The sequence below is a fragment of the Streptopelia decaocto genome (assembly GCF_964273445.1).
Source record: "Streptopelia decaocto genome assembly, chromosome: 3".
Lineage (NCBI taxonomy): Eukaryota > Metazoa > Chordata > Aves > Columbiformes > Columbidae > Streptopelia > Streptopelia decaocto.
Window position 1 is genome coordinate 50,440,187 of NC_138656.1, and position 63,188 is coordinate 50,503,374.

The 63,188-nt window shown below is 40.2% G+C and overlaps 2 protein-coding genes across 2 annotated transcripts; both read left to right on the forward strand.

The window, feature by feature from the left end:
* Positions 1–2,099: 2,099 nt before the first annotated feature.
* On the forward strand, positions 2,100–28,554 carry LOC309437269 (plasminogen-like; the record flags this gene model as incomplete). Its single annotated transcript, XM_082047468.1, has 19 exons — positions 2,100–2,148; positions 5,040–5,175; positions 5,815–5,921; positions 10,312–10,426; positions 11,456–11,619; positions 12,153–12,282; positions 12,406–12,524; positions 13,951–14,113; positions 15,018–15,148; positions 15,862–16,021; positions 17,488–17,678; positions 18,636–18,784; positions 19,499–19,592; positions 21,532–21,649; positions 22,702–22,776; positions 23,321–23,461; positions 25,358–25,464; positions 27,231–27,376; positions 28,396–28,554. The coding sequence occupies 19 exons, from the start codon at positions 2,100–2,102 to the stop codon at positions 28,552–28,554; spliced, it is 2,454 nt and encodes an 817-aa protein (XP_081903594.1).
* Positions 28,555–36,360: 7,806 nt separating this feature from the next.
* On the forward strand, positions 36,361–58,597 carry LOC309438033 (plasminogen-like; the record flags this gene model as incomplete). Its single annotated transcript, XM_082048941.1, has 19 exons — positions 36,361–36,409; positions 38,671–38,806; positions 40,554–40,660; positions 43,925–44,039; positions 44,908–45,047; positions 45,713–45,833; positions 45,958–46,076; positions 46,913–47,075; positions 47,672–47,802; positions 48,552–48,717; positions 49,450–49,616; positions 50,557–50,705; positions 51,917–52,010; positions 53,450–53,570; positions 55,160–55,234; positions 55,610–55,750; positions 56,396–56,502; positions 57,383–57,528; positions 58,436–58,597. The coding sequence occupies 19 exons, from the start codon at positions 36,361–36,363 to the stop codon at positions 58,595–58,597; spliced, it is 2,409 nt and encodes an 802-aa protein (XP_081905067.1).
* Between the last annotated feature and the right edge of the window lie 4,591 nt (positions 58,598–63,188).

Genomic DNA, 63,188 nt, shown 5'->3' on the forward strand with positions numbered 1-63,188 from the left:
CAGTGAGAAACAGGGTTTTAGCACTCCAAAAGTGACTTAAATAAAGGTTCGGATATCAGTTGAGGAAAATTATTTAAAGGGGCAGCAACTAACACAACAGGTGGTCCACAGTGTGCATGCACGTGGCTGCACAAAAACAATGCCGGAGCCACCCCTGGGTCCCGGAGAAGCACACACTTGCCTAAACACGGTGCAGGATTATTTTTAAAGAGATACACGCACTCGTAGTGAGTACGGGGAGTGTACACTCGCGATTCCGCAAGGGTAAATTTATAATACACTCGCAATCCTGCAAGGGTTAATTTACTTACACGTGCGAGTGTGCACGGGATCCTACATGTGCTTATGTGGAAGCACGGGAGGAAAATACACTCGCGATTGTGCGAGGGGCTCTCGGCGGCCACTCGCGATTGTGCGAGGAAATAATTCAAAGTACACATGCAAATGTGCACGGAAAATACATGTGCAAATGTGCACGAAAAGAAAAATACACTCGCGACTGTGCGAGGGGCTCTCGGCGGCCACTCGCGATTGTGCAAGGAAATAATTTAAAGTACATGTGCAAATGTGCATGAAAAGTATAAATATACTCGTAATCCTGCGAGAAGTTTTACTTACACACGTGGCGGCAAGGCAAGCGGAGTCTCCACCTGGAGAGTGGGCGGGAGGCCTATGGCTCCCGGTGGCAGTGGCTAAGCTCGCGCTCCGAGGGACCTGCGACAATGGGAGGAGTCGCCGACGAGAATCCCGTTTTTTTTTATCTGATCAGATATGACTGTGGGCACTCTAGAAGCTTCTCTGCACCCCCACACTGTTTGTGGGATGTCCCTGAAGCCTTCCATCATCCCCCACACTGGCTCCTTGGCACTCCCTTCTCATAATGGCCCTGGCCAGGGTGCTCTGGGGCCAAACAAAAGAAGCTGTTAGCCTCAAGTACCAGAGAAAGAGGGAGATGTGCCCACTCCTTCCAAACTGAAGGAGAGAGGGGGGTTGCATTCTACCACAAGGCCTCTGCAGTGTCTCAGAGCTGAGGCAGAAAGGCCACTTCACCACTTCACCACTGCCTCCCCACCAGCCCAGGGTGGATTTCCCACCTGTGCCCTGAAAGCACGTACCTTTTGACCACTGCTTTTACCCCAGGGGACTCATCTAGTTATCAGTGCTCACGGGCATGTGGCTGTTGCACATGGCCTTTCTAGAACCATCATTCTCCTAACACAAAGGTGAATATGTGGAACTCCCACCTTGCTCCGAATTTTTGTTCTTCTCTGGCCCTCCAAGCCTTCTGAAGGCTGTACTGACTTGCCAGGGAAACCAGTTGAAACTCCTGAGGACACTCTGGCTGGGAATGCCTCATTTGCCTTAGCTGAGCCATGATGGAGGTGATGTTGCTAAAATGCATGGGCATCTTGCGTGCACCGTGTGGTCTGGGCAGACCAGAGATATCAGGAGCTTTGCCTGGAGGGCAAAGACACATTATTCACTGAACCACAGTGAACACTGCCTCCCAAGTCATGAACAACAAAAATGAACACAGAAATGGGGAACAGCTGAGGGAAGGATGCTTCTTTCCCCTGGGAAGGACACTGAGGATTGTTGAAAGAAATTCTCATACAGAATTGGCATTATCAAGATCTGGTTTTGGGGACTGGCTTACACAAAAGCACAGATCAGAAGCAGTTCCAACCTAAGCGGTTGAAGTCTGTGACTGAAAATACCATTGGGACTTAAAGCTGAATATACAAAACTACATAGAATTAGATTATTTGTGGGTTCCCATACTGCCCACCAGCACGATCCTCATTTTTACCTTAACAAAGTGGGACCAAGCAATCTGAGAACAAAAACATGCTCTACAAAACAAGAGAGTGCCTTCACATTTCCCAGCATCCAGTACAAATGATTGCGTCTGATTTGGTAATCCATCTAATTCAAGGTTGTTTGAATGGCCACACCACAGCAAAGGGGGTCACAGCACAGGAGAATGATTAACTGAACCTACCTGCTTTGTTTGTTTGATGCTGCCTCACTCCAGTGCGAGTCAATAAAACTTTGTGCACTGACACACACAACTTCCAGCACCCGCCAGCTGGGCCAATATGGAGATTAGCAAAGCTGCCTTTCTCTTTCTTTTCTTGCTCAGCTCAGGTAAGAGTCCTTTGCCTTCTGCTTGCCTAGGTGAGATGGGGGCCAAACACTTGCAATTTCCATCTGAGGAAGGTAGGTCCCCAAATCCCTGTGTCACCACTTACCCAGAGTTGCTGTTGAACTAAGCGAGAGCTGTGGTTGCTCCAGTGTTGTGTTTGTTAGAGACATCAGAAGAGCAACAACAGCCTTGGTATCTGTGTGGGGAACTAATGGCTCCTGGCAAACCTGCCCCATGTCCAGAAATGGGGGCACCCTTGGAAAGCAGCCCCAAAGCCTGCTACAAAACCCATAGCAGTCAGTGAGATGGCTCTCTTTGGTTTTAGCAGGTTTTGGATCAAATGCTAAAGCTGTTTTTACTGCCAGGCATCGCTAAGCACAGTGATCCTGATTGTTATCATTTATGACACAAGTTTTAAAGTTTTTAAATTAAATATTTAAAATGAAATTAATTTTTTAAAAAGCTCCATTCTATTCCAGCAATTTCACTTCTTCTGTTGTCAAATACATATAAGAAAATGTTCTCCCTTGTTTTCCTGGGGGTAGTAAGTAGAAATTTAATCTTCAGTAACCTAGATCAGCTTTTCCAGGAATATGTCTAGATTACTTTTTATAAGTCCAAAAAAAATAGGTGTTCCACTAAAAGTAAGACACTATTTTCAAGCTCATCTACAAATTCTGTAAATAAATATTCCACAGGTAGTATTCATTTCAATCAGATTTCAGTCAGATACTCTAGTACTCTAGTACTTACACCATATTCTCTAGTACTTAATACTGCATATCATTGTATGGCCCTTAAGTGACTTTTAAAAAGTACTGTTAAAAATATATCAGTACATTTTTTATTATTTTCTAATAGATCAGACATTTAATGACAGAATAACAGAGATATATCATTGTATGATTCTATTGAGTTACAAAAGACAGATGATAAAGTTATTTTTATTTGCTCACTGTTATCAGCTCTAACTCGCTACTAAGTGATAGTCCACAAAAATGCCTTAAAATTATTTATGTCTTCTGGATGAGTACTGGTCAAGTCTGGAAAGATACATATGTAAAAGAAGAAACTGATTTCCTCATATGTTTGACTATTCTGCTCAATTATCACGTGTCATGTTTGGCTTTATAAAGACTTGGACTTTAGCCAGAATAATACATTCCCTGCTGCATTTTTAAATCTACTATATTATTTTTTAAGTTTACACTTTGCCTTGTTATTTTTTTCAGACAACTAACATCACATTTTCTTTTCTGTTATCTAAGCTTATGCTAATCTGTGCTGTCTTTTATCTTATGCATGTCATCCAAAATCTCATGTGTTCATTCTTAAACCAACTGAAAGAAAACTTGTTTTATGGTCACTGAAAAGGAATGGTATGCAAAGTAGAGCTCTTTGGATAACCATTCAGTTTTAAGATGAGTCAATTAAGTTTGGAAAGTAATATTTTCCTGTTGTAGTCCCCTGCAATTCTGGAACAGTGGACTCAGTTAGCTTAGGAAAAAGGTCAGGAGAGGAAACATTTGTTTGCTGAGTCCATCAGGAGAGCCTGTAATAATAGGATTAGATATGGGAAGCCCCAGTGTCAAGGATTTCTTAAGACATGCAGATTTTGTAGCATTGAGCCAACTCTGCAAGCAGGCACAGCAAATTGTCCTCAGGCAATTAATCATCTTACTTTTTATTATATTTTATTAATCATCTTACCTTTTATTATATTTTATATGAATATGTGTCGTGTGGAGGTAGGTGACGGATGACCCATATGTCATGGGAGTTAATTACACTGGAGTGATGTTGCAGTGGATTGAGCCTAAAATCGGTATTTTTATAAAAGAAAGATTCACAACATGACCTGTGAGAATGCTATAAAGATTATGAATTTACTGTGTCTGTCAATAATAATCTAGCTTGAAAAATGAAATAACTAGCCATATCACTTCTGTAACTTTGTAACCTGATGCTGGATATGGAAATAAACTTCTGTAGAAATTAGGAACAGAAACACAGAATCTTTATAGACATAAAAGGAAAAAAATCAATTAGATGGCGAACTCCATTATGAGCAAGACCACTTTGGAGCTAAGTGTTAAAAGTATTAGCAGGTACATCATATAAATCTTATGCACATACAGCTTTCAGATATAATACTACTAATTTATTTGCTAATTTATAATCATGGATTAATTTGTGCATCAGAGATGCAGCCTGGCAGATTCATTAGTAAGTCTACTCAACCCATTACAACATAAATAATGGTGACCGTTGTAAGAGATTACATAGTTATTTAATGATTGGGGTCTATTGGTCCAGGGCAAGACATCTTAAGTTGAACAACAGTTTAGTGACCAGTAAAACTGTAGAGTTTGTACCATCCACATGGGAGGTCATAATCTCACATCTTTCCCATTAATGTTTTTCCAAAACTTAAGTATTTATATATATCACTTCCCTTCATCTTTCTCTGACTGGTGTTTGTCTGGCACCATTTAGTCCCTCTCTCCTGTCTCTCACTCTTGTTTCACATTCCTTGTTCTCAGCTTCAAACCTGTACATAACTCCATTCAGAGCTACTTCTCTACATTTCTCTTCTGCTGTTTTTTTTGGTGTTTTTTTTTTGTTGGTTTGTTGTTGTTGTTTTTGTTGTTGTTTGTTTGTTTGTTTGTTTTGTGGTGTTTTGTTTTGTTTTTGTTTTGTTTTTCTTTGGCATGTTCCAGTCATACAGCTGTGATTGTGTCAGGAGACAGACATTTCCTCAGAGTTTATCATGTTTTACCCAGAATGAATGGTGCTTTCATCTGTCAGCACTAAATGAAAAATGGCACTCAAAGTCACAGATCTTCCTAACTGCAGTGTTCTGATTTTTAATGTCTGATTCCTTCCCTTGTAGGGAAAGGAGATATACTGGATGACTATTTAAGAACAGATGGTGTTTGGATACTTACTAGAAATAAACAGTTTTACAAGACAAATAATGAAAAAGAATGTGCAGAGAAATGTGAAGCAGAAAGAAATTTTAATTGCAGGTAATTTCTGTTGAATTTTAAAACTATGTCATTGTGGGTGTCTGCATATCGATGATATTTTCCTACCATTGCTCAGAACCAACATCCTCATGCTGCTGCAGCTTTGTCCATAACAGTGTTGCCCATGCCTGTGCCTTTAGCTTGTAGCTTATCTCCATGCATAAATTATCACATGGTCAAGTAAAGGGTGGAATTGCTATGTATTACTTATTCTATAGCAAATGCTCAAATTCCTGCTCTTATCCAATGTTACATGGAGAGCTGCTTATGCCTCTTTAGCTGGATGCTGCCTTGTTTCACAAAAGAATGGTGAGATGTTTCTAATTCATTGTAGGGAAAAGCAGGAACCTGAGCAGCTAGAATGTTGTTGATAACATTTTGCCAATTCATTAACTAGCTTCCCACATAGTAACTTAATCACATAGTCATACACCCTGGAAAAGTCAGCCACTTCAGGGCAGTAGAAAACTTCAGTCTCTTACTCAAATATTGAGTGCAGAATTTGAAACATATAGATGCATACCAAACAGTGCTAGTAAATTAGTAATTTATAGAAAAATAATTATGAGTTGAATAATTTGAATGGAATTTAAAATATTGCTTCCTATGCTAATATTGCTTCCTTCTCAATTTCAACAGGGCCTTCCTATTCACCAGGAAAAAGCTACAGTGTTTAACACTGGCTGAAAATGCCAAAACGTCAGTGATGTTCAACAGCACGGATGCAGTTCTTTATGAGAAGAAAAGTACGTATATAGCAAGGTAGTAGATATTTACACATTAACTCTGTTTTAACTGCATCTTTGCAATGTCTGTTGCAGTGCTGGTGCAAATCATTGCAGGTGATGACAGTTGCAGTGAGGTTGGCCTGCACGAATTATGAACTGAACTGAAACTGCTAGAGAATTTCACATATAGCATTAAGGCTCCATATATTTGAACTTCTATTTTGCCCATTTAGTCATATATTATTGGGACAAGGCAGAATAAACGTACTCCAAAGCAAAAATTATGCATTTTTCTGCCCTTTCAGTATTTGCAGTCCTCTGTTTCATGGAGCTAGCGGAGTCCCTGGTCATGTAAATTTTCAGGACTACAGGATTATCTACTTCTATGTACCCACTTCTCTAATTTTCTGTGTAATAATTCAATCAAGAATTGTTTGACTCAACTATTATATTGGCTTTTATATATTTTAATCAAACCCAAAGTTCATGTTTAGTTAGCTCCTTTTTTATGCTTAATTCATCTTATATTCCAGGCTTAGATAAGTGGTTTGGTTTTATGATTATTTTTGGCATTAATCAATTAATACTTTGCTAAGTTTTGAATAGATGCTATATAGCTGGAAAAAAAATATATTTTTTTAACTGGACTATCTTCATTAGTTTTGTGGGAACATAGATAATGAAGTCACAAACACTAAATTCAATGTCTTCTGGGAAAAAGGAAGCTCCTATTACTAAATGGTATGTAAGATGAGTAGTGAACATTTCTTGTAAGAACATTTCAGTTTGTTTGAAAAGACAATTATTTTCGATGTCTTTACAATCCTGAAGCGTTTGAAAGATATACAGAAAACTGAAACCGCATGAATAATCATGGTGCAGGTTCCCTTTGCCTTATCAAAGTTTAAAAGAGAAAGTGGTTCATGTCCAAATTCTCAGCTACTATAAATTAATACAATTCTGATGGATTCACTAACTTCTGCTGGAGATCTGGCCCAAACATAACAAAATGCTAGAATGTTAACATTTAAACACCTATATCTGAATTCTTCTGTACTAGACCGGATAATGGATTGCCAGGTTCATGTTATCAGGTGCAACTTGGTTTGTAACAGCTATTTTCAGTAAGTACTAGCTTAACCTCTAGCTGATTATCAGCCAGTAACATTTTGTTCTTACAGTGCAATATGTGTTAAGAGCAGAGTATTGCATCTGGGTAGGAACAACCCCACGTTCCAGTACAAATTAAGGAATGACCTATTAAAGAGCAGTGTAGAGGAAAGGGACTTGGGGGTCCTGGTGGACAGCAGGATGACCATGAGCCAGCACTGTGCCCTTGGCATCCTGGGGTGTGTTAGGAGTGGTTAGTAGGTCGAGAGAGGTTCTCCTTCCCCTCTACTCTGCCCTGGTGAGACCACATCTGGAATACTGTGTCCAGTTCTGGGCCCCTCAGCTCAAGAAGGACAGGGAACTGCTGGAGAGAGTCCAGCACAGGGCAACAAAGATGATTAAGGGAGTGGAGCATCTCCCTTATGAGGAAAGGCTGAGGGAGCTGGGGCTCTTTAGCTAGGAGAAGAGGAGACTAAGGGGTGACCTCATTAATGTTTACAAATATATAAAGGGTGAGTGTCACAAGGACGGAGCCAGGCTCTTCTCGGTGACAGCCAACGGTAGGGCAAGGGGTAATGTTTTCAAACTGGAACACAGGAGGTTCCACTTAAATTTGAGAAGAAAATTCTTCTCAGTGAGGGTGACAGAGCACTGGAACAGGCTGCCCAGGGAGGTTGTGGAGTCTCCTACTCTGGAGACATTTAAAACCCGCCTGGACACATTCCTGTGTAGCCTCACCTAGGTGTTCCTGCTCCGGCGGGGGGATTGGACTAGATGATCTTTTGAGGTCCCTTCCAATCCCAAACATACTGTGATTCTGTGTGTTCCCTGGTGTATTCTTTCTGTGCTAATGACAAGTGGATCTTCTCAACAGTTTTCCTGAACTTGCAGTTTATGTTTAGCTCAGCCTTAAAAGCTAGAAATTGAAGCATACTCCTTGATTCTTCAGTGTTATTATGATCAGATCCCTTCCTTTTTGAAGTCTCTGGATAATTCACATTGCAGCATTTACTGTCTGTAGTGGCCCCAATCCACCTCAAACCAGAGATATTTCTCATAAGGCTGCTAAGGTGTATTCTGAAAGTGAGACTCAGCTTCCTAGAAGCAATCTTGTTATCACAGCCAGCATCACCCAACCTGAACCTGCATATGCAAATAAAGACATTTAGTGTCCTTAGGCCTCAGAAAGGTTTTCTGTCGGCACCATGACTCCTCGGTACCAGAAAATAGCTGCTGTAAAACTCCCTTCTGCTGACATACTATAGAAACTGTTCTGCTTGGAGGAGGCAATCTCCAGAACATTTTACAACTGCCACTCCCTGAGGCTCATGATGACTGTAAAATCTCACCTGTGCCTGAGACCTTGGAGTTCATAACAGCTACTCTGGCACCAGTCTTTGCCAGAGCTTATTTTCCTTGGGATTGGATACAAAGATTTGTACAGAACAGCTGCTTCAAAGACAAAAGGTTCACCATTCTGTGAGTATAAGAGTTTGTCTGGCTGTGCTGGGCCACACAATGTTGTACACTAACATTTTAGCCCACGACAGACAATTTGGGATCTATGTGCAGACCATACTTTGGATTGGCCATAGTTACAAAGGCTCCATGAACAGCTGTCAACTACAGTTTTCCTTTCTCTGTGTTAATGGCAAAATCCTGCATGAGGAATCTTCTTCTGATTACAACTTCCTTATTAATATAGGAGTAATCCACAAGGCACAAATGCACAGCTTTTGTAGGCTACACTCACTACATTATGAGTCAGATTTCTTCCCACCCACACCTCCAAAAGTGCTTTTTCTTGTGATAATAATTGGCCTCTCAGAGCTTAAGAACCACGGCCCTTTTTAGTAGCTCAGTGGCCATCTGGGATGCTTACCTTCTTCTGTGGGCAATAATCAAAGATTTTGCACTTGGTCACTGAAAAAATCCTTAAGAAATTGGTTAGAGACTTCTCCCTCTTTACAGAGCAGTTTTCTTAGGCAAACTTTAATTTTGTCTTTACATGTAGCTTGGCTCTTGATCCTATCACTCTCTTGAAGAACACTGACTTTCAGGGGTTATAGGCCAGCACAGTAAAGTCATGTACAGGATGGAAAAGTAAGAGAGACTTTGGGTGTCAAGTGGAAAGGAGATGTGTTACTAAAATTTCTGTTTAAGAGGGATCAAATACAAAGGTCTAAATGCATGGTGGTCTCCATGTGCCATTTGAACAGGGAAGTTACTTGCTTGTCTTCATTCCTGACCCAGCTATACAGAGCCTCCACCCCCTCTCCCTAGGTGCCAGATGAGTCTGGCTAAGCATTTAGACATGCTAAAATAATTTAGTAGCTACCTGGCAACATCAGAAAGTCTATGGGCAAGGCTATTGGCCAGAGATGGTCATGCTGGAACCTGCTACTGGGGTAGCAGTAGTTGAAACAGCAGTGACAAGACTTTTGGGCACTCCAGGAGTACCCAGACAACCAGACAGCAGCTTCAAGAGCATGTGCTGGTAAGACGTGCATCATAGACATTTGTAGTCCCAGCCACACTGTGATGACAGTAACTATTGCAAGACACTCGAACAAGCCTCAGCTTTTCCTATGAGACTGGTTTCCTGTTCTGCTCTAACATCTCCATTTTATATTTGAGGGCTCAAAGGGTTTATTCTTGTGCAAAGAAATTGCTGAAAGGAGAAATGAGGATCACTCACCCCAATAACTGGAGATTTTTCAGTGTCTGTTGCCAATAGAAGCATCATAAACATGCTTTCCTTCTCTCTGCCTTGGAATCCTGCTAGAAAGTACTTGGGAGTCTGAGGCTAAGAGGAATCAAAGATGTGGGGACCATTTATGTGACAAATATATTGTAATAACTAAGAATTCTCTGGCTTGAAGGGATAGTTTCGTGTTACTCATACTGCGAAAGTGCTTCTGAACAATAAATTTCAAAGAATCTTGAGCTGCTGGTGAAAGGCCTTCCTTCTTATCCCAGTAGTAGAGCATATAAACATACATTTTATGCATGTCAACAACAATTGTGACTTGTTCTGTTTTCTTAATTTTATTTGATCAGCTTTATATAAATGCTTCAGGAATTTTCATCTGTAGTTACCTGCTAGTTGCTAACTAATTTGTTTTAAAATATCTTATAGAAATGCATCTCTCTCTTTGCATGCACAAGAGGTTCAAAATGTGGGTAAAGCATGGTTCATCATAAACTGATGAACTCCAGACTTACATCTGCAGATTCTCAGTTTCAAGAGGTGCAGTGTTGTAACACCATTGACTTAACAAAGCCAATTCCATTTCAGTTTACCTTCTACAATGTAAAAAAGGGATTGGGAAGGACTACAGAGGAACAGAAGCCAAAACTTGGAGGGGTATTCCATGCCAGAAGTGGGCAGAAAAAACACCTCACAAACCAAAGTATGGCCTTATTTATATTTGTTTTCATGTGGTTCTGAATTTTTTCCAATCTTCCCCAACTTCATGTGTATAAACAACTTTATAGTGCATGTTGTCAAAGCCAGTTGTCAGATGACTTTTAAAGACAACTTTATCTTCCTCTGTCTTGTTACTTTTGACTCTACTGGCAGAGAACTGCAATGATTGGGGTAAGGAGAGGGTGCATTGTCAGCTAGAGAAGTTGTGTTTAAATGCTGGTGAAGGTGAAATGCTCTGTCTATCAACCCATGATGAAAATTTTGGCATAATTTCTCTTCTGAATGAGGTGCGAAAAAAAAAAAAAAAGTGCTATCTGTCCAGCTTTATGACTTCTTTCCTGCTATCCAGAGGCAGTCAAGAATAAACCTTCAGCAAAACATCTAAGTGCCCAAGGGACCTGCCTGGGTGGATTTTTCTCTGGGCTGGCTGTCACTGGGCTCACTAGAGCACGTGTGGAAGCAGATAGCCGATTTTCTCTGATCCATGTTGGAGTTTTATCTGTTTAAAAAGTTATTTTTATTGTTATTCTAGTGAAACTTGGATATGCTTCTTTAGATTTTTGTTTAAAAGCCATTTAGTCTTCCCTGGGAGGATTGCTTTAGGAAGAAGCCCAGGTTCACTTGCTTCAAAATCTCTGCAAATTAGGATCCAGTTGTGTTTGGTGAATAGTCTCTAGAGATTCTCCACTTTTAAAGTAGCTGCATTAACAAAAATACATGACAGGGCCACAGTGAGCTGACTAGATCAGCTAGATGCAAGTATTAAACACAATGATTGTCCTTTAAAACTGTCACAGTCCTTACAGGCTGTAAACTCACCCATCATTGGCAACTGGGATCTAGAGAGAAGCTATTAATAACTGTAGTTATTGAATATTTTTCAGATTTCATTTATGGGTTACAATGAGGAATCTGTCTCATTTTTACTGTGAATGGAGCCCATAGTTAACTTAGCAAGTCTTCTGCTTCACTAAATTAATGGAATTAAAATAGAGTTTTAATACTATTACAGTTATACACCAGAAAAACACCCCAATGCAGGGTTGGATGAAAACTACTGCAGAAATCCTGATGGAGATGAAAATGGACCCTGGTGTTACACAACAGATCCTGCTACCAGATTTGATTACTGTAACATCCCAGAGTGTGAGGGCCAAGTCATGCACACTGGAGAAGGTATATTTGTGTTTCAGAGAAGTTTGAGTGTTTCACAGTGTTTGAGTAGCTAATGTTATTCCTGCTATTTGTTCTTGCTTTTTTATTGCAGATTGGTTTCAAATGTAAATTTAGATCAAGCTGGAACTTAAGAAGTCCACAACACAAAGGTTGTTTTCCTAATTGGCTCCAAATATCAAAGTAATTTTGTAAATATCGAGGAACTGAATTTTTTAAAAATTTGCTAATAGCATCCTGCTCTTACCCCTAGACATTGATTTAACAAGAGTAAAGACTGACCCAAGTCCTATGTTACTTACAGAACTCCCATTGGTATCAGTACATATAGATATATGACAAAGTCCTCCCTCTAAATGACATGTGTCCCTAAAGCTTTATTCATTTGGTTAGGCTGTAGTGCCTGATCTTCTGGAATCCTTTCATCATTTGCTGGAGCAAACCCCTCTTTTCCTTTCAGTGTAGTCTTCCATTAATAGATCAGGATCAGAATTCACAGGCTGGTGTGAACCTTGCTTTGTTTTCATTATGCCTAGGCCCTACAACAGAGTGCATGCAGTGTAATGGTGAAGACTACCATGGAGAAATTTCCAGAACAAAGTCTGGGCTTGAGTGTCAGCGCTGGGATGCCCAAGAGCCTCATATGCATGGATTTACCCCAAAACAGTGAGTCATGCCCGGTGCTGAATTAATTCCCACAGTGCCTGGGAGACCCTGCCTGCAGACAGCCCAATTGCTGCAGCCAGCCATAGCTGACTCACAAGCTTCTCTTTCATTTTCAATGTACAGCTTTCCAGAGAAAGATCTGAAGATGAATTATTGCCGTAATCCTGATGGCGAACTTCGGCCCTGGTGTTTCACTACTAGCCCTACTAAACGCTGGGAATATTGCAGCATTCCTCATTGCAGTGAGTCTGATTTCCTGAGATATCCCAGAGGGCGGCTCTTCTCATTAAAGTGATGGAGGAAGGGGAAAGACAAGAAATCACAGTTCTGAATAACCTGAGGAAATCCTTGTGAACCATGCAAAGTGCACATTAATAAGCAGAATCACTCACCAAATTTCTGTTACGTAAACTCATGTAAGGTCAGTGAGGATGCAAGTGTAACAAAGTGCAATAATAGCAGAGATGTAATGAAAACTGTAATTTGGCTTCAACCACCTTTTTAATTTACCTGAGAGGCAGGGCATTCAGGTTAAATCAGCTGACCTGATAACTCATGGAAAACACCTAAACCACCACGTGATATTTTACCTGTGTCTGGCCAGCACAGCCAGCACTGCAAGGGAAGAATCCTGAGAAAAAAAAGTTCATGCCTCATGAGAAAAACCTGTCTTATCAGTGAGCTAGCTTAAACCATTGAGCTGAGCACACTAAATCTGGACATTTCCGAACCACTGAATCATAAGATTAGCATTACCGTTTGTAGAACTGGACTGCACTTTGAGAAATATGTTTGTGTTTTTATCTCTTGAGCTTGCTTTCTCGTGCATCTGCACTTGCCAGTGCTCTAAGTAGCAGCATGTGTTTGCTAGATGTAGTTCATATCAGCATGCTCAATTACAGGTGGAAGAATTATTATTAATAGGCTTCTGTATGCTAAAGTAAATTATGAAAGTTATCATAGCATCTCCATGTTGTGCTTAAAACATAAAGAAAGTTTAAGGAACAGACCAACCTTTTAGAGGTGTCTCCTCAGGAAATTCCAAAAAAGTACATATAATTATTTATAAGTATAAATAAGATGTATGCATTGTAGATTCAATTTCTCTCTGCCTTCTGCAGGTTCTGTGTCTCTGATCATCACTCTTACTAACTTTGCTGTTCCCCACATGCCAGATGAATTCACTTTTTTCCCTCCTCCTTCTGCCTCACTTTCCCGATTCACTGGCTCCATAGGCTCAGCTCTGAAGGTTGTTTTGCTTTCTTTCACAATTTCTTCTCGGCCCTTATCGTCTCTGCCCTTCCACCCTACCCATGTACATTATATGAATGTGGTCCCTTCACCCCACTTGCTTTTGCTTGTACAGGACTACTTACTGACTTTCCAGCTCTGCTCCCAGGGGACTGCAGGCACAAAATCTGACTCAACCCAGCAAACTTATTTGCTGACTGCTGCAAGTGGGCAGACACAGGACATCTGTCTGGCCCCCAGACTGCTTGTAAAAATGTATACTTTGGTTTTGCCCTGGCTTTCAACCAATGTCACCTCTGCTGAAGGAAAAAAATGCATGTTCGACATTACAAAAAATAGAGGGTCTTTTAAAATATATTTGAAAGCACTGTCTAGTTGTGCTTTTTCTTTTATTTTCCTTTTAAAATCCTTTTACAGCTACACACCCACCAGTCTCTGGCCTGGGCTCCCAGTGTCTTTCAGGGAAAGGAGAAGACTATCGAGGCAGGATAGCCATCACTGAATCAGGAAATACTTGCCAACACTGGAACACACAATTTCCTCACAGACATGGCTGGATTCCTGACAGATATCCCTGCAGGTATGCTGAGCCTCATCATTCTAACAAATATCAAAGAACATAGTTATTCCTTATAGATCCAGATGCAGGGGCAAGAGTAGCACAGGTTTTCTGAAGCTACCTTGATAAGTTGTTTTCTTGCCTTTTGTCAGCTCTCAGTACTTCCGCTCAGATCTTGCTCTTAATTTTTTTCAGGATTTCTTTTCATATCAGCTACCTTAGCCTCAGGTACTTATCTCGTCTGTTTCCTGTGCATCCAACTGCAGAGTTATAAATATTTACTACTCTTACATTAAAAATACCCTGGCTGTGTTTTGGCATGCTTACAATACATTACTCTTCTGAAGACCAATGTCCCAAGGTCCAAGATGCTCCAATACATCCTTGTGCTCCAGGGTCAGAGGAGCTGCCTTTGCAGAGTATTATCAATGGGCAAGGGTAGCTGGGACTGACCAGGCTTTTAGCTCTGTATTTTGATCCTGTGGATTTTGAAATGAATCCTGCAAGTTTTCCAGGGCATGTGAAACCCTGTCCATTATCACAGGGCAGGGATCAGCATGCACTGGTGCTCGTACACACACGCCTCCAGGATCAGGCTGAGATATCCAGTCTCACCTGGTTCTTACCGTAATGGTCAGGTACACCTATGGCTTGTGATTTGAAGTCAGCTTTTATGGCCGTATATTGGCCTCAAAAGCAAGAGCAGAAAGTTTAATAATTTGAAAAGTTCTTAATATATTATCAGCATTTAGACTGTAAATTTGAAGGCTGTTGATTAGGCCCAAAATAGTGGTGCATGAGATGATCTCTAAAAAGAATGAATGTAACCACTGAGTTGAGTTCTGCATGCGGTAGTGTTTAGTAATCTTGTATGCAACTCTTCTCAATTTCTATGAGTAGTTTAAAGCTGGTGTTTCTGTTTCAGGGGCTTAGAGGAAAACTATTGCAGAAACCCTGATGGAGAGAAGAGGCCTTGGTGCTACACCATCAACAGCAGTGTTCGGTGGGAGTATTGTGCCATTCCCCACTGCGATGGGATAGGACAAGGAATTGCTGGTATGAGTAGTGCAGTGTACTTGAGAGAAGGACTTTAAAGCAGTGAGAGTCTTATTGTTTCTCATTGCAAATGCATCAAATATTTTTTTTTCCAGTCACTTTTTCACTGTTTTAATACAGTTTTTCTGCTTGGCATGTTATAAAACCTGCCAAATGTTTGACGTTCAATGGTTAAGGAAGTGCAGTGAAGGATGGAAATCACCAGCTGACCCAACAGAAGAATTGCAGGTTTAATTTTTTTCCCAAATGTAAGGTATTTTTAGCAAATTAATTAAAAAATGAAAAATAAGCTTAAAGGGATTTAAAAAAGCACTAAATAAAAGGAAGACCCATTTTTTTAAAGTGGCCATAATAGGGAGGACGGGATCTTCCAAAGTAATAAAAATCTCATCTGAAGCATTCATCCGTTTAAGCACAAAAATAACAAGATCTGATCTTTAATTCAAACATGTTCACATATATCAAAATGAAATGGAGGGGTGAATCTTACACTGAGCAACATCTGATGTATGAGTGTAACCTGTGAAAGTTTTCTAAATATCTTTGGAAAGGTCCTTCTGCTTTTCATGCTGGCTGTGATGCTCTTGCTGGACACTGTCTGTATAAATAAGTCATTCATTTTTGTCATCTTAGGTGTTCAATACTTTCTTGCTCCTACTCAGTAAGAACACAAAATGGTGATGCAAAAGATGGGTTTCTGTTGTTTGCTACAGATGTGCCTGTGCAGGTTCCCCTGTCAGAGGAGTGCTACCGAGGCAAAGGCCAGAGTTATCGTGGCACAACTTCCATCACTGTATCAGGAAAGAAATGCCAAGCCTGGAGCTCCATGTTCCCACACAGGCATGAAAAAACCCCAGACAGATTCCCAAATGAGTATGTTTATCTCAACTTTTCTTGCTTTATCAGACAATGACTCTGATTGCTGATTCTATTATTTTTGCACATCTATGCTTTAAAAGCCTGTCAGGGAATATACCTATAAGTGAGAAAATTTCAAGGATGTGGAAATATCTTCTGTTAGTCTGATTTTTAAAATGCGTGTTTTCTTGTTATTTAAATTCTGAGTGCAATACAGCTGTGTCCCTTTACTCTTAAATCTGAGCTTCTGTAACCATCACTGGGAGATTTGTATCCGGAGTCTGAGCATCTGCTGAAATATGCATTTTGTTTATGAGTTTGAGACCTTTGTGGTGGCCTTTCTACTTATTTCATCTGAGGATAACACAGCATTTATGCTGCAAAACACAAAGGCAGATATATTACGATTAGAACTACCATTTAAATGTTCTTTTAATTGGAATTGGGCACTCAGAATTGCATATGCTGAATTTTCTCCCTTGATTTTTCTTCTTAAGACTTCCAAAACTAGAGCAGTGATGACTTAGAGAGCTAACCATAATTACTAAAGTGCCAGTCATTAACAAGGGTAGGAAAGCAACAAGGCAACAATTGCTAGGAAATCCATCATTGCCGATACTTTTCTATTTTTTTTGGCTTTTTTATGATGTCACCCTAAAGATATTTAAAAAAAAAAAATTAGTAATATTTTGACATAAAAAATACTGAAACTGGAACATCCTCAGAGGGGATTCTCATTTTCACAAACATTTAAAAAATAGAAATCAAACTGTGAAAATGTAGGATTAATGTGTTGTAGCATATTCAGAAAAATAAAAAAGCATTTCAATTTTATAATGCTGTGACTGAGATGTGATAAGGAATGGGGAAATACTGCAACTCTTCAAATTATTGAAGAGAGCTACTTCCCCCTCCCTCAGCAAGCACAGTCATGGGAGTGCTCCCACTGAATTCAGTAGAAGAAGGGTTTTTTTGGATAGGGAGAATCATTTGCATAAGTATTTATTTGCTGTTGTTCTGAATATGAGAAAGTACCCTTTGACATTTAAAAATAAAAGTTTTGGAAGAGCATAGATACCTAGCAATAGTATAGATCTTCCTGCATATTTATTACTAATTCACACATTCACACAATTGTTTATGCTTATATATATGTACTTAGAAATTAAATTATTGGCATATCAGGCACTTATTTAGCTAGTCAGTACATCGACATATTACAGCCAGAATTTAAGCCAGAGGTTGAATTATGTTTCCTCATGCATAAATATATTCCTGACACTGATGTACATGTGAACTGTAATTCTCCACTCTAATCACAAACATAAATGTGTTTGCTCGTAATAGGATATCTGGCAACAAGTAAAAAAATCAATGAATGTATTTGCTTCTACATATTACAGATCCACGTCTTTTTGGGAAGATATTCCTATGATTACTTTCAGCCTTATGCAGCATGACTATCGCAGCTATTTTTGCAGGGATTTGAGGGACAACTATTGTAGAAACCCAGATGGTGATAGCAGCCCATGGTGTTTCACCACTGACCCCAGCATGAGATGGGACTACTGCAATCTCAAGAGGTGTGATGACTATACACAAGAGCCTGCACCAAATGACCCACCTGCAACAACGGCACAAAATGTTGGCCTGACTATACCCACCACATCTGGTAACAGCTGGCTATAAGTGTCACCTCCTGTAGAATCTGTGCGTAAAGGAAATAATAATCTATCAAAATTATTATTGAGTAAGGTTGCAATATGAGTCATATCTCCTCCAGCTTTCAGACCTGTACTGTTGAATTTTGCATCAAGTACTCTTTAGTCAGTTCATATCCCATAACCTATACCATTTTACAGTGTATTCTTTAGGATATCTTTTTAATTTCAGGGAATAAGAGGAAAACAGACAAAATTGCAGGTGTTTCTGTAGCTGTGTGCTATTGAAATACAATCAGAGTGAATTTTGTTGTTATACACATTTTGCTTGTGCTGTGCTTTGTGTTTTCAGAGGGTTGACCTTAACTTGTTGTGTTGTTCATTTTGTTCATGTTTTACAAAATGTATGCATCAAGAGATACAAGGTTTTGCTTTATCCTGCTTTGTTTCTTTCTTAATTAATAGTCCATGTTGATCAAAGTGGTGTGACTTTTCTGAATGTGTAGTAGAGGTCTCCACAGATTAGTTACTTTGCAAAAGAAGGTGACAGGTTTGAATAAAAGATATGTTCCTTAATGGACCTGTGTACCCTTGCTCAGCTTCAGCAGAAGTAAGTACCTAAAGCAATGTTCTGGGAAGAAAAAGTTGTTCTTTCAGTCTAATGGGTTGTTAGTTCTGAAATATTCTTCTCTCGTGGAAGGTGCTTCCTGATACAATTTAGCAAGAATCTTGGAGTCTTTTCAGATATTTGTAATATGTTATAGAAAACATTACCCTGAAGTTTCTTGAAATTTCTTCCAAGTCAGTTACTCTGTACATCCAGGAAGACATCCATCTTGACAAACACAGCAGTAGGCACTAGAGAGTATGCAAGTCCTAAAGGTACTTAATCTGGCTTGTTTCTGCTTACCACCACCACATACAGATTCAGCAGCTAACAATAATTGCCTTTTCCTCTTTTTTCACAGACTGCATTAACGGTAATGGTAAAGACTATCGTGGCACAGTAGCAAAAACTGGAACGGGCAGGACTTGTCAAGAGTGGAATTCTCAGAAACCTCATAGCCACAAATATTTCACTCCTGTCACCCATCCAAGATCAGGCTTGGATAAAAATGTAAACAGCTGTTAATGCCATTGGTGTTACTGAACATTATCTCTGTTCTCCATGACCCCTCAGTAAACACTTCATATTCAGTCTTAATAGACCAGGATAAGCATACCTGGAAATCATCATGTTGATAGCTCAGACCTATAATAGCATTGAAGAAAGAAGGATGCATTTTACATAACCTTGGGTATTGGTACTTCAGGCCTAGAAGTAAGCCATGGGGTTGATGCTGACAGCAAGCAGCACAAAATAAATCATATAGGGCTTCCCTGATTTATGCAAACCCCAAAGCGATGCCTTTTGCTGTTTGTCACAAGCTAAGCAGGCTTCTGGGAAATTCTTGAAGCTGACCTAACTTGCTCTCATTGACTTTAGGGGAAGAAGGACTAAGTCAACAATAAATGTTTCAGTGCAAAGCATTTAGTCATCCTGTGTCAAACTTTACTTCTCATGAGGCCTTAAAAAGCACTAGAGAAAGGATGACTCTTGGTGGATGAAGAAAATTATAGCAATTTTAACATATTTTCTTAAATTTCACCTAATGGTTTTAAGATACAGGAAAGAAATTATTTTGTGATCAGAGTAAATAGAAAGCATTTAACATGCAGTGGAAAAGTAGTTGGGGAAATGGGGAAAGTTTAACACTTTAAAAAACACACATTTCTTCATTCTGTGGCTAACATTTGGAGTCTTCTTTCTCTGTTTTTGTAATTATTACAGTATTGCAGGAATCCTGATGGAGATGTAAATGGTGTTTGGTGCTTCACAACAGACCCAGAAAAAAAATGGGAGTACTGTGAAATCCCGCACTGCTGTAATTATCCTTAAAGACTTTTCTGTCCTCCCTTTCTACAACTTGTTATCATAGTTACAAAATGTTTTCAAGCCAACCATACCAAAAAATGCAGTAGCCAGTACCTTTACATTTGAACTTAGGTCTGCATGGAATTTTAACACAATCAGGCACCTGTAACAGCTGAAGTTTAGATAACCTGGTGCTAAGAATCATTAGTAACATTTCATAGATAAGAGTCTCTCTATCTCCTTTGTGGTCAGTAAAGCTAAGCACTCAGAGCTGCTAGCTGAATTTGAAATATCCAGTGAAGCTGTGAAGAGAGGTATCCCTTCCCCGGACTCCTCAAATGCAGGAGAGGATTTCCTTGATATTCATGCTAGTCTTTGTACGCACTTTGTGGCAGGACTAATGCCCCAAGATCCCGCTCTTACACTTTTCCTATTAGTTAGGAGAACCAGAGATGACATCCTTTGAAACCCTTTTCATCCTCTACTGACTAATTTTTTATTCTGATCTGGATGTTAAAACAATCTGTCCCTAGATATTTTGCCTTTGTTTTGGGGTAGGGAGTGAATTTGGTCCTGGATATTTTACACAGATTTTCCTTAGGTGTGCTGGTTGCTGAAAAATTCAGCAGGGAAAGAGATTTTACTTTTTGTGGTTCCCTGGAAATGGGCATCAATAACAGCTGTAACATAGTGGTAGAGCTGCTTGGCACACCTGGCAGTCATCTCATTTGCTTTGCTTTGCCCTTCCCTCCCTTGCCTGCATCTTGATAGATTATTTATTTATTTATTTATTTATTAATATATCTGTCAGGAATATGAAAAGTCTATTCCTTCTTAATCTCATGCATCATTTTTACTATAGTAACATCTAGAGGTCAGGTCCCTGCTCGGTTGGGCAATGTAGCAATACGAAATAGTGAAGAGTGGTCACTCCCTCAGGAGTATGTGATATTCTTCATGCTGGACATTGATTGTGTTCCTCTAAGCACCAATGCATTACGATTGTGCACGTTAATTCTGTCAACCAGACCTAAGAGCTGAATGGGTAAAAAGAGGGCAAGGTATACAAACAACACGTACCACAGCTGTAAAACCCTGCTCCCTGGAACTGCTGTGCTGCAGCTTCACTTTGAGATCTGATCTCTTTTCAAAACATCCTTTGCATACCAGCTTAAAGGTGTAGGGGAACCTTACAGTCTCTTGCCTTTATTACTTCATTAACTGTCTCATACTGGAACTAACAAATTTAACATCTGTAGTACCATAGGCAGCTCTGGAAAGTGTTACTTGGGTCCTTACTGAGCACCCAAGCTCAATCCATTTTAAAAAGTTCTGAGAGGTTTGGATTAACAAGAAAGTAGTAGAGTGAGCAGTGTGAGGGTAAAATTGGAATATCTTGTGACAGAGGGACAGTGACTCAATTTTACTTACAATTTAGGGATTATTTGAACTCAACCAAGGTGTAGACTGTAATGTTTAAAATAATTTAGAAATTGTTGTAATTCTCTGGGCAATAAATTCTTCTAGTTTCTTCAGCTCTCTTTTCCCTTCAGCTTCTTCCACTTTCTTTAGCTCTCTTTTCCATTCAGATTCCCTACAGATTTTCTTGTGGGGGTGAGGCTCATTGCAATTTTACTTATGATATTTGACTACATCCAAATGCTTGATGTAATTAACAATTTTTTCCAGATAAATTAATATTTTGTCTTGTCAAATGTGGTACATTAGCTGCAGGGTTAAATGCTCATGGTAATTATAATATAATGGAATATAAAGGTTCTAGTTGGTTTTTTTACCCTTAGTTTCTATTAATCAATATAAAGAGTGAAAACCTAAGAAAGACTGAAAAAAAAAAAGGCTTATGCCTTTCTCTTTTCATCTGATTGCACTGTGGATGGCATTAAAGTACTGCTTTAAAAATCTCCATTGTAGCTTTTTTTGTTCTGTAGCTTCTTCCAAGAATGACTGTGGAAAAGTCCCCACGGAGACTGAGCGAGCCTGTGAGCAATATATCATGTGTGATGCACCTCCAGGATCTTGGCCTTGGCATGTCAGTCTCAGGACGAGGTACTGGTATTATAGTTACTGCATCACCATCTGTGAGAACCAGGGTATCACTGGGAACAGGTGTTAGAAAGACACTGACAGGAAACAATGTGTATGCTTCTGGAGACTGGACTTGGTTTCTATATAAAATGCCTTAGCATGTAAAATGATTTTTTAAAAAAATCATAATGTTGACAGATAAGTACTTATTGGGCCATTAATCTCAAGCTCTCTGCTTTCTCCTGAATCTCTAGAGGGCAAACATGAAATGCAGATATTAAGTACACCTTTATTTACTGAAATGGGGAAAGAGTAATTTCCACTGAGGATAAGGACAACTAATTGCATTCCACAGTGAGAGATTTAAGCTGAGGAATAGAGCCACCAACCTGCAATGTATATGACTGGATTTTGATTATCCCTTTTCACCCAGAACCCAGTCTGGTTCAAATGTAAATTGATGCTGTGACCACCCGAGTTGTGTTCAAAGCCATAGAAAGACCATCATCTCTCAGTATAAAAAAATGATTATGCATAGCATTTCCGTAGTCACAATGAGAGTGGCTGAACAGCAGATTAAGTGCTTGCAGAAAGACTATTGAAAATTTCTAGAGTTGTTGACAGTCACCATGATAAATATTATCCCAGGAAAATTTAAAAGTCCACAGTAATGTTTATTTAAAGAACTAGTCTAAAGCAACGCCACAAATCAGAAGGATGTGTCCTTTTATTAATTGCTCATCAGGACAAACTCACTACATCATAAGTGAAATCATTAAGAGATGTATTTATTTTTATTAAAATCCTGAAAGCAAGAGTGCCCTGTTGCAAAAATTGCATCCGGGTGTTAAATTTCTTTTCATGTCTCTTGTGTTCTAGAGCAAATAAAGCTTGTCCTTTGAAAATCTGCATTTGGTTTCTCTTGCCATTGGCAAAAGGCAGACTGCGACTGGTAAAAAAGTTTTTAATAAGGGACATATTGCAAGTTTGCTAATATTTCCCATTGTGCACAGCATAGATGGTAGAGAATTGACTATGCAGTTTTAAATGAATGATTGCCTTCTCTCTTTTAGTACTGACGTGCACCATTGTGCTGGCACTCTGATACATCCACAGTGGATCCTTACTGCAGCTCAGTGCTTGCAAGAGTGAGTATCCAGTAAAATGAGTGACAGGCATTTCCTAAATCTGCACAAGAAAATCAATGAAGGAGCAAGATGTACCCAAAAAGGCATTTTCTTTACTCCTTATTTCCTGTCTTTCTTGCCAGCAAGCTGTTTTTTATCTTCTGCTCCTGTCTCCTTCAAACAGCAGCGGAGCACAACAGAGGTTACTTCTGTCTCTTCCCTCTCCCCTACTTCAAAGTATGCCAAAGAAGGTGCTAAGGATGTGCTGGTGCTTGCAAAACTGTGGCCAGCAGCTGGCCCTTAGGGCTTTAGAAGTTGTGAACACTGCAAGAAGGTGCTGTATTATTTACAGCCCAGAAGATTTTTCACAGTCATAAAAAATCAAACTGTTAAAAAAGTCACATTTTCCCTCTCCCCAAGAATAAATGCGGGCATCTGTGGTCAGAAACAGAAGCTTGACCATCTTGTTAATTGCAGTTCTCCAGAGAAATCACTGAATTGTTTAAGAGTGACATTCCTGATTACAGGTATGGATGTTTAACCTTGCCACTGTCATTTCTTCCAGGTCAGCACAGCCTTCTTCCTACAGGGTGTTTCTTGGGATACAGAATCTTAATGCAGCAGAGCCATCCCTACAAATCCAAAGTGTTCAGAAAGTATTAAAAGAACCAAGTGGAGCAGACATTGCTTTGTTGAAGTTGAACAGGTATGATTTCAGTCAGTTTTCCACCCCTAACACCTTTATTCTGAAGTCACAAATTGGCTTAGCTTGGAGTTAGTTCTCAGGTGTGATGGAGGGTGGTATGAGAGTGTGAGTCCCTGCGAGTGTTAGCATAGGTGTCTGTTCAAAGGTGCCTTTTGAACATTTCTCCTACTGAATGACCCCATTGGCAGAACATGTGTGAGCTACTTACACAGTTTAGGAAAGACAAGGACCAGTTAGGATGGATGGGATCACTATGGAGAATTCCTGCTTCCCACCTGCTAGGAGCAGCTCCATTGAAGCAGGGAAGGTGGAGGCAAACTAAAGAGGAGTCATGTCTGGAGAATCTTCTGTTTGTAGGATGTTCCTGCTGTGAGCCCCAGCTGAAGTTTTGGCCAGGAGGCATCACAGCTTCTGCATGGAATGAGTAGAAGGGTTCAGTTTCCCTGGCAGTGCTCCAGGTCAGGCCACATGCAAGTTTCAGGAGCTGCAGACCTGGCCAACAGCTCAGTAAAACCAGATCCTGCTTGTGATATAGTGAAAAATCTAGTGCATAACTGTAATTACCTGAAGCCATCTTCTGTGTCTTGCTTAGATGTGTGAGCAGTCTGCACTGAAATGTGTGGAGTTATTACAATGTTATTTTTTACCTTTTGGAATGTTCCTGAAACTTCTGTGCTTACTCATTGTTTTTCCTCTTGTTATTACACTCACCACACATGGATTAAAGATCATGAAAAGCGCATGTTTCACCTAAGAAGACATTTCTTTTTCAAAATTCACCATACAGCTTTAATGAACTTAGGACAACATAACTTAAATTTCGACTCAGGTACTCTGGTGTTGATTCGTCAAAATCCCATTGACCTGAGGCAAGTAAAGGAACTCACGCTCCACCAGTTTTATTTTTGCTAGGGCTTGTAACTGTGTCATTCAATTCCTCTTTCACTGGGTGCTCTATACACATTTGCACTGTCAATGCATGCTATAGCACTGCAGTCAGTTTTGCATCAGCAGCACTCACCATCTGAACACATTCTGCATGTGAGATGCCATAAATAGCAGATATGGACATTATAGCCTTCAGTTTCTAGCTTAGATCAACTTTGCTTGTTTTCAACTTCATTAAATTCCTTCTTCACATTTGTCTTCATCTTTCTTTGTGGACCTTATTTTTTCCAAATCTTCCCTGTCTGTTCATAAAACAGATGATCCAGGAAAATACAATGTGAGAAGACTGGTTGCTACTCCTATACCTACATTTTATGGAAACAGACAAGACTTGTCAGAGACCAGATGCAGCTCTGTGAAGATCTAGACAAAAATCACATTAGTGTGGTATTTACTTTACTGAGGTTCTAGATATACTAATGTGAGAAATACTGCATGATATCACCCACAGTTATATCACCCATAATCAGGGGAGAAAGGACTTTTCCACAGCTTCAGCTGTGTTTGCTCATTACTTATTTTTCCATCCTTCACTTCGCCTGTGAAGTCCTTGAAAATGTCCATGACCTCTGAGGCAGGGGGGATCTGAGATAAGTCAGGATCACACCACCTGTAAGGGTTTCTATGGCTGGGCTTGGGCTTGTGCATGTGTCCGTACACAGTTCAGGGGTAACCAGAGATCAGCGCTCTAGCACTGTGCTCCAAACACAGTCACACTGTGGCTCTGCCCACAAACACATCCCAAAGACTTTCAGTTGCTGTAAACAACACCTTTTTCACTAAGCAACCAGGCACCATCTTGCAACAGTCTATACAGTTTCAAGGCACCATCACGTTCTCTACCCTTCTCCACACCATTTCCATGGAGAGCCTCCTGACTATGAAGACTTAACAAGCTGATGATAATCTACCTAAGGATCTTCTAATTATTCTTTTTTTGTTTTCCAGTCCTGTAACAATTACTGACCATGTAAGACCAGTTTGTTTGCCTGAGACCAGTCTGATGGTAGGAAGAAATGCAATATGTTTTCTAACTGCCTGGGGAAAAACAAGAGGTAAAGAACATTCAGTGTGATTGAAAACTTAGGAAGGTTTTCAAATACTATCCCAAAATGTGTGCTGTCATGGAACCTGAAAAAGACATTTTACTAAAGATTTACCTAAGTCAGAGGTCACTAGGCAACATTATTATTTTTATTTCCTTCTCTCAGATCTCAATTTTCCCCTTCATTGCTCACATAAATTGAATTCATTAAACAAGAGAAAAGGGAGAGGAAAAGTAGACTTGAGACTTTGCCACCTTTTATCTCTGTCTATTTTTGTCTTTCTTCAGCTAGGCTATACACTGTATTACAGAAAATAAGGACAATATTCAAATAATATCCTTTCCTGTAATTTTGACCTTCAGATATACATTTTTTAGCATCCAAATGAAGCATTTGCCTTCCTGTAGTGACATTACTGCCTATATTGACTTCTGCAGGGACCTACATTCACTCCAGACAGAAAGGATACATGAGCAAACACTAGCCTTAACACCTTGTATCTGAGATAAGATGACAGCCTGGAAACCGTGGTGCCTTTGAGTCAGAGCTTGCTCAAATCCAGCCACCTTTGGGTCACAAGCAAAATGAATTCAGGATGAATGTTTTTAATGTCAGTAAACCCCAAATGTCAAAAACCTCCACCTGTGCTGAGGGTCGAGAATACCCAGCCCTCTTTGATCCGCTTTTACTGCAATAGGAGACAATTCCTCATACCTGTGGCTTCCAGCAGTGATGCCGGCATCTGCCCTCAGTCAGTCCCACCTCCCACATACACATTTGGCCTTGCTGAACTACATGCAAGGGATGCCCTTCCCACCTCCTTTGCCAGGCAACACCTTATTAATACTCCACCTGTGAAATTAAGCCAGTGATTCCTCTTCATGTGTGGATCCACAGAGTTAAAAAAAAACAAATGAGCAGAATGTGTCCCTGTCTCTGAGTTTTACCGTAAAAACCATTCGCATAGGTCGCAGTATCTTTTTCTCCCTCTTGTGTCATTTAGCTACAAAATTGATGCTATGAAAATAATGCTTAAGAATAATCACTTTACTATTAGTGTAACTCATCAATATTATCAAGAAACACTTTTCTCCAGCATAGACAGTATTTACTGGCTTTCCTCTCACTTATTTCTTACCCTGCATTGTTTTTTCTTCTGTTCAGCTTGCCACATGGTGGCAGCTGCCTCCTATGTTCTGGTAATCACAGCCACAAAAAAAAATGGTACAGGCAAGATCATTAAGATGGAAAAATCAACAAACCCTTGTGGCATTTAGGCTGTGGGAAAGAGGGATGTGACATGTCATGCAACTAGTTCATGAAATTGGCAGGGGAAGGGGAGCAGAGCCAGAGCCCCACATCTAAATAAACTGTGTTTGGGAAAATTCTGCCTTGGCTTCAGGATAATTCTGCTTGTCTGAAAAATGCTATCTTCAGGCTTGAAGTGGTTTGAATTAATGTAAAGTGAATCCAGGCTAACATTTCCCCCTGAAACAAGCCATTGCTACTGCACCATAATGAAAGCCTGTAAAACAACACAATGGCTCAGAATCTATTTGTTTTTCAACACTTTGCAAAGAAGAATAACCTCTGCTTGTTGAGTGTTGGTGTGATCCAAGTACAAAGTTGAAAGATTTAATAAGGTACTTCAAGGAGCTCAGAGACTATAGAAGACCTGGGGATGGATCCCAATGCTTTCATTACTGAGGCTTCACTGGAGCACAATGACCTGGCTACCATTCATAACTGTTATATTTTCTTGGTTGTTCATAAAGGTACTGATACAGACAACAGATTAAAAGACGTTGAATTCCCCATACTTGAAAATAGAATCTGTAATCGCCCTGAATTTCTGAATGGAAGTGTCAAAAATCATGAATTTTGTGGTGGATTTACTTTTGGAAGCATAGGTAACTGCGAGGTAAGAATAATGTAGCTTTGAGCATAAGCAGGTCAAAAGACAATTTATACTTTCAAGGCTTGAAAATAATTTCAGCAATTCAAGGCTTCTACGTGAAGTGTAAGGACTGAGGTATGCATAGCATTTTTTTCTTCACTCACACAGTCAATGAGAATAGCAGGGAAACTGTGTATGGGATTTTTGCCATCCTTTCAGAACTACATGCTGATATATCCTACTTATAGTAGCCTGGTGTTGAGAATACCCCATCCCACCTAAAATGAAGCCTGTGACATGCTGCCTGGCCTTCCTTTTGTTCCTAGAGACAGAGGGGAATCTAGTGACTGTTTCAGGTGCAGCCTGGAGATGTACCACATCTTTATTAAATGAAATGAAATTAAAGTAAATTAACCTTGAAGTGCTTCCAGTTTTCTAATTTTCACAAGCATGTGTTTTTCTTCATGGAAAGTATTGTGTTGGAAGCTTTTCAATGAAAAGCTGGTAGGTATTTAGTGACAGAGTCAGAAAGCAAATGCTGATCTCTCTGAGCAGGCATTCAATGCTGCTGGTGCAAATAAGGCCTTTGAGAGTGTGGACAGTGCATTCATTGATAGGCATACAAATCACTGGACATATGTATTCATCTCCTGCTATGCCTGGATTTTAATAAACAGCATTATAACAATTATATTCATTTTGTCCAGGATCAAGCAGGTCAGAGGATGTGGAAAATTGAGAAACTTCCTTTTTGGGGTAACTGGCTTCACAGTGATCTGGGGGTGTTCCCATATCCGTGGCTGAAGGTTGGGTCTCTCTTCCTCAGACCAGGGGAATGGCCTGAATGCTTGGAAACAACATTTTTCCCCCTTTTTTTTACTCCAGCAGGTCTAACAAAACACTCTCCCGCTCTCTACAGCCCTTGCTTTAGTCCTATTTTGAGTCCTTCAGAGTTACCTCAATATTATTCCTACTAGTATCCTGCTGTTTGCATGTCTAGTGTCTCCTTCACTAGTGACTTTATTCTCCCTTCTCTTCCCTAGGCTGAAGTTGGAGGACCTCTGGTCTGCCAAGATAACGACAGGTTTGTCCAATACGGAGTCACGTCCTGGGGACTGGACTGTACCCAGCCATCAAAACCTGTTTTTGTCCGAATTCCTAGTTTTGTTTCTTGGATCAAGAATGCAATGGTTGCCCATTGAATCTGGATGCAGGCTAGCTTTTCTTGGAAAAGAAACAAGTGTCAGAAACAACTTTCAAAATATGTTTTAAAAATTGTAATAATTCATAAGAATCTTAAATAAATATCATTACCACCAGAGCATAAGTAGTTTTTGCAAAGCAATAGCCAAGTTGACCAATTATTACTGTTTGTCTGTGTATGTGTGTGTTGTGCCTGGGTAGGTCAACCATGTTGCATGTGGCAGCAGCTGTGAGGTTCCTGCTTCACACCTCTCTTAAAAATATACCCCTTCTACTCTGTGCTCTGACCCGGAGGAGCTGGAAGTGATGGTGACTCTCTTCCACTTTTGCCTGTGTGATCAGCTGAACATGGAACAGGCTGTTACAAGGGAGCATGTTTCAGGCTACAACCACTTCTACAGCCTGTTATTACCATTCACCTCACTTAATCAACCTGTGAGACAGTGTTGGAGAAAAACCTGAAGTGTAAACCCAGAACAGCTCCTTTTACTCTGTCGCCAATATCATGCACTCTCCAGTTGCACAAGTTTTTTACTCAAGTATAGTAATTGGTGCTTCTCTTCCTAGTTCTCCTGTGGTAATACAGGCCCAAAGGCCTTTCTTGAGTTGCATGCTCAGTTTACTTGGAAACTTTCAGAACCAGGTGAGCGCAAGTTTCCTATGAGCACATGAAAGGCTTGCTGCCATCTGGCACTTGTTTTCTATTCCCCATGTACTGTTGTTTTTGTAAGTTCTGCCAGTACTGCTGCTCCTTGAAAAAACATTGGCACAAAATCTTTGTAATAAGTGGCCAAACCCAGAAATTGTTCCTGTTTCTCTTGGTGCCTGTAAGCCACTCCTCAGTGCCTGTAGGCGCTGCCTGATGGAAACTTCAGCTATTTGATAACATCTTCTACTAGCAGATGCTGCACTATGCCTCCTGGGGACCTGCCGACCTTGCCAATACTGTTGCCTGCAGAGGTTTTGCACAGTCACTCACAGATCGCAGCAGCACAGGCACAAGCAGCTGCATGCTCCTCATGGAACCCAACAGCCTCCCACATTTGTCACTGAAATGCTGCTGCTGTTTCACGTAAACCAAAGGCTATTGTTCTTGATTTCAAGGTTTTAAAAAGGCCGTTCTCTCTGGATACTCTTGTCAGAGTACCTTTCAATATTATTTGGTGAAATTCGAGGTGATCATCCATGTAGCTCTCCCTGGACGCTCTAATAAATATGACAGTTTTCATGTTGCTATGGAAATCAGGTTTCTTTCCCAGAAATCCATGTGATAATTAGCAGTCCACTCTCTTGCTAGAAGCTGTTTTCAGGGGCTGAAGACTCTCTTCAGTCTTCACTTTACAATATTCTCTGAATGTTCTTTGACTTCATTCTGCAATTATTTATGTCTTTTTTAGGTGTCATTTTGTGACTTGGGTTTTCAGGTTTTTTTTTTTAGCTTTTGTGAGAGTACAGTCTGGAAATCCTGTACAATTTTCTCCAGCTGAGAAAATGACTGCAGTTTTAGCCGTTCTCTTGCAGCGTGGGAATTCTTGATTTACTATCAGTCAACAGTCTTGGTTTTGGCACATAGTTATATGCTACTTCTGGCAAGGCTTCTTACATTTCCCAGTCTTTTGGTGTGTCTAAATAATAAATCTATTTTTATATTTATGGTGAAATTCATTACTGCTAGGACTGTGTCAATACTTTGCCATAGAAGTTAGGAACTTGGACCCTGATTCTGATAATAATGCCAGCACTTTGTTAATGTATGCCACCATGCACCCTTAGCACACAAGTACCATCCTCTTCATTTTAGACATGCTTCTTGGATTTGCTTCAGTGCACTGTATGTTCTTACTGTGTGGCACTTGCAAATGTACCACTGGATTTTTTGTTTTCCTGTACCTTAGGCCTGTAAACAACTGCAGCACTTTTTGAGTGCTAGAAGTGCATTTTCTTCAAGAAGCTATCTTATACAAGATATTACAAGATTAATGGGCAGTTTGTAACTAGAGAAGGTGCTGCAGACTTTGAAAACAAGTTTGGAAAAAAGTTATAAAAAGAACTCCAGTTACTCACAGCATCATCTGTTTATCCACTTCACCTTCCACCTCATTGTTTGTGATGAATCTTATGCACTTGCTTTGGCAAAAATAGGACATGATATACTACAGTCTTTTGGAAACGTAACATATGTAAGTGGCATATCTTTCAGAAATTAAAATATATTAGGAAAAACAATAAAGCTGATCAGCAAATTTTCCATGATTTCTAGTGCAAAATTTCCTGATCTTAAGAGTTTGCATGAGTGTCAGGGAAAAACAAAAAACAAACAACACAACTTTTCTAATGCTGCCTCCAGCAAATGCATGCTGTGGAATCTAATCACAAGGTCTTTTATGTTATGTTATATATAAAGGATTTTTATACAACATCTATTAAACTGGAACCATCATAAACACTTTAATAAACTGCTTGTAAAGGAAGATGTTATTGTATGTTATCCTCACACACATAAACATTCACACATGCACACTCACAGACACACAGTCTGCCAAAATATCTGAAGGTAATATTCTCACCTCACTGACATACTGTTGAAAATCATTGTCTCAAGTGCTTGGACTGATCCCATTCCACACAGTCTTGTATGGAATATAACAACATCGTTTGCTGCCCTGCTCTTCTAGCATTTTATTTCATTAAGATTTAACAGGTTAGAATGTACTTCATTTATGCAAGTTAATGACTCAAGAACAAGCATGGAAATAAGCCTACATGTAAGTGACAAATAGAAATTGCACTGGTAATTGCAATATATACATTGTGTGGAAAATGGAAGATGCTTGTCCTTCTTTTCTTGAACTGTCATGGAAGCAAGGAGTCATAAACATTCAGTCTATTTCAGTGATGTTTCTAGGCAGCCAATTTCATTGCTAGCTATAACCATCAGTAAACAGTGCACTGATGCAGAGATCATTGTATAGAACTGTGTAAGTGTGTAGAAAAATACCAGAACAGCACTTTACACATAGCAGGCATTTACTGAGGTCTTTGGAAGCATTTGGCCAATTGTTGGGTAAAATGCAAAATGTCTCCACACATTCTCTCCTCTGCATTTCTAACCAGAAGTGGAGTAATGGTTATGCTTCTTTTCTTCATTTTCTCTTCCACATTCTGCTGCCAAATACCCTTCATCCAAGGACTCCCCAGTAACTCCAGACGTTGTTAACAGAGTGGTCAAAGGGTTAAGCTGCACCATTACATGTGAGGGGAAAAATTGATAAGAGTTCAACAACCCTCCCTCTGCCTGGGCTCCAGAACAGCAGTCACAGCTGAGTCCTGCGATTTGGGGCAGCGGAGACAGGAACTGCTTGCCTGCTAAACCTCAGAAAGTGTCGACATGACCTACCAGGTACCAGTCTTTGAGGAGCCTGAGTACAAACTGATACTCTCTTATAAACTCTTTCAAGCATAAAACAGAATTAAAAAGAAAAATAGACATATGGGTTGAATTTCAGGCCCTATGGTGCGCAGCCTCTCCATTTCTGTTGTTCAGCCCCACATGTAAAGAGTGACTAGCACTTGCAGGCAGGATGGTGATTGCAATACACCAGGAGAATAACAAAATTGAGGAAGGACAAGGTTGTGTGCAGGACGTGTGTTTCCAGTAACAGAAACATGAAGTAGGCTATGGCAGATCACCACAGTGGTTTTGCTGAACTATTTCCCAAAGCAGTGCTAGTGCTGGGCATTACATGCTGGGACACTTGGGCAGGACTCAGAGCTGCCCGCTGGGTCACCCTGCTGTACACCATCCTTCATCTTAGCTTTGGTTTCTCTAAAGATCTCTGCCTAGGACCTGGAGAATGCTTTTGACCTCCTGCTTAGCAGTGACATGATGAAATTGTCCCTCATGTATGACGAGTTCTAGCACACTGTGTGCTAAACACCACTGTTGCTGAACTGGGCACTATTTCTAAGTATTTGCAACTGAATTCACTCTTCAGCTGCTTATTTTTAAGGCAGGGAACAGTACAGCATTTTCTCTCAATCATCTTCAGTAAAGGCTGCTGTCAGATTCTCTATGGCATTAATGCTCTTCACAGCTCTGTTAAGGGAAATTGCAGGGTCCCTGCTTTTCCAGATATTTTTTCAGCATCGCAGAAACCTCAGTAGTTAATTCTTTATATCTTTCTACTATAAATGACACTCAGTTTGTTCATTTGCTAACCACTCTGCTTCTCATATGTCTGTCTGATTTTATTCTGCTGATTTCTGATATTTGGCAGCAGCCAGAATAAATTAATGTCTCAAAGACTAAAACTTTCACTACTGGAAAAATGTCCTCTCTGTCTCTCCTTACTATCACCCTCACTTTCCTTTCCTCGGGTAGAGTAGTTTCTATGGCCAGAAGTTGCAGAAATGAGCTTATCCACCAGATATTCTGCCCTCTATATTTATTCTAGTCTAGGACAAGGACAGAATTTATTTTTAACTTGACTACCTTTTTCCTTCCTGAACCCCTTCTCGCCTTACTCACAGGAGCTCCTGCTGCTAGAAGCCATCCACATTATCCCACTGGGGCTGCCACCCAAAGTGTCCTCCAGCTCTACAAATCAGGGCTATGTAAGTCTCACTTTGTCACATGTTCTGGTTGTCTTTGAAAAGAAAGCAAACATACCTTCCTTATTTCTCAACTGCCCGTGGATCTATGCCACACCATTACCCTTTGGAGTTCTTACATCAGGTTCTCTAGCTCATGCTCACCCCAGTTTTGCAACTGTACCCTTTCTTAGAGCAGCCTTTTGAGATTTCACCCCCCAAACACTTGAATCTTGCCTTTGGTCCTTTCTCCTCTTTCCAATATCTAAGGGTCTGTTTTTTAACTTTTTCTCATTCTGAAATTTAGGGGAATTAGTTTTATGTGAATTTATTCAATAAGGTGTGATGTGTTCTGACATTGTTTGCAATTTCTTTTGCAGGGCATCTTTCTAAGCTTACAGTAAACCCAATTTCAAGGGTCAACTTCTATTTAAAAAAGCCTCCTACCATTGTTTATATTTTAACCACTGTGCTAACTAATGTACCCTGACTCTGAAATAAGATCTGATAAACTTCCACCTATGGTGGGCCTCACAATGGTCAAATAAAAGAGAACAAACACCACAGAACCAGAGCTGGGGAAAGATTAGGCACTTGGATCTTATGAGGCAAAAAAGTAAAGAAGGGAAGGCACAAAAGGAGACAGTTTATAACAGCTCATTTCAAACATGATGCCTTGTGAGGTTACGTTCCTGTCACAAAACAGCAGAGGTACATGCCAGTCTGGCAGATGAAAGACACTTCTACTGTTTGGGCATATTTGTGTGGAAAACCTACAGAATGAGAATTTTTATACCAGGATCAATTGCTAGCAATATCTCCATGTCCAGTTCTTCAGGATCAGATCCATTAAGACAAACATGTATAATATTTCTCCAAATCCCCATTGTCATCCTTGAAAGAAATGGCAATACAAGTGTTTTTCTGTTACCTCAGAAATAAATCAGAGGTAGCTGCACTGAATCAGATGCATATCAGCCAGGTTTAAGGCAATGAAATTGAGAGGAGGACCAGAACCAACACTGAAAATGGAAACTGCTGTAGACCTGAAGGAGTATATGTGGACCTCTAACATTAGGAAAGCTTGCAAAAGAATGCTTGCTCACATGACGCATACAGAGGCTCCCAAACTATCCTGGGCACAGTGATATGTTCACACACCTTTGGCTACCACAATTAGCTCCTTTGGTTTTGAAAACCTGTAGTAAAAGATGATCTGATTAAAATCTCTAAAACATCGTGTTCATCTAAGAGTTTTACGAACTCAATTAAAACCCAAGGCTTTTCAAATCCTCTCCTGCACAGGAGAAACAGCTGCATTTAACCCACATACAGAGCTTTTTTCTTACACTTTAACCACCAGATGTGTACCATAATGCAGTAACCCAGTGAATACCTTAGTGGAAATCAGGTATACAAAAGGATGGGGAAGGTGCCAGAGGTGCTGAGGAGGGCAGGGCTCTGCAAAAAACAAATTTTTGCACTGCAATAGGGAAAAAAACACCATCTGATAATATGTGATGGGAAGGAGCCACAGAGATCGGTAAGCAGATGCTGGCTGTGGCTGGGGACAAGACCGCGGCCAGGGAGTTGGGGGATGTGGAGCAGGAGACAGGGAACCCAGGCTCTGGTGTGAGAATTGAAGACGGTGTTAAGATTGTTAAAATTGTGTGGGACTAAACAAGAACTGAGTAGTTTTCAAAAGCCTGTTTGCTAGCAAAGCCTAATTTGTATTCTGCCCCTTCATTTTATCCTTCTTTCCCCATGAATAATTGTTTCTAAAGCCCAATAAGCCTGAGCCTACATGTAATTGCACAGTATCCAGCCCCTTCTCTCTGTCACACTTTAACTGTTTCCTTGAGCTGAGTCCAGCTCCCATCAGTTCCTCTCTTGGCCCATTTGCTTTGCTTCCCTGGCCTGGCATTGGTGATCTCCCAAGCCTCTAAGGATATCCCATGCTTTGCTGTTGTTCACAAGTTGCCTTAAAATAGCTTCAAGCACAGAAGACAACCAGATAACATGGTATTATAGCACCCTGCAGAGGAAAATAGCACAGGGTTACAAGCAGGATCAGCTCTAGATTTTTCACATAATCTGTAAAACAGCATCTAATCTGGTTCCCAGACTAGAATGCCTCTAATACATATTTAGTCTTGCACTCTTAGCTTTATCCCAAACCCTCAGTACAGTGCAATTTCTAGTTAAGGTAAGTGGAAGTTCCTTTTAGGAGGAACTCATGATTCTATAAACTTTTTGCCTTCAGTTGCAGAAGACTGAACTGTGTGACCCAGCAGTTTCCATTCAAGCCTGTTTTCCTCATCCAGTATTCAGCCCCCTCCTGCCTCTGGTGAGTCACTAACACATTTGATTCAACAAGTTGTTTTGAAGCAAGACGAGTGACCTAATATGCCAGAGGAGCCATGAAATGGTGCTGCAGTGCAACTTTTCTAAGGCAAAGGCCACTTGGGAAATGCAGAGGGAGCTGATGTGGAAATAAGGATAACACATGGATGAGCAAAGTCTGACACTGGATGAGTTTATGCATGCAGTGTGAGGTTAAATGTCTGGTAAGGAAGAACACTAAGTAGCCATCTGTGGGTGTTACCCCTACAGTTATGCTACTGAACTAAAATGAACTCTAAGTCTTGCTACCAAATATAAGAAAAAAAAAGGAAAGCCTACGTCAAGAAAACACAGGAGAGAAGGAATTCTTTAATTAAAAAGTAAAATTTAACTGTTTTACAGACTTAATATTATCTGAATCTGATAATCATGATTACTCTGAGATTAAGTGGAAGTTGGTCCTTATAAATTATTAGGTATACATGGCTGAAATTATTATGCCATTGGGACTCTAGTGTCAGGAGAAATTAGAATTCTGCTGGACCTACAATTTCCCATACTTTCCAGGAACATTATTCCTGTCTGTTCTCTAGCAAAGAAAGACCTAACCATTTGAGAACAAAAACATGCTCCACAAAAGAGTGCCTTCACATTTCCCAGCATCTAGTACAAATGATTGCGTCTGATTTGGTAATCCATCCAATTCAAGGTTGTTTGAATGGCCACACCACAGCAAAGGGGGTCACAGCACAGGAGAATGATTAACTGAACCTACCTGCTTTGTTTGTTTGATGCTGCCTCACTCCAGTGCGAGTCAATAAAACTTTGTGCACTGACACACACAACTTCCAGCACCCGCCAGCTGGGCCAATATGGAGATTAGCAAAGCTGCCTTTCTCTTTCTTTTCTTGCTCAGCTCAGGTAAGAGTCCTTTGCCTTCTGCTTGCCTAGGTGAGATGGGGGCCAAACACTTGCAATTTCCATCTGAGGAAGGTAGGTCCCCAAATCCCTGTGTCACCACTTACCTGGAAGACAATGGATTTGGGTCTTGCTTGGCCACCAAGAGTTGCTGTTGAACTAAGCAAGAGCTGTGGTTGCTCCAGTGTTGTGTTTGTTAGAGACATCAGAAGAGCAACAACAGCCTTGCTGTCTATGTGGGAAACTAATGGATCCCAGCAAACCTGCCCCATGGCCAGAAACTGGGGCACCCTTGGAAAGCAGCCCCAGAGCCTGTTACAAAGACATGGCTGTCTCTGGTTTTGACAGCCTTTTTTCCTAGTGTTGTTTCTTTTCTCTGTTGTTGCCAAGTACTCTAATCCTTATTTTCATTGTTTTAAGATTTGTAAATGCGTTGTGAAAAACAAAACATCAAAGAAAGGAAAAAGTTGTTCTACATGCTAGAGTTTCAGTTTTTTTCGTAGTTGCAATCTTAACAGGAAATTTTTCATTCCATGTGATAGGGAGGCCAAAATCTGGTCAGCATTAGTTTCTGCAGTATTTTTGGTGCTGTAAAACTAGTTTTGTGGAAGACAGTACAAAATAATTTGTAACACACAAGAACTAAGTAAGGCTTTTTAGTTATATCTCCTTCAGTTTAGTAGATTGTAACTCTTTTTGAAGTTTGAAATAAATATTCTCTATCCTGAAAACTTTAAACTTGATGAACTATGTGAATCAGATGGCACATCTTCTTTCAGGCCTCTGTATAACTACTCAGTTTGTTGTAATTGCGCTTAAAAATACAGCTGTAAGTGTGCCAACACAGATAAAAAAACACAATAAAAGACACAAGCATTTTACATATATAGTTTTAAAATATAGATTAAAACCAAAGGTGACAGAAAGATATAAAGGGTATATTTTAGCTAGAAATATTAGAGATATGACCCAGCATTAAAAATTCTAGTTATTATTTAATGCTAAGAATTATGACTGTAATTTAAATTCTTGTTTGTAAGCTTTGTTTTTGCAGAAAATCAGCCTCATTCAAATCAAATACACTTCTCAAATAAGTAAGAACTTTATAAAGGCTAGGAAATTATAAGATTTTGGCTTTGTCTGCAAGACTCTGCATTTGTTTGCAAATACTTTTTCAAGTGGCTGTAAATATTTGCATTTTTCTTACAGTAGTATGCCATGCCATGTAATTATAACAGAAAAGGGCAAAAATATATTTATGACCCAAATCAGTTATGACCCTGTAAATATTTTAATAATCAAATGCTGTAATGACAATATTATTGCAAAGTGTCAAATAGAACAGAATTAAGGTTGCATGGAAGGTGTGCCATAATAGGAATTCTTTACTTGTATTTCTTGTATTTGTGGAGAGTATTGCAGCATCCCTGTGATACTGTTTTAAGCTAGTTTATTGTTTTCTCCCCAAACTCATTTCTTCTTAATGCCACTTATGTTTTGAAATAACTAGTGGAATCAGTGATTCATGAGCCTGTCACATGAAATTTTATTGGATCCTTTTTCACTTTACCTTGATTTGATTTGATTTGATTTGATTTTAAGCATCTATCCTTTTCTTTCATGCATTCTGTTAAACTTTCAGCCCTTAGGGCCAAACTCTTCCCTAGTCTATATACAGAAAATTATTAAGTAATTTGAATACAGAGTTATTACAAAAATGATGAACTGAAAGTGGTAACCCCAGTGACTGAGGATGGATTGTTTCCTTTCAAGAGTCAGAGCATTTGAAAGAGACAGCTATGAGATGTCTGACAAAACTGAAGTCGTTACATGTGGGTAGATACCAGCAATGGACAATCATTGTTTCACATCCTTCTTGAGTCCCATTTCTCCACTTTCTGCAAAGTATGGGCCACCAGTATTTTGTTTCTGATATACCTCACTTTTTTCCACTCCTTGGGTTGTCTTCTCTGTTCCTATCACTTTATACCCTAGGTTTGTGTTTCTTCTTATGACTTTCAGAATGATACAAAGTACTGTTCAAGCCAGTTCTCCATCCTGTATTACCTTGGCTTTTCAGTGATACTAGCCTTTCTTATACTAGGAAGGCAAGATTAACCCATATTTTGTCACCATTAACAATTATTCCAGCATATCAATGATGATGTTACTCAACTAAGTGACAACAATTTTAACACAAAAAAATTGAAATAAAATCATATCAGCATTCTCATTTTAACCTCTTTCTCTCTTTTTCCCTGTAGTGGAAGGAAACATACTAGACAACTATGTGAGAACAGAGGGAGCTTGGCTGCTCAACCCAAAGAAGCAACTTTATAAGACAAATAGTAAAGAAGAATGTGCGGAGCGATGTGAAACTGAAGTTAAGTTTAACTGCAGGTAATTTCCACTGGTGCACATGTACATCTTTCATTGCACATTATGGGGCAGTTTGCGATGTGTATGAGCAGTCTGAACTTCTGAGTGATTTCTTGGGAGCATCTGTGTCTGATGTTTGCTGGAAAAACAAAAGGTGTATAGAAACAGCGTCTGGGATAGATTGATAAAGACGGTAGAAAAACAGAAATCAGGAAAATTATGCCGCATTTTTATTGGAAAACATCATGAAACCTTCATGCACATCTTGGCATACTGAATACCAGCTTGACATGTTTTTTCAAGACACCTTTTGCAATGAAGAGTCATATTTAATTGCTTGGAAAGTTAGGGCAACAATAATGGCATGGTTTATGCTTATTGCATTACCTCTTGTCATGCAGATACATCCCTTATTCTGAATTTTTATAGATTTTGGACTTGCACAACTTCTATTTACTTTCAAAAAGAGACAGACACCTAAACATTAGCAATCTGAAACCCTACTTCCATCCAAGCCCTCTCTCAGCACTTGAATTTAACAAGTTTCATTTCTTAGCCTCTCCCTCAAGTCTGAGCCTACCATCATCTGAAACTGTAATAACATCAGGGTTGTGTTTTCCTTGCCTCCCTAATCAATTATATGAGATCTATTACAATCAGTGAAGAACAGATGTTCTCTGGCAGGGAAAGATTTAGGGAAAGAGAGGTAAATGTCAGGCAGAGATTGAAGATCAGGCCAACACTGCAACACTCTCACATCAGTGCTCCAGATCAACAATTTCAGATCAGTACTTCAGGCTCATTGTCCCCCCTTAGCAGTGTGTTGGACCATGCTTGTTCACTACATCCCTTCTTGTAAATCTGAGATTACTGAGAGTTGGGCTTGGATCGGGGGGAACAGTCCCCAGTGTATTTTTGACCCAGGACCACCAGCAGTCCCCAGATAACCCATGCACACTGTTCCCAGCAGCCCAGATGTGATCCCTCTCCTCTGGAGAGACTGTGAGAATTTACAAGACCAGGCACAACGGGGTCATACCAGTTGATCTTATGGCTACAAAATGAGCTTTGTCAGTATTTACATTCCTGGTAGAGAGCTACCAATGGAATGCCATGTTGCTACTGCTCTTTTTTTTTTTTTTTTTTGGTTCAGAAAAGCTAGCTGTTGAAATGACACAGCCTGTAAAGAGTTTTCCTCAGATGCTATTGTGAAGGTTACACCATCTGCTCCGGTTTTGCAGATGTATAAACTAGGTTCTTGCTGAGAAGACAAACGGCAGAGTTTTCCAAAGTGCTTAAATTACTTCACTTATGATGACTCAGAACAGTTATCGCAAGGTAATTTAAGGTCCTGGCTTGTTGCATTGTACCTGTTCCTTGGTAACTACTGAATACCACAGAATGTCTCATTTCTTGACTGACCACCAGTTTTTTTGAAATAAGGTCAAGGTCCCTTGTACATATATCCTCTTCAACATGTTCTCTTGAGACTCTGGCACATTATAAATCTTCTTTTATCCCTTGTCATAATTGGTTCATGTAGCTCCCTTTCAACCTAAGTCTGGTAGAAAGACTTGAGAGTCAAAATCACCACTGAAAATGGGAGATGTGATACTCAGTGATTTGTGAAGCATTACTCAATCTCAAATATCGCTGAAGTGCAGTGCTTGCTAAAATTATAGCTGAATACTAGAAAAGGTGTTTAGGACAATAATGCACACATCCAGCTATTGTTTCTTACATTGTCCTCTCCTCTTAATTTCAACAGGGCCTTCTTATTCACCAGTAAAGACCAGCAGTGTTTAACATTGGCTGAGAACACCAAAACAGCAGTGATATTCAGAAGAACAAATGCAGTTCTTTATGAAAAAAGAAGTATGTCTGTGTCTATTTCTTTTTTATATTATTTCACTGAGATATACTTTCCAGTGAGACTCACATAACCCTATTGTAAATTGGGGCTGGATCAGATGAAGTGGGTAGGTTAGCCCTTATCTAATACCTGAGTTTTGCCACATTACTAGTGTAGCAGCAGTACCATTTTTTCTTCCCCAGATTAGTGCTCTAGCATCTTTCCTGCTCCCTAAATCCTAGAGTCCACAGGCAAAAAAGAGCACTGTTGCTCAGGGAACACAGAGGTGCTGGGAGATCTGTGTCCAGCTATGGAGCCCTCAGTACAGGAAAGACATGGTCCTATTAGAGACAGTCCAGAGAAGGCCACAAAACTGATCAGAGGGCTGGAACACCTCTGCTATGAGGACAGGCTGAGAGAGTTGGGATTGTTCAGGCTGGAGAAGAGAAGGCTCTGGGGACACCTTTTGCAATCTTTCAATACTTAAAAGGGGCCTAAGAAAAAGATGTGGACAGACTTTTTAGCAGGGCCGGTTGTGATAAGACAAAGGACAATAGTTTTAAACTAAAGGAGGGGAGATTCAGGCTCATGAGGAAGAAAATTTTTACAATGAGGGTGGTGAAATGCTGGCACAGGTTGCCCAGAGAGATGGTAGATGTCCCATCCCTGGAAACATTCCAGGCCAGGCTGATGGGGCTCTGAGCAACCTGATATAGTTGAAGATGTCCCTGCTCATTGCAGGGGGGTTGGACCAGATGGATTTGAAGGTCCTTTCCAACCCAAACTATTCTATGATTCTATGGTTTTTATTATGTGATTCTGTGATTTTTATTACACCCACAAGCTGGTGGGAATATCCCAGAATCATGATTAATTAACGTTAATAGACTTGCAGTTCCTATTGTAGAAGGAAAACTGAATGGTTCAATTAACAAGTAACAAAGCTTAGAGACTAAACAAACAACTTTCATGTCAATAATCCTTACTGATTTTGCTTCAGTACTGTGAGCAGGAGATAGATCATGATTCTGGTTTACTGTTGAGACACTCCTTGGATTTGCTGAGGTTAGAACCTGGATGAGAGTCCTGCAATTTTCAGAGAGGATTTGTTACTGCATCCTTTTAAGCTTTTGAGATCATAGGCACGGATACTGGTTTCTTGGAAAACAGAACTCCATCAGTAAAGGTGTGCAAAACTGTAGTTTTACACAACTGAAGTGTCTGAAAATTGCACATCTACTTGAAGAAAACAAAAGATGGACCTATACATCATGAACATCAAAACCACATCCTATTGTCCATGTGTCAGGTGTTTTTTGTGTTGTTCATCTCTTCATTTACAGAGAATCTCAAATAATCATGTGTCCATTCTAATGATAACATCCATTTCATCTGCTGCAGAACAGAATGGAAAATATAGCTTTTACTTGGGCAGATCCCATCACTGCCTCCAGCTGCTCCTGCTGTCCTGAGACTTCAAGGAAATTCCTTTCCCATGCCCAGATGCTTTTGCAATACTGTTGTTGAAACCAACGTTATTTCTTCAGTTGAAGCAATTACTTGATGAGACCTAATTGCTCTTTATGATTGCATTCAAGGAAAAGCATGACAATTGGTTTAAAATGCAAAGTTTTCAAAATCATTTTTTCTATGGTGTGTTCTATAAAAGAGAAAGTTAACCTTCTCTGGTTTACAGAAAAAGTGACAAGAATTAAAGCTAGCATTTGGGAATAGTTATCCACATAACTGTTTGTAAATAGTTAACCCAAGGAACATGAGTTGAGTTTGGGGATCAAAGTTGGTTGTTAGTCATCAGACTGAAAAAAACCTAAGGGTTATATAAACGGTCAAAAGATTATGCAAACACAAAGAGTCAGCACTTGACTGTTTCAATGTTCAGTTATTGAGGTTTTTATGTTAATTTATTGCAAAACTGTTTGAGGGATCCAAATGGCTCCCAGCTAAATTTTCTAGAGTAGACATGCCCATATATACACATTGAAATAAAGACTTGCCTTTAAATACACCTATATATCCAGATCTAAACTACCTATCAGCCCACAGAAGAGCTAGGCCTTATTCCAGGTTCAAATATTAATTCTTTTAACTTTTGACAAGACAAATTTCTGTTTAAAGGGTGTAACTTTGGTATAACTTTGATGGGAAGAAAAGCTGATGCAAAACCGGGTCTCTACAAATATCTGGACAAATATTTGGACAATATTGGACACCGCTTAAAGATATTGAGACAAGTCAGGCCAGAGCCTAAAAGACAGATTGCTTAATTGTAGCAAGAAAGGAGGAACCGGCTGATGAAATATACCTTCTGCATAGAAGAACGTTAAATGAGTTTCCTGCTTAGTTTTCCAAGCCAGAGGACGTATGGCCTGACGGTGACTGTCCCTAAACTGCAAATGCAGAAGTACTGGAGGAACGTGCCAAGATCTGTGTTCCTTCAGTGGTGCCTGGGCAGAGCCACCCTTTGCAAAGCTGCTCTCCCCTTGCCAGCCACCAGCTCTTTGCTGGTAAAGGTGATTATTCAGTCCTCCCAGGGAAATTCTAAAGGCTGCAATGGGGTTATGGTTGCTCCCTCCCACTGGGGAAAAAAACGACAGCATCAAGTTTTCAGTTCTCATTTAGCTTATTGATTAATAATTTAATACAAGTTAATGTTTTTAAGGCTACTGATACAACCCCAGGCTTATTCAACATTAAAATTCCCTTTGGCTTATATCAAGACAGGATTTCATTGTTCATTCTTTTTCACTCCTTCTTTTTCCTTTTTTCATGAATATACTATTAAGTTCCAGCACCTAAGAGTACAAAGGCATATGTAATATGTATCTTCAAATATCTGCCCATTTTGTCTTGTACAACAAAATGTAATTGTTTTAGCATATCATGAATTACTTAACTCTCTATCATCACATGGTGAACTTGAATGAAACAATTTCATCCACATTTATATGAACTTTAAAAAAATTGGTTATTTAAGTTGGTAAAATGTTATGCATATGCATCTGTGATTCTGTCCTGTTATCTTCTTCAGCTGAATTCAGGTGTCTCTCTTTTAAGGTCTGATTTTAATTACTGTGCATAACTATAAAAACATCATGGGAGGCAATGAAAGAAAATGTGTTTCTCTTTTGTTATAGCACATATTTAAATGTTAATAGCATATTTTATTATTTAAATCTACTGTTTAAATGTATTAGGATGATTTTTTTATATGTTGAAATCCAATGGACGTGTCATGATACTGATTAATTAAGTACATATAATTTCAGTTTATCTTCTAGAATGCAAGAGGGGAAAAGGAGTGGATTACAGAGGCTCAGAAGCCAAAACTCAGAAAGGTGTGCCATGCCAGAATTGGGCTGATAATTCCCCCCATAAGCCAAAGTAAGGCATTTTTGTGTATGTTTATATGTTTTTTTTTCTGAACATTTGCTAAGTTTGCTAATTTATATGTGCTAGGTAGTCTTTGAAGCCATTTGTTCAGTGTTCAAAGTCTTCTGATAAAACGTTTTTCTACACTTATCTAAAATAAGATAATTCTCTAATCTGAGTTGTAACTCAGAGACCTGCAATTTAGGCTGCATGACCAATAGGGACACTGTCAGTTGCACTTGAATTTTGTGGTCATTATGTGAGCAAAACACTAGACAGGGAAGCACCTGATTCTGCTGAAATAAGCATTTTCCATTAATCTCACCAGGGCAAAAACAATGTCTCTTGGCTAAAGATAAAACATGCGGCAGATGAGAGAGCGATGCATCAATTTATCAGTGAATCCACAGGCAAATAACAGGGCAGTATTTCTTCTATTCAATGAAAACCACCAATATGGGTTTATTTAGTAACTTCCTATTGAGAGGGCATAGCAACCAGGTTACAGAGAACTCTCACATTTCACCAAACATCTTCTCATTGCATCTCCCAGAGGGAACATGTCCCAGAGGAGACTTTTCTCTATGTGCCACAGGGTACCTCACCTAGGCAAAAGTTACTGGAAACTGAATAGCTGGAGTAAAGGCAAGTACTAAAGGCATGGCTGGTCTTAGAGGCACCATATTTAGACTACACTTCTAACTCTATAGCTAGACTACACTTTCAACTCTTCACCAATGGCACGCTGTAACAATTATGAGACTTCCAATGAAAAACATCTACAAAATGGTCCTCAGATAAAGATTTTATTTGTAGAGTCCTCAGGTGAACCATTGTGACACTCTCCTTGTTCTCTAATCCCGTTTAAATTCTGTTCCAGTTACACACCTGAAAAATATCCCGATGCAGGACTGGAGGAAAACTACTGCAGAAATCCTGATAATGATGAAAAGGGACCCTGGTGTTACACAACAGATCCTGCTACCAGATTTGATTATTGTAACATCCCAGAGTGTGAAGGTCAGGATTTCTTTCCCTTTTTGGAAGATATGTTCAAGAATGTCATAGAATCACAGAATCATTTTGGGTGGAAGAGACCCTTAAGATCATCGAGTCCAACTAAAACCTAAATCTAGCACTAAACCACGTCCCTAAGAACCTCATCTATACATCTTTAAACACCTCCAGGGATGGTGACTCAACAGATTCCTTTGTTTTTAATTGAATATTTGTTCCAAACTTGAGTTTAGTTCAACCTGATACTTTCCAGAGACATTTTCACCAGCAATAAGGAAGACATCAAAAGCCCTCCAAAACAGATCTATCTGAGAGTATTCATATATCTTAATCCTAGAATTGAACCAAATGACAGTTGCTAGTGTAAAAGTCAATAAAACGTGACAGCAGCAAGGCACAGCTTTTCAATTGTAGCTCAGAAGTTTTAATTTAGCTCTTTAAAAAACTATAGTCTGTAATGTTGGGGGGTTTTCTTTAAATGGAATACTATATACACAATCAACTAATCGAAGTCACCTTACCAAGAAAAATAAGCTTTTACTTTGCCAAAAAATGTCAATCCTTCAGCCTTGTGCTCTGATCAAGCTCTTCAGCTTCATCTGAGATGTGTACGCAGCTTCTCAGGGAGTTTCTGTCTCGCTTGTCCTCATTGTGCCTTGCTCCTACAGTGGAGTGCATGCACTGCAGTGGAGAAAACTACCACGGAGTTGTTGCAACAACAGAGTCTGGGCTTGAGTGCCAGCGCTGGGACTCCCAGCAACCTCATTCTCATGGATACCTTCCGGAAAAGTGAGTCAGACTCTCTGATGGGTTGTTTGTTGTCAATGGTGGCCTGAAGACCACCCAGCCCCAGACCTGATAATTGTTGCAGCTATTAGTGACATTTAAAAAAAACAATATTTTTCCTGTTCAGTTTTCCAGAGAAGGATCTGAAGATGAATTACTGCCGTAACCCTGATGGTGAACCTCGACCCTGGTGTTTCACTACCAGCCTAACTAAACGCTGGGAATATTGTGACATTCCTCGTTGCAGTGAGTCTGACTTCTAGAAACAAAGACATGTAGGCAGCTTCCATTCAGGGTGGTGCAAGGAGCTAGAACGAATGGAGGAGGCCTTGAAGATAAAAGAAAGAATAAATCACTGATTACTTTTACCTCAAAGAAAAAAAAAAAAAAAACACAAAAAAATTCCCCAAAAACCCAACCTTGACCTGAACCTCTGATGGCTCTTTTGAGGCTAGACATTTCTGTCATAGGCAATTCTGAGCACGTCTCCCTTCCTTGATGTTCAGTGGTTCTGGTGCTTCTTCTGATGGTCCTCTTTTAATGTCAAACAGTTTCACTCTTCCTGAAAATCTTTTGGCTTTTGTTTTGCTCTTCCAATTCAATTCTCCACACTTACAATTACCTTCTCCCCTAAAGCCTGTCCTTTCCCTGATACTTTTCCTTGGGGCTTCTCACCAGACCTCTTCCTTGCTGTCTCTAACTCTGCACCTACACCCGTACCCCAGCACTGAAGGACCTGCCACTTTCCCCTGAGTTTTCTTCACGGTTTTACCACTTGTTCACTTTCCAACTCTGTTCTGGTGGGGCCGCTAACACCTGGTTGTGTTGTCTCCTGGCTACTGTGAAGGGGCAGATGCAAATGCCCTTCTGGCAGTCTGACTGGCTGGAAAGATCTTAGAAGAACGAAAAGCTAATAAATTTTTAGATCTTTTCTCTACCTTTTGGCCTTTCCAGACATTTGGTCTTTAAACCTTACCTGCAAATAAAGTTAAAAGCCTGCTTAATCATAAAGCTCAAAGCGATTTTGGTTTTTACAATGTCTAGAAGGCACTGCTTAGTTTTAATTCATTTTTCTGCAATAGCAACACCTCCACCAGTTCCTGCACCGGGTCGTCAATGTCTATCAGGAAGAGGAGAAGACTATCGAGGCACAATATCTGTTACTGAGTCAGGAAATACCTGTCAGCGCTGGAGTTCTCAGTCTCCTCACAGACATGCTCGCACTCCTGAAAACTATCCCTGCAAGTAAGTGAAAATCTTCCATTATTCATTGTCCATTAATTCATTTTTCTTCCACTACATTGCAAAGTTCCTTGGTTACACCAGCATTCATCACCTGATGGATTCCATCTTTTCTGTTTTTCTGCACATTTCTTTTTGATCACTTCTTTGTTCTTGGATACGAGTGTCTCCTCCTCTGCTTCTCAAGAGCTGCTTGATTGACTTTTTCCTTCTTCAGTTCCTCTTTTTACTGTATTGTTGCTAAGGTGAAGCAGTGTGGAGTAAGGCATTTACATTATGATATTTGCTTGGGGCTAGATTCTTTCACCCTATATTTCTGCCATGCTGCTCTTGGCCTCAGAGTGCTACACATACAGTCTCTTAGTAAAGTAGTATAGTCTCTTAGTTCATCCATCAATCTAGCAGGTGACTGGTTAGCACATCTGAAACACCACTGCATTGCAGTTATTCATCTAGTAAATGGCATCAGTAAATGACAGTAGCAATTACCCACCAGTAAATACAACAGGAAACTAGGCAGCAAGGTGCCTTCCCCTGTTGTTCAGAACCTTTACTAGGTTTCCAGGAGAGGGTCTTCTTTGCCAAGTTTTCTGTTTCAGGAGCCTAGAGGAAAACTACTGTAGAAATCCCGATGGTGAGAAGATGCCATGGTGTTACACCACCAACAGAACTGCCCGGTGGGAATATTGCACCATCCCCTCCTGTGATGGGACAGAACCAGAGGCACCTGGTAAGGACAACAATAGACATCTGGAAGTGAAGGGTCATCAAGGTTTATTTTGAAAAATCTTGGGTGATTCAGCTCAGTTGTATTATTGCTGTTACTCTTGGTACTGCTATGTATCAGCTGAACTCCCGAGCCTCGCGTAGAGCCCAGGCTGGTGTGTTCAGTCTAGTGGATAAGTGCAGAAGGTCTTGAGTTACCTGCTGACCCAGCTCAGGAAAATTACAGTAACAGAGGTCTTCCCATTTTGCCAATTTTTAATTTTTAAATGCTCCATGGAAAAGTTAGTTAGCTTTACATGCCAGCTCCTGAGAAACTGAATCCAAAGCAGAACCCAAGATAATTTAAGAGCACTGAACCAAGACTCCATAAGAAAACAATTAAAAGAAAATTCTCCTTACACAAGGCAGGCTTGTTCCACAGATGCATCTGTGGCAAAGCCACAGACATTCCCCTAGCATGGAGAAGTTTTGATCCATATGTGAATGATTTGGTTCATTAGCTGAAAAAAGTCCCCATGTCTGACAGCAAAACGGATGTACAAGTGCTCTTAATCTAGCCTATCATGACATTTTTACAAACATTTTTTGAAATCTTCCTTCTGATCTACGGTCTGAGAAGTATTCTGTTACAGAGAGCATTATATGGCAGTCAGTGAAATACTCTGGCTTGTTGTTTTCTGTTGCCTTTTTGTGCTCATGTGTAAATATCAAAGTATCAAGATGCAAGGGACTGGTTTCTGTTATTCACTACAGCTGTTGATGTGCCTGAGCAGGCTCAGATTACTGAGGAGTGCTATCAAGGCAATGGTGTGACTTACCGAGGCACAGCTTCCTTTACTCTCACGGGAAAGAAGTGTCAAGCCTGGAGCTCAATGTCACCGCACCGACACAATAAAACAGCAGAGCAGTTCCCAAATGCGTATGTGTATTTCCCATTTCCATGTTTCATTGGACAATGACCATTCATAACCTTGTTTTGCTTTGTGTCATCTTTACACAACATTGATTTTAAAACTGGGAAAGGAGTGCACTCAATAAAAGTAATCCTTTTTTTTTTTTTTTTTTTTTTAATTTGGAAACATTTTCTATTAACCTCATTTTGAAATAAACCACAGTTGTCACTACATTGCTTCTAAAGGAATTAAGAGTTATCATAATTTTTCCCTTATACTGTAATGGACTCTTTCTATACATGAGCTTCTTCATGAGTTTAAGTCTTTTGCTTGCTAGTCTGCAGTTCATTAGAGCTTTGAGGAAGGGTTGGGTTATTTTCTTATTCCTAATATTTACTATTTATTTATTTATTCAAAAATGCAAAACAACTACTTATTCTTAAAAGCTATTAATGTATTTGAAAAAAGTAAAAAGAATCGTATCTTTAATATACATATGTACATTTACTTATCTGGATTTATATATAGTATTCTAGAGTATTCTAGTATAAGTGTTAGTTACTGAATAAGTATCTCACATATTTGAATATTCTGCATGTTTCTTGATTTCTATATGCTGGAGAAAGAATTTCTGTTGCACACTGTACAGGATAAATGATATATGGTAAATCTGTAGCAGAGCTGATTTCTAAAATGTTCTTTCAAGTTCTCCTCAGAGCAGTGGCATGGATGGGCATACAATATGCTTACATTTGTAGGGACCTGAGGCAGAATTATTGCAGAAACCCAGATGCTGATACCCGCCCATGGTGCTACACCACCGACCCCAGTGTGAGATGGGAGTATTGCAATCTGAAGAGGTGTGACATTCACGTACCAGTGACTTTACCAAAACCTCCTCAGACAACACTGGAACCAAATCCTGGTGAGAATACTTTCCAGTTCCCCCAGAAATGCTCATAACCAGCAAGCAGTGTTTTATTAAAACATCGTTGAGAATATAATGAGGATGAAAGACAGGAAACTCTAGATAATTACAGAATTTAATATAACACTGTGTCCATTCTTTTCATTTTCTAAACTTTCTTCTAGATTTTTATAGTAGGGTTTCTGCTTTTGATTCTAGATTAATATCACATATTTTATCTACTACATCTGGCAACACTGGAAACACAAGGAAACAGATGACTAGAAGTCTCCACACTACTGGGGATGGGCTACTAGTAACAACAGCAAATATAGAAGGAATGGCATTTTGTTGGCAACTGTTCTGAAAAAAAGTCTTTTCCTGTACCGTGCATTCACATTTCCAGGGCTCCATCTCGCACCAGAGAACAGCTGGCTTTTTTTATTCAGTTCAGATGCATCTTTTTTATGCAGTAGATGGTTAGAGTGCTGCAATTTTTTAAAAATTATTTATTTATTTCTATTTTTTTTTTTTTTGCTATGACATGTTCTTCTGGTTAGGAGGCTAATCATTTTGGCTGAACATGTATTACTGTTTTTGACCTACAGTAAAATGTGGCATTGGACAGATATCAGTGTCCATAAGGAAAAGACTTTATGAGGGCATGGTCTTTGTGGTCCTGCCTTCTGGAGTCATGAGGGGTCAACTGAATCTAAGCTTCTTTGATTGATAACTTTCATGATCATGAAGAAAATGTTTCAAATGCAAGGAAATTAAAATGTGATTGTTAGCCATCATTGACACTACGGTGTCCTTCTTTCCTTGTATACATACTATGTAGGGTATGTAAGTCCTAGTAGCATTTCCTCAAATTTATTTCCGCTTCACCACCATAAAGTGTGGACGTGGCCCGATAGCTCACAGTGAACAATCATTTCCTTTTCCTCTTATTTCACAGACTGCATTAATGGTAATGGTAAGGATTATCGTGGCACAGTAGCAAAAACTGCAAGAGGCAGGACTTGTCAAGAGTGGAGTTCTCAGAAACCTCATAGCCATGACTATTTCACACCCATGACTCATCCAGGGGCAGGTTTGGATAAAAATGTAAGCAACTCTTCATTTAATACTTGCTTTCATTGAGCTTTGCCCATCTTCTTCATGGTCCCTCAGCAAGCACTTCATGCCAGGTCTTTGAAAATTAATTTATTTTTCTCAGCCCAATCCAAGAAACTGATCATGGTAATGCTTGTCAACATGAACAATTCATACTTCTGTGGGGGACACCGATGCCCAGAAGCTCTGTTGAAGGTCCCCATCCACTACTAATTTGCCTTTCAGTCCTCCAGCTTCTGTGGCAGCCCATCTTACAAGGTTATACAAGCATCTGACCCATCCTATAAACCATTCTCCATCTCTAACCTTCATTTCCATACTCCTAACACACGTACTCATCACTAGTTCTCTAGACTTTTATCACCCCATATATAATACTTGCTTGTTTTATGACAAGCTCTGTAGGTGATAAAAGAGCTTGTTTCATTATTTTAGTTCTTGCTTTAGCCAGTCCTCTGGTGGCATCACATACCTTGTATTGAATTCCAGCTCACATTGGGGAAATGCCATCCAAAAAGCTGCCTGTCACAAATGTTTGGTTCTTGTATTTGGCAGGGACTCTTGGGGAAGGGAAGCAAACATCTTTTTTCATAAGAGATGGGATGTGTTTCAGAGTAGGAAAAGGATCTAGAAAAATATCTGGTAGCACACAGTTCTATGAGTCAGTATGGCCAGTAAGACCTAAAGAGTGATTCAGCTAACCAGGCACAGCACATCAGGCTGAATGCTGCACCCCTGCCCCTGGGACTCGTAGGCATCACCAAGTTGTGCAAAAGCAGCTATGCAATAACCACTTCCCCAGAGTCATGCAACCAGAGTGGATGTGAAAAGACTTCAGGGCTGAGCCTACTGCTCCTACAAACTGCAGTGGAAGCAGGAGTAGGAAGTTTAGTGCTTTAGAAAACCCCATCCTGGGTCAAGATCTCCTACTTTTTGAGAGTTCAGAGGTCCAAGCTTGCACTAGTGAACCTTACTGCCTGAAGACAACTTAAGAAGTTTCATTTTTATTATCTGTTTCTAAAAACTCACAGAGTAAATAGAAAAATGAAACTAATTTTGACAAAAGGAATTGGAAAACACTTATCAGTAAGGAAGCAAAAATAAATATTTCCCAAATTTAATTTGTTTTTTATTTTGAAACAAGCATTCATAGGCTTTTTTGTCCTCTGGTTAATAGCTGGTGTCACTATTCTTTGTTACAGTATTGCAGGAATCCCGATGGAGATGTGAATGGTCCTTGGTGCTACACAACAGACCCAAGAAAAGCCTGGGAGTACTGTGACATTCCTAAGTGCCGTAATTATTCATTTAAAGACTAGTGTCTCTCTTTCCAGTAATCTTTCATTACAACTGGAGGACATACAGTGATTAAGACAGTGCAATAGCTTTAGATTGGAAATTCAGGCTGTGGGGAAGTGATGTTCAAAATCTGTGTCTGAAGTCGTAAGAATGGTGTTTATTCCTTTGAAGTCACAAACCCACCACAAGTTGTACCTGGAGCCCACTGAAGCTCATGGGGCTTTTGCCATGTGCTTCGAAATAGGTTTGTTCCTGCAGAAGTTTCCCCTGCTCCTGGCTGGCCACTTGGTGTAACTGTGTGTGTGGCCAGGCAGGGGTGCTCTTATCCTAGTAAGATTTTTTTACCCATGCTCCTGTGGCTCTGGTTCTGTCCTGGATGTAAAACCGATTTTCCCTCCTCTGATATGGTAACATATCAGGTGTCCAGAAAGTGCATCTGGCCCTAAATAGTTAACCAAATTCCATTGTCTTTGTCACTAGTAATCAAGCCATTCAGCACTCTGAGTGAAGTGGTGCGACAAAGTGTACCGTGATAAAGTTCTACAACATTTTGGGTTGAAGTCCTTTCATATCCATCAACAATAAAAGCTATGCTGGGAAGAGAGGTAGTTCCTACTCGGAAGAACAGTGACTTTCTTGCTGCTCTATCCTCTCTGCTGGCATTTTCACATGGTTATATTCATTTTGAAGGTCCAAATTATTTTTAACATTAATATGTTTTTTTTTTTCAGATGTTCAGGTAAAGAACAGAGAAAACATAGCCTTTCCCTTTAATTTCATGAGTTAGCTCCTTTTGCTGACAAGCAATTCTGAATTCTGTGTTGATAAAGAGTCAGTTGCCCATGGCTAAATAAGAACTACCATTTTTTAATAACTCAGAGACATCTGAAGTACCAAAAGATCCAGAGATTATAGTGGACAAAATTTTGTTCCACAGAGACAGTGATTAAATTTCATGTGCCACAAAGACTAGTTCAAAATCAGCTGCCAGTGCAGCTTTTTCATTGGTGGCATCTGTAAGAGTACATTTAATGATGTTTGGAGAATTTATTTTTTCTTTCTCTCCATTTCTTTCTCCTTCCCCTTCTGTTTTGTTTTGTTTTGGTTTATGTCTGTGTGGGGTTTTTTTGTTTATTTGTTTTGATTGTTTGTTTGTTTGTTTGTTGCTTTTTTATGTCTGACTGGAGATGTATTCATGTGTCATTCACTGACCACTGAGAAGTGTATGTGAAAAAAATATGCCAGGCATTTTAAAGTGTTCCAGATGAAGGTAACCTAACAAAATATAGGTGGTGTGTGGTATACAATTGCCTGCAGAGAATCAAAAGCTGAAGTGATAAATGTAACAAAGTTACTTTCTACTTTTCTGAGTGCATAGTGGATGTATAGCGAAGACGCTAAATTACGTTATAGTGATTCTTTTTCTTCTTCTGTAGCTCCTGCTCAGTATGAGTGTGGAAAAGCCAAGTTCAGACCAAAGCTGTGTGCACAAAGGATTGTTGCTGGGTGTATTTCTAATCCACACTCCTGGCCCTGGCAAATCAGTCTACGGACAAGGTATGGCCATTCCCCATTATCTTTATGTGCAAGGAAACTTGGTCTCTTATTGGATGTTATAATCTGTGGTTGCAGAATTCTAAGCTTGATTTTAATTTAAAAAAAAAAAAAAAAAAAAGCTCAAGGATATGTATTATGTGTGCTAATCTTAAAGGAAGTCTTTTGAACAATCAAGAATGCTCTGTTTTGTGATAAATACCTATAGAATCAATACAACTGGTAATTTCAAAAACACTTTAACTAAAAGGCAGAATGACTTTATATCTGTCACTATATCCTATGGTTGAATCAGTATCCTATGAGTAGAAGTAACCATTTGAAGTACAGCCAGTACAGATCTTGATCAGTCCTTCTATGTGAGTGTTTGATCCTACTGGTGAAGTCATTAGCAAAACTAGGAATCAAAGCCAGCTTCATCTCTTTCTGTCTGTGATCAGAGCTAGATAAAAGCCAGAATCTCTAAAACGGAATACATCACTGCACATAAGCTTGTCCAGTAATAGAAATACTGGTTAAGAACAAATATTTAGATGTCTTCACACAAGGCCTTGTCACGGAGGCACCTCAAAGTCAGTTCTAGGCAGACAACAAGTTCCAAACCAGACTTTATTCTAGCCGGAAAAGTGTAGCCAATAAACCGACTAGAAACAGGGTTTATACAATTAGTTAGCACTCCGACAGCATAAAATACAGGTTCAGATATCAGTTGAGGAGATTACTGGGGTACAACAACATAAGAATAATGAGGATCCACAACATGCATGAATATACTCACAAGAAACAAAACCAGAGGCCTGTCACTCCAGGGTACCCACAAGAAATAATCACTCGCTTGGGTTGGATGAGGGCCCGTACTTGCTTGGGTTAGTCAAGGACTCATTCAAGGACATATCCAGTAAATAACCATTCACCCAAACGAGGAGGTGAGGTGCTCTCAATCCTGGGTAGTCTCCTTAGACGGCATCCCAGTCTAAGGGGAGGGCTCCAGTTCACAGACTCGCTGCTTCAAGAAGACATCTCATCTCAAAGGGGTCTTTGGCGGGGACCCCATTTTATAGCCTGGTCAGATCTGGCTGTGGGCATTACAACATAGTCCAGAAGCTTTGCAACTACTCTGGGCACCTTTTTTGTTAATGGCCCTGTCAATTGACTCAGGGTCCTGTTAAGAACCCTGTCAATTGACCAAGGGCCCCACCCCTCCTGCCCCACCAGCTGAAGTCACCCTGCCCTGGGGTAGGGGAGGATGTGACTATCAGCACCTTGGTACCACCCTAGGTGTGTACATGGGGACAGGCACAGTGGGGCACAAAAGGTGCTGAAGAGCGTATTTAAAATGCCCCATTGAAGGCTCCAGATCTCAGGGGGGATGTGCAACTGCCACAGGCCTTAAAAAAAGTCCACACATTACACTACTGTAATTGTAAGAAATATTGTTCAAAGAACGTAAACTGATTCTTAATGAAAATGTGGAATAATGTCTTTAGTTTGTAAAGGTGTACATGTTAGAAAGATTACCAGATGAACTGCAGTAGAATTAACTTTCCCACCTTAAACTAATGCCCTTTTCGTGCCTCTCTGATCTATTACAGTTTTGGCCTGCATTTCTGTGGGGGAACTCTGATAGACCCTCAGTGGGTTCTTACTGCTGCTCACTGCTTAGAAAAGTAAGTATCTGTTATCACCTGCACAGGATTTTCTCACGTTAGGAAGAAAATCAGAGGAGAAACAAAATGGACCAAATAATCAACCTGAGCTGTAACCAGTTGAGAATTGAGCCAAGTCAATTCATGATTCATTGAAGCAGAGTTTTGACTGAAGAAACAAAGAATAACAAAGTGATAACTTTTCCCAATTTGATTTCATATGCCATAAAAAGGGATTAAGAAATTAAGTTTACACCAAAGCTGTTTTGGTTTTGTGTGGTTTTGTTTTGTTTTGTTTTTCTGGTTTTGACAAAACAGGTTGCCCAATAACATCATAAATAATCTACATCTTGTGTGTATGTTCTGTAGCTCACCATGTGCCATCATTTCCAATAGGTCCTCACGGCCATCTGCATATAAAGTGTACCTTGGATTACACAGAGAAAGAGCATCAGAGGCATCAGTGCAAAAACGAGACGTTGAGAAATTGTTCAAGGAGCCACACAGAGCAGACATTGCTCTGCTAAAACTGAGCAGGTATGCTTTCACCTGAAGTGTTCCTTCATTCTGATGAGACAACTAGTAGTTGCTGGTGTCAAGGAAATGTGTGTTTCTCTAGATGCTTATGCTGCTTCTGCTTTGATTTCCATGGCTGCAATGCAGGTCCAAAACAGATGCAGGGTCAGCACAATTCATATGTCTCCTTAATTGAGTCTTAGCTGCACACAATGGCAAGTCAGACTGACTTGGGTTCTGCTGCATACTTAGTGTCCAGTTTGAAAGTGATTTATAAATAGTCAGACTGGATGCAGACAGAGCAAGTTAATACCTGTGTGTTAAATGCTGCTAATTTTTACCCCTGTGTAGCTTTGTAATTAGATTTTGTTGGCTATGCATTAACCTAAGCCAAAGCATTCTCTTAGATTTATATTAGTAATTTTATTATCAAAAGACTCTAACTGTTCTCCATCTCAGATCTTTCCACTTTGTGTATCACATTCTGAGGGATCAGAGCCTAAAACAAAAGTGGCTTTGCACATCAGAAAAACCATTCACCTGAAGCTCAAGATTAAAAGAAAAAAGACTGACTGTATATACAATCTTTTATAAACCTGAAGGTGGTATCAGGGATAAATGTGCTAATGATTGTTGCTGTACAAGTATCTTGTTTGTTTCTTCCAGCCCAGCAGTCATCACTGATCATGTAATCCCAGTTTGTTTGCCAAAAGAAAACACTGTGTTGGGAGGAAGAGAGGAGTGCTATGTGACAGGCTGGGGGGAAACAAAAGGTGAGACAGCATTAACACAGCTGAAAGCTCTGTGTTTGGAGACTGGTATATACTTGTATCCAAAGTGCATTCACACCTCACACAAGCTTGCAAATACACCTATTTCATCAAATTCATCAGGTACTGCCATTCTTTCCACTGTCTCCCTCTGATTTAGATTCTCCTAAATCACTCAGAGCCATGTGAATCGAAACCACCTAAGCCAATACTAAAGGAGGAGAATCAGACCTAAGGAGCTGCTAACTCTTATCTCTCAGTCTGCTCTGCTTTTCCCCCGTCAGCTTTCATGTAGTCGGAAGGAAAGTTTTTCTAGGTTTAGGCTGTTTCTTAAGTACATGAAGGTGAGTTTGCTCATTCTCTTGAATGATGGTTTTCTCCCAACTTGCCTTGTTCAGAAGATCTCCCACAAATATAAACATAACTCTCAGTTTCTAAACCTCCCACTCCGTCTTGATTGAGAAGGGCATCAGTACTTCTCTGCCTCCTGACTTCTGTCCATCATACAACTTTTAACTGCTTGCTTCCTACCTCCTTTCTTCCACAGAGAAGAAAATGCAGATACAGAGAAATAAAAGGGCTTGGGAATGACTGACTGCCAGGAGTACCAGTGGGTAGTGGATCCATATGGATGTATTGTGGGAGCAGGAATGTCAATCAGTGCAGCATGGGTTTTGATTGGTGGCAGAGGGTGATAAGTACCATGATACTGATGATGCTTACTGATTTTGATATCACTTCATATTATGCATGGAAAGTATATGCATAAGGCATAAAGACTATGCTTATTTTACAGCTCAGCCATATCTCTATATTTGTATTGTGAAGATGTTAATTAACCTCTGTCATTTCTTGTGTTTTCTTTTTGTTTTTATTTGCAAAGGAACTGGTGGTGACGGTTACTTGAAGGAAACTGGTTTCCCTGTAATTGAGAATAAAATATGCAACCGCCCTGAATTTTTGAATGGAAGGGTCAAAAAACACGAGCTCTGTGCTGGGAATATTCATGGTGGTACAGATAGCTGCCAGGTAAGAAAGTCTCTGAGCATCAGAGTTGGTTGTAAGCACATTCAAATCAAATAGTGCATTGAAAGCAGCCCTGTAGAGAAGGACTTTAGGGTACTGGTGGATGAAAGACTGGACATGAGCCGTGAATGTGTGCTTGCAGCCCAGAAGGCCAATTGTATCTTGGGCTACATCAAAAGGAGCATGGCCAGCAGGTCAAGGGAGGTGATTCTGCCCCTCTACTCTGCTCTGGTGAGACCCTACCTGGAGTCCTGCATCCAGCACTGGAGCCCTGAGCACAGGAAAGACATGGACCTGTTGGAGACAGTCCAGAGGAGATCACAAAAATGATCAGAAGGCTAGAACACCTCTCCTATGAGGATGGGCTGAGAGAGTTGGGATTGTTCAGCCTGGAGAACAGAAGGCTCTCAGGAGACCTTTTGCAACCTTTCAATACTTAAAAGGGGCCTAAGAAAGAGATGGGGATAGACTTTTTAGCAGAGCCTGTTGTGATAGGGCAAGGGGTAATGGTTTTAAACCAAAGGAGGGGAGATTCAGGCTACACATGAGGAATAAAATTTTTACAAAGAGGGTGATTAAACACTGACACAGGTTGCCCAGAGAGGTGTTAGATATCCTATCCCTGGAAACATTCAAGGCCAGGATGGATGGGCCTCTGAGCAACCTGATCTAGTTGAAGAGGGCCCTGCTCCTTGCAGGGGGGTTGGACCTTTGAAGATCACTTCCAGCCCAAACTATTCTATGATTCTATGCATAGAGCACCCTGCTCTGGCTAGAGCTCCAGTGTTTGCTTTTAACTTGTGCAGCCCTCACAGGTGATAATTACTTCTGGTTTTGTGCTTCCTGTGAGAAGGCCAGTCTTGCACTTGGGGCTGTCCATGAAGGAATCATCCTGTTCTTCTCTGTTTAGGGGGACAGTGGAGGACCTCTAGTCTGTCTGAACCAAGACAAATTTGTTCAACATGGAGTGACCTCTTGGGGTCTTGGCTGTGCCCAGCCCATGAAACCCGGTGTTTATGTTCGAGTTTCCAATTATATTCCTTGGATTAAAACCGTAATGGAAAGCTACTGATCCTGGGTATGGACCGCCCTCTTCTGGAAAGCAGTATGCATGCTAGAAATACAAGATTCCAAGTGCAATACTAAAGCTACAATCATTCATAAGAAAGAAAAATAAATATGATCTTCTATTTTAAATTGCTATAAATTAACAGTTATTGCCAAGAAACCCAACTGATGGTGCATTACCCTCTTTCTATATGTTTTATGGTTTGCTATGTTTGACAATACTCCTACCCACCTCTGAAATATGTGTCAAAATTCCCAATTTCAAACGTAACTGCACATCTGCCTTTCGATCTTATATTAGGCTCTACAATGACTTTTCCTTCTAAGGTTGACTTTCCCAAGATGCTGTGCTTCCAGCAAATGAAGAAAGGAGAATACTTATCTTCTTCTATGAGTTGTATGAGCCTCTTACCAATTTAATGATACAAACCAAAGAAGAATCTCACCGTACATGTCTCATATGAATGTGAAGTTTTGTTAGATAGATATGATAGCATTAAATACACAGGATGGGGAGGGAAAAATAAAAGAAGTAAACATATTTGGTTTGTGTTTTCATATTTTTATTTTCATAGAAATCTGTGCATCAGCAAAAGTACAAATGTTGTATCAGAGATACAAAACAGTTAATAAAAAATAGCCTCATCCTAAAGTTAGTCCATAGTGAAGACAGAGAAATAACTGTCAATCATTACAGCAAGTAAAGACAATTCATTTAATGTATTATAAAATTTCATTGTTCATAGTACCCATTTGTTTCACTATATAACTTTATCCCACTATATAACCATTAAATGTACATTTTTCTTCTCCAAAAGAAGGTGTTGTACACATGCCTGTGGTTATAAGAAGTGATAGCTTAGACCTTTAAATGTGCTGTCCAGGGAGATCTTGGCTCACAATTGCTACCTATGAGGCCCTGCTCTCATCCTGCACCCCTTGGATATTAGCCAGAGAGCACCCCACAGGAGCCTGGCAACCCCCAGCTCTACATGGCATCCTTCCTGCATCCCCAGGGTGTACTGAGTGTGCTCCAAGTAACACAGCTGCTTCCTGGGCTGGGGCTTGTCTTGCTCACTTTCTGCAGTGCAGAGGCCCGCTCCCTGGCATGCCAAGCTGAGCATCATTTAACTTAGACTGTCTTTTTATTTTTTTTGTATGCATGTAGATGATACAAAAGGGATGGGTTATGTTCTAGGGGTTCTATTTTTTTTTCCCACAGACTTAAATGGAGATAAGGGCTATAAAACAGAGTCAGGTGGCAGGGTGATTCTTAACATTTCTACACCAGGATTCTGATTCTGGGAGAAGCAATGATCTCAGGTCATTGCCTTCCTGAGCAGGAACAGCTCTGATAAAGCATTCCTTACTCACCTCTTTAGCTGACGGGGTTCACTGGGCACAAATACCCTCCTGCATATTTTCTGTATCTATTAATTTGAATCATTATGTCAGCCAAGAAATCTGCACAGTACTTCCCTAACGAGAAATTCTCTGTTGCATCTTTGATTTGTAAAGCTCTTCCAACACGAACTTTTGCAAATATGGTTAATAATTGATAGGATGAGAGAAAATGGTCTGAGGCAGCACCAGGGGAGGTTTAGATTGGGTGTTAGGAAAAAATTGCTTCACGAAAAAAGTCATCTAGCACTGGAACTGGCTGCCCAGAGAAGAGGTTGAGTCACCATCTCTGGAGGTGTTTAGAAGACGTATAGATGAGATTCTTAGGGACACGGTTTAATGCTAGTGTTAGGTTAATGGTCGAACTTGATGATTTTGAAGGCCTCTTTAAACTAAAATGATTCTATGATTCTAAAACCTGGCTTGTAGTCAGACAAATCCAGCCCTGCTGCCCTTGCCAAACCCACCAGAAATGCTTAGACATGCCTGATGGCTACAGAAGTCCCACCTCATAATCTTTTTAATTATGTAACTTGTGATCTTTTCCTTCTGTGAGAGTGACAATGGCAATAAAAATTACCACTTATCACAGACCATTCACACAGACTAGATGAAGTAACAAGGCACATTTGGTGGCAGCGGTACATTTGGACCAGGTAGCACATTCACCTGCTTGTTGGTCTGGGGAATCTCTTTGCAGGCAGGACGAACGCAGCTCCTGGATTTCTGTGGTCATGTTGAACATGTGCCTTTGGCAGCAGTAAGGTGATCTTTTGTGTGCTACACACATCGCATCTCTCCCTGAGCCTCTGAAGTACAACACATGCAGTACAAAGAAAGCTGGCCATGTTTGGCCCCTCCTGAAGACGTGCCTCTCAGAGGTGGGTCATGACAGCCGTTGTAGAAGTTTGTAGGACTCTCCCATAAGGCTCAATATATTAAGTGGCTGGAGGCACGTGGGAATTTATAACAACTCCTTTTAAACAAGCAGCCTGTCCAATGGTCTGCAGGACCCTGGCTGGTTTCACCTGGAGTTCTCCGTCCCTGCAGCTCTTCCACCTCCCTCACCCACAAGCAGGTTACTGTCCACATCACAACCTTAATGAGGCAACCCAAAGTTTCACAGAGACAGAAGGATTTTCCATCTTATAAAATCCCCCTGTTAGTGGTAAGAGATAGCACAGGAGCCATCACCAAATACAAACTCTGCCTGAAGTTGTTAAGTACTTCAGTATTAGAATTCAGAACACACGCATAGGTTTTCTGCTGCTGTCCTTTACATAATGAATTTTTAGAAAATAAATACATCCAAACTTATAAGACTGCTCCCAGTCATTTTACAATCTGAAATATCTCACTTATATTCTCTTCTCAGCAGCCCATGATGTTATGTAAAACAAAAAACAGTGTGAAGGGCCAGAAACAAGTCTTTCTGTCTCTCACTTCTCAGCACATTTTAGTTTTTCACCAACAACAGCAGCTGGAAAATAATATTGACAAGTCTTTGGCAAGCTGTAGCTTTTAACAATGTTCACAGTCCTTCTCAGAGTGCTTTAGGGTTTAAGAAACTGATTTTAAAAAAAAAAAAAATTCACAAAGTACACTACAAGGAAGAGGGAAGCTCAGTTCATACAACATGGCATCTGACCACCTCAGCCGGGCTCTCCAAGGTCCGTGCCTGCGTTGTGGGCTGGCCGGCTGTGAGGAAGGCCGGGCTGAGCCCTGTGACCGGGCACCTGAGCTCCCATCCTGCGCTGAGACATGGCACCTGGCCAGTGCAAGCCCACAGCTTCCAGTCCAGGGCTGCTTTCTGCCAGACAGCCCCAGGGAGTTCACAGTTGTCTGCAGAAGACCGCAGTGGTGTATGAGAACTCTTCTCTCTGCAGCAGTAGCTCCAGTTTTGGCATGTCTTCTAGACATCACCAATGAGCCAGATATATTATGAGATGCTAATTTAGTTTTGTGTCTTTCAATCACTGCTGACTTCAGCTAAGCATCTCATTGACCTTACACTATGGCTCAGAGGGAGTTAGAAACAGCCTTGAAAGACAGGCCTTTATCGCTAACTGCTCTAAGTATGCAAACATTAGACCAAGATTACTGTTAAAGGTGGTGTTTTCCTCCAGCATGGGCAGTTGCTGGGAAAAGGCATCAGGAATTGTTGAAATGCACAGTACAGTCCCCACCATAGGAAATACCCTTGTGCAGGCACTTGCTTTATGTGTTTTTCAGATGCTGGGACTGGAGCTGTAGTCATTCAGCTGCACTATCCATAATGTTGGCATTTGTGGTATGAACCTTCAGAACTCAGCCCTATATTTGCTTATTCCAAATCACTTATTTTCTGAGCTTATGGGGCCATTTACAAGAGCTCAATTGCTTTCTTTTGTTTATTTAATTCCTTGTTGGTAACAAGATAGCTTTCGAACAGCAAATCCTTCACTGTAAGGAGTGTATTGGTTACCTGTCAGTGGCCAGGACCCAATGCCTGATGAAGAAGGTCAGACAGCTGAAAGGGAAGGCAGGCTGTTCCTGCTATCTGCTTGCAGAGACACAGACTCAAGCTATTCTGATACGTGTCAGCTTGGAACAACCAGGACCAGTTAACACTTTGCTCTATAACCAAAGTGCTTGTCTCATCCCTGCTCATCTTCCCAAGACAGCTTAACATCACCCTCAACAACCCAAATAATTTATCCTCAGGAGAGAAAGATGACAAATAGTAATAATGGACATAAGAGAGAAATTGAGGGTCACCTTGTCAGTGGTCAGGGAGAAGGAATTTTGTTTGTAGGACTGGGCAGAGAGCATGTTTTAGAAGGTAAAAGAACAGCTCTTGAAAGAGAGAGTTGGAAGAACACCCAATGGAGGTGAGCAGACACAAACCCTTCCCTCAGGAGACACAGGGGTCCCTGGCTGGGGTACAAGACAATGAGGTGGCACATGAACCCCAAATGGGTCTGCAAGGATATAATAATGGGCAGCAGGATGAACTGACCTGCAGACCTAATGCCCTGTGTGGGATGTAACACCCACATAAAGCCCTGGGAAGGAGAGGAGGACTGCTGCCATATCTCAGAAAAGAGGGAAAGAGGGAAGCAGGAGTTTTGTGGCAGAGGTTTACTGGGGGAGTGAGGCAGACCAGGGTGAAGGTCTGCTGATGCATGCATTTGATTCTCACCCCTCCCCACCAA